The following is a 72,089-nucleotide window of genomic DNA, read 5'->3' as shown; positions in this document are numbered from 1 at the left end:
GAACACTGTGAGAAATAGGTTAACTAAAAAAATGAACCCCAAACAGATGAAAGAAGTCACTAGAAGAGCCACAAGAGCCTTAGCAAACAACCCTCCACAGCTTAGTGGCCCCTGTATTCCCTGATTAGGATACAAATAAATACAATACAGGATGTTCAAAGGAGTCATCAAGAAATAGTTAAATCAGGTTCTGTGCTCTTTGTTGCACAAAGTACAGAATGTACATAACTAAATTTAGAAATGTTTCAAATTCTGGCAAACAAATCGGTAAACTTCAGTTATGTGGAAAATGCAGTCACAGAGAATACCCTGTTCCTTCACAGAGAACATCCTATCCCTTATAGAGCTCTATGATAAGCAGTAAGACTGGTTATCACTTATTGAGCAGCTTCACTCAGTGCTGAGCTAAATTCAAATCCAGAATTGTCAGGTTCCAAATCCTTTCCATTACTCAACAACTCAAAATTTAAAAAAAAAAATACCCAATTAAAACTGGGCAAAGGATTTGAACAATCATTTCTCCAAAGAAGATATTGAAATGATGAATGGGCACATTAAAAGGTGTTCAACATGAACAGGCATCACAAGAACACAGATCAAACCCACAATGAGATACCACTTCACATTCGCTAGAATGGATATAATAGAAAAGATGGATAATAACAAGTGTTGGATAAGGATGTACAGAAATGTAAAATGTTACAGAAATTTATACAGTCACTACATGACCTAAGATGAATGACAACAAGTATACACAGAAAAACTTATACCTGAATGTTTATAGCAGATTTAGCCAAAAAACGGAAACAATCCAAATGTCCATCAACTAATGAATGAGCAAAATGTGGTCTATCCATTCAATGGAATATTGCTCAGCCATAAAAAGGAATGAAGTAGTGATACATACTATACCATGGATGAACATCAAAAACATCAGGCTAAATAAAAGAAGCCAGTTACATGTCAAGATAGAATTGCCTTTATATCTCAGTACAAATATATTATACCATTAAATATAGTTACTATTGCTCTATTATAAAGCAATACAGAATCAGCATAGAAAATATGGAAAAAATGCAGAAGAGATAAGAAAAAAAGCCAGTCAACTCTATTCCTACCCACGAGATAACAACTGTTAATATTCTGGTTTATTTTTTCCCCGTGTTTTGCAATGCTTTTTTCCCTCCACATAATTGTGATCACATGGCATACTTCAGCATTTATCTACTATCTGCTTTCAAGACAGCTTTGAGGAACAAATATACTGAAACTTGGATCATACTGCTGATCTAAAGCTTCCTCCTCCCTCCCATCTTACCTTCTTTTTCCAGAAGCTCACCAACAACAACCAAGCCTGAAGACATTGAAGCCGTTAAGAAGAAAAGACACCAAACAAGGCTTGAAGAGCCCATCATCTTAAACTGCCCATCCATTATCATGAAGCTTACTATCTCTCCCAGGCTTAGACAGAATAAATCAATATCACATCAACAGTTCAATTTCATCTTTGCAAAGGAGGTCATGAATACAAATGGAGGTTCTAAGGAGACTCAGCTCTCATCTAAACAAGTATGTGACCCCCTTACCATCTCACAGGAGATTTGCCACGCTGTCATCATCTCTTATACAAATCACCTCTTTAATGTTGTTAGCAGAACAACACACACAGTGGCCAGTTCTCCAGAAAATGGAAGGCTGCTTCTCCATTTTTAGGGCATGATCATTAATAGTGTAGGATTATTCCAGGCTAAACATTGTATTTTTAAAGCCAGTGATACAAATTGCAACTATAAGCAGTATGGAGCCTGCTCAAAGCATCAGGACACAGATCCAACAAAGCCAAAGCCTCACAATTGAAAATGCCTTATCAAGGTAAGATCCACATGTGCACTGCAAGATTTAACAAGGCAGCACCTGAAGAAATTGTTGAGTTATTTGGCAGAACCAGACAAAAAGAGACCTGTTGCTAATACCCTCATGAATCCCAAGTCCCAGTTTTCTCGATTATGTGCTCATTATTAAAGTGTTTTAGCCTTGCTTTAATACAGATGGAAATAACATACTAAAAAAGAATAAGACATCTTAAGCCAGTTGTTTGGATCTAGCTATGATCAAAACAACTGTTAGGACAAAAGCAGAAATTATGCAAAGCCTGTAACATTTGAGTCAGTAATAGCATCCTGTGGGAGAACCAAATGTAATAAGATGGCTACATAGTATGCTAAATTAACCAATCTTTTCAAGGCCTATTGTATGAAAAAAAGCAAAGTGGAAATATAATTCTGAATCCAAAGGTTGAAACTTATGAACAAAGCTCTCAATTCATGCAGTTTCCAAAAATGACCTTCTGAAGTAGTCAGTCCAACAGATAGGAAAATATTTGGTTAAAACATGGGAAGAAGCCCAACTCAACTCTTGAGGAAATAAGTGTCATTAAATGAGAGCTGGGAAGGTATAATTACTTAAATGGATGCTTCTGTAGTGTTTTCTACCTTCTCCTTGATGAACAAACAGTTCTGAAGTGAACTGCAGTCTCAAATAACAGGAATCATGGGTCACAAATTCTGACCAGAGGCCAGTATACAAGTGATTGAACACAAAGGTCCCTAATGTTCATCAAATTTGTTAATTTCTATTATAGCAGCCATGAGTCGGAGCACCCAATTAACTATCCAACACAGAGAACACAAATAAACATGGAGAAATATTGCATCATCATACAATATTTTTTTCAAATTTAGTTTTACAGTTTCAAAATAATTGAAAAATACCATAATGCTATGGGTTTTGATGCCAGGGGGTGGGAATTTACAGATTATTCTTTAGGCCATTCTGTAGTTTCTATTTGGAGCAGAGAAAAATAATTTGGGAAATTTGTTGTTAATTTCAGTTTGTTGTCTTTATCAAAGACAGATGGGATTAGATGCAAACATATGGGAAGATATTTTTTCTAAGTCTAAAGTGTCTTGTATATTTGTATATTTTCTCATGATTATACAGGGCTAGGCTTTCACATGGCTTTAACCTTAAAGTAATTTCATCTCCAATAAAGAGAGCGTCAAGCCCTCGGTTAAGGCAGAATATAGGAAACAGCTCTACTAAGCAAGCTTTTTTTCCCCTCTACCCTTCATAAAAACTACTTTTAATTATATGATTATCTAACCACTATGCTGTACACCTAAAACTAATACAAAATAACATTGAATGTCAACTATAATTGAAAAATTAAATTTAAAAAAACCCTACTTTTGACCAGTGAGCTAAAGGCAGTTCCAGTTATACTTCTCTGATGCCCCTCAGCAAATTTTGGACTTTATATCAGGATAACTGGAATTTCATACCACAGCTGCTTGCAGTACTGATCTCTGTGTTGTCTTCCCATTTGTATATTCATACTCTCACCTCTTATTTCTGAAATTCAGCCAGTATCTTTGTTTCATATTCTTCTCTCTAGTCAACATTTCTTGCCTTTCAATAGGCCCCTAAGAGTCTACTTTATCCACTATCTACCACTGATCATTTTAACATGAGATACTTTCTTGAAGAGTTGGCAGGACTGGGTTGTTTTCCCCATGTTCAGTGGTAGTAGATTAAATTTGTTTCCTGTTCCTCTGCACCCACCTCCATGAATCACTCCCTCCCTGGTCTCAGGTAAGAAGTCAAACAGGATAACATTCCAAGTTTTAAAATTAAAATGAAACCATGAAAGATCAAGAAGAAAGTATGAAGGAATATTCATTTTTTTCTCAGAATGGACCAGGCTTTTGTGTGCACAAGAACAAAAGAAGAAACCATAAAATGAAAGATGGAGGGCCCGAACAATAAAAAATATCAATCTCTGTATGTTGAAACAAAATTAAAGTGCAAACAAAAAAATTTGCTAAACAATGGGACCAAAAGGATTAATGTTGTTAATATTCAAAGAACTTTTACAAATCAACAAGAAAAAGGCAAACATTCTAATAGATAAATAGACAAAGAACCATGCACTGTTGATTATCTCACTCAGCAAGCATTCCCCCTTCTCTTTTGTCTGCCTCACTGGCAACTAGGGGTACTAATGTGAAACAATCTTGCTAATGTCTATTGGAGGAGAAGGGTATTTCTAGGAAAATTTATGTTCTCTTGATTTAAAGTACAGATTTCATACATGTTCCTTACCTCATTCTTCCTGCCTTGGACAAGGATGGCATTGCTGAAGCTAGGGCAGTCATCTTGCAAATATGGTATCATTGAGCTGCTGAACCAATACCACCAGCAGCTGGTTACTTCCAGACTCCTATTTGTCTGAAGAAAAAATGAACCCATATTAGTTTAAGCCACTGTTAAGGAGGGTTTTGGATACTTTGAGCCAAAAATATTCCTCATGGACGTTCCTCATATGATTAAGCAATTCATACACAAAAAGTGAGATGCAGGTAGATAAGTAAGCATATACATTGTTTCACATCACAAATAATAAAATATATTTAAAACAAAATAACAACGTTGAAGACATTATGCTAAGTGAAATAAGCCAATCACAGAAGGACATATCTCATGATTATTCTGTATAAATGAGATATCTAGAATAGCCAAATTCATACACAAAGTAAAATGATGGTTGGTAGGGGGCAGGGAGAAGTGGTGTGGGAAATGAAGAGTTAATGTTGAATGGACAGTTTCAGATGGGGAAGATACAAAGTTCTAGAAATTAGATGTTGGTGATAGTTGCCCAATGACATGAATGGACTTAATGCCACTGAACTGTACACTTAAAATGATTATTGGTAAATATCGTTATATATACTTTACAACAATAAAATACAATATAATCAGAAAAAAATAAAATTGCAATGAAATACTATTTTTTCCTTTTTAAAAAGTGACATTTTAAAAATTTTTAAACTTTGTTAATGATGATACACAGGGTTTCTGAGTGTGGGGAAACAAAGAGTCTTACATGCTACCAGTGGGAGTATGAATTCGCCAAACCACTTTAGAGGAACGATGGTAAATTGTACCCAAAATCTTATTAACATTCATATCCTTTGGCAGAGTGATTATACTTCTAGGAATTTAGCCAATAAAATAATCAGAAATATGGAGAATGTTCTATGCCCAAAGTTGTTTATAACAGCATTGTTTATGATACCAAACAATCTGAAACACCCTGTGTGTCCAGAAAGGGATTTATTTAAACACACTGATGTCCATCCAATACTATATTAGCATGATGAACAATGGTGTAGATCAGTGGCTCTTAAACTTTACTGCATATTTGCATCGCCTGGGTAGGTTTTAGTTCCTAGTGGCACAATACCTCATATACATTCAATCAGGATTTCTAGAGGTGGGACCCAGACATCAGTACCTTTTAAAGTTCCCCCCACTGAATGCCCAGTGATTCCAACACGCAGCCCAGCTTAAGAACCACTGATTTCAATTTCTATTTATTGAAATGGAAACAACATAAATATGTACTAGAATTTGTTTTATGATAAAAGCAAATTATAGAACAGTCTGTATAGCATGAGCTCATTTAAAAATATAAATGTGTGGGATTTCTGAGTAAAGATGATGACTTAAACACCCACATCACATTTTCTCTTACTTCTTCCTGAAACTCTATTAAAATAACAATAAGATTTTTAAAAGGTACACATTGACAAGGAAAAAATAGTGGTAGAAAACAGCAATACAATGTTGTAAGCTAGAAAGCATTTGAGTGGTGACTTCTTAGAACCATGAAAGCTGGATCCTGAACTCATAAGAAGAAAAGCTGAGAAATATAACACAGTTTATAATGCAGAACTCTCACCCCTGATGCTAACATAATTGGTCATAGCAAGTACCTGTGGCAGGTACTCAGCATTAACTGAATCTCTGCTTTCAGTTACAGTATCCCCTACTTAGTTCTCAGAGCTGTGTTAGCCAGGTTTATACATTCAAGCGGAGGTTTGGAAGAAAGCTGATCATCACAAAATGAGAGACCTAAAGGTACTTGTTATGTGTTCCCCTCAAAATTCATATGTTGAAGTACTACCCCAGCACCTCAGAATGTGATTATATTTGGAGACATGGTCTTAAAAAGGTAGTTAAGTTAAAATGAAGTCATTAGCATGGGCCCTAATCCATCCAATGATTGATGTTCTTATAGGAGTAAATTTGGATACAGACACACACAAAGGGAAAAGTATGTGAAGACACAGGGAGAAAATGATCATCTACAAGCCAACAAGGGAGGCCTCAGAAAAAAACATCCCTGCTGAGAAGTTGTCTTAAACTTTTAGCTTTCTCAATTTGGGGACAATACATTTCTGTTGTTTAAACCATCCAGTCCATGGTACTGTCTCACAGCAGCCCTAGCTAACTAGCACAGTACTAAACCAGACATCCAAAGATTATTAAACATCTATGGAACACTTTCAACATTTAAGACAGAATCCAAAACAAACAAATAGAAAACAAACAATATAGATGAGCCTTGAAAACATTATGCTGAGTGAAAAGAGCCAGACTCAAAAGGCCATATATTGTATGGGGCTGTTTATATACAATGTCCAGAATAGGCAAATGCATAGAGACAGAAAGCAGATTAGTGGCTGCCAGGGGGTGGAGGGAGAGGCAAAAGGGAGAGACTACTAATGTGAATATACTAAAAAAACACTGAATTTTATACTTTCAAAGGTTGAATTTTATGGGATGTGAATTATATCTCAGTAACCTTTAAAATTATATAATAATCTCTGAAATATATGAAAAGATGGGATGTATATGAAATACAAATAGGATACTATAAATAAGGAACATTAAAAAAAACATAAAAAGAGGTCCTTCAAATTAAATTACATTATGGTAAAAAAAATAAATAATTCAATAGAAGGACTGGAATATAAAATTGAGAAAATCTCCCAGAAAGTGGAGCAAAAAGAGGAAAGAAAATAACAGAGGAAAAATACAAGAAAATTAGAGGACCGGTCCAAGAGATACAGCCCACAAATGATGGCAGTACAAGAGAGAATAGAGAGAAAACAGGGAAAGTATATTATCTACTGCTACAAAACAAATTTCCCAAAATATGGTAGTTTAAACAACAATAATCAGTATCTCTTCTAGTTTCTGTGGGACAGGAATTCAGACAGGGCACACTGTGGACTGTTTGTGCTCCACAATGTCTGGGTCTCCACTTGAAGGCTTCAAGGCAGGAGACTGGAATCATCTGATTGTTCATCCATATGTCTAGTGGTTGATGCTGGCTGTGGGATGAAGGTCTAGCTGGCACTTTCAACTGGTACATCCATGTGGCCTGGGCTTTCTCACAATGGCAGCTTGATTCTAAGAATAAATGCTCTGAGAGAGAAGAGAGAGATCCAGGCAGAAATCATATTTCCTTTATGACCTAGCCTTGGAAGAGGCACTGTGTCGCTTCTGACACATTCTATTGATTGAGGCAGTTACAAAAGCCCACTCCTGCTCTAGGGGAGGAAACATAGACTCTACCACTCCTTGGAGGAATGCCAAGATCACATTGTAAGAAGACTATGTAGGATGGGAGATATATTGGCATCATCATCTTTGGAAAATACAATTGGCCACAGGAAAAAATTTCAGAGAAACATGAAAATACAAGAAAAATTTCCAGAACTGAAGGATATGAGTTTCCAACTTGAAAGGATCCATTAGGTACCCAATCCAATGGATGAAAACAGAACCACACTAAGTCATCTTAAAGAGAAATTTCAGAACACTGAGGTAGAAAAAAAAAAAATCCTGCAATCTTTGGTTAGTTTTTTGACTCTCCTATGCCTTTTCTTTTTGGAACCTTTCACTGCTCTACTGGGGAGACTGCATCATCATATACCCTGCTTCCCCTACCTCAGGAGAATACACTTACTTGCCCCAAGTCAATCAATGTACCTGATACTCTTAAGCATGCTGGTTGGTTCAGGGATGGACACATTTCACAAATAAAGCCAAGTCTGGCTTTTTTTCAGGGACTGATATAGACATTGGTTATAAAAGGGCCTCTTCGGAGATTGCAAAGCACCAGAGACAATGTAAGCCTGGAGTTGCCAGGGGCTGTCTTTTCAGCCAAGTGTGAGAGGCCTGCTTGAGAATGAAGCCAATACTAATGGAAGCCAAGAGATGGAAAGAGAAAGAATTAAAGTGATATTGTTAGAATGCCTGGAACTAGCAGTACCCTTGGCCATCCATGGTTAAGTAAGCTAAGCAATCCCCCCCTTTTTCTTGCTTAAGCTGATTTGACATAAGTTTCTGTCATTTAAAACCACAAGTCCTGACTAATTCAGTAACTCATTGCATCAGTGTTTCAAAGAAAAATAACCACATGAGATAGTAATCACCAGAATATCCAAACTTTGTCAATTCCCAAGGGTAGATCCCAAAAATAGCAAGCATTCCTAGGACACTCAAAAATTCAAGTAACAACTATAAAAGTTTTCGGTCCCAGGATTTACTCACATTTCAATGAGCTATTTTAAGGAAACAGAGAAAGATCTGGCCCTGGACAGGTAGGTCAGTTGGTTAGAGCATCATCCAGATACACCAAGGTTTTGGGTTGGATTTCTAGTCAGGGCACATACAAGAACTCACCAATGAATGCATTGATAAGTGGAACAACAAACTGATCTCTCTCTCTCAAATTAATGAGTAAAATTGTTTTAAAAATAGAGAAAGGTTCTATTGGCCTATCAAGAAAATTTTATTTGTAATTCAGCATTAATGATGTGTGTGCAAAAGTTAATTTTAAAACAGCAGTGCCATTATTTTCAGAAATGGCATATATCCTAAATGTGAGTTCTAAGATATATGATACAGCTAAAAACATGATAAAAGGAGTTTATAATTCTGATTGCTATTTCATAAATCCTTTGGAATCTCTTTAATTTTCCAAACATTATTTTATAATCATTATAATTTACTACTCATAGTTCATATATCTGTATTCTCCTCAGGGTATATTTTCAGAATTAAAAGAGAAAAATATTTTCAAACACTGTTAATAATCAGATTAGTGCAAGGTTCTACTTTGGTGTTTTTCTTTTGGAAACTGAACATATTCATTTGTTAATGATAAGCATACTTTCAAATTTTCAGGTACAAAAACACAAGGCAGAGATTTTTGCTTCATTATAATTCTATCAAGCCTAGGTCCCAAATGGATGTGTTCTAAACTTGCTATAAACAATTAGAAACTCAGGGGAATGTATTTCCCCATGACAGTACCTCAGAAGAAAGAAACTTTCAAACTCAGTTACCTTTATCTTTGCAGCTTAATGTCATACAGTTTCTTGTTTATAATAAGTTTAGAACCTATCCATTTGGGACCTAGGCTTGATAGAACTATAATTAAGCAAAAGTCTCTGCCTTGTATTTTTGTAACTTTCAGAAAAGTTAAAATACATGAAATTATTGGCTTTTGTCACCACTTCTTAGATTTAAAAAAAAGGTATTTTAAGGCACATTTTCCCTATGATGCATAAGAACTAGACAGTTGCTCTTTGTCTCAGACACTGCTTAAGTATTTTACATATTTTAACATTTAATTGTCAGGAAATTCTATGTGATGAGTACTATAATTGTTTACATTTTAGAATGGAAGAAACAGAGGCATAGATTTATTAAACAACTTGCTAGAGGCCTGACAGGTAGTAAGTAGGGGAACCAGGATCTGAACTTTCAGCATTATGGTCCCACAATCTTAACCCTCTCTCTAGTGCCTACAATTCAGAACTGGTTTGAAAATGCCCCCTGGAAATAGATGAGCAGCCTGAAAAAAAATCTTAGTACATCCTGTCGGACAGAGAGCCACACTAAATATAAAAGTTGGAAATACCAGCCACTTAATAAAGTTTACTTCTATTCAATGAACATCTACTCAGAGTAAACCATTTATTTTTATTTTTTTAATATATCTTTATTGATTTCAGAGAGAGGAAAGGAGAGGGAGAGAGAGACAGAAACATCAATGATGAGAGAGTCCTTGATCAGCTGCCTCCTGCATGCCCCCTACTGGGGATCAAAACTACAACCCAGGCATGTGCACTAACTGGGAATTGAACCAAGATCTCCTGGATCCTAGGTCGATGCTCAACTGCTGAACCATACCAACTGGGCCAAAGCAAACCATTTTTAATTAAATTTATTGGGGTGACACTGGTCAATAGGGTCACGTAGTTCACTAGTGCATATCTCTGAGATACATGATTTGTTCATTGTTTTGTGTGCTCACCACCCAAAATCAAATCATCTTCTCTCACCACACAAACCATTTTTAAGCATACAAAATATAAGGAAATTTCATTGTTATTAATATCCAATTTATGAAAATAAGAAAACATTTGGGTCTAATTAATCATTATAATGTACTCTATCCACAATCAGCTAAGAATGAATTATGGTAATTCATGCATATTAGCTTATCACAACACAAAACAAAAAAGCAGCTTTCCCTGTCTCTATTTTTATTTTCTCAAAGTAATGAATGTAAATGGTAACAAACCAAAGGGTACAGAAAATCCTAGGACAAAAAGGCCGTAGACCTTCTCCCACGTCAACTTTCCTCAACCTTAACCCCACTTATCAAAAGCAATCCATCTTTACTATTTCTCCTTTTGGATCTCTGGAAATATGGATGATATTTTTAGACATCTATTTCTTGATTTGTATCTGTTGATGCCCTAATATCCCTGATACGAAAGAAACACTTAATTCACAAGATCCCTCTGGCCCTCTCTCATCTTCCTGATTGTTGATCTTTGTTATTTATAGTTCTCTCCCTCTGGTTACCTTGGTAACTTTAAATACTGTACTTAAAGCTCTTTTTCTAGTTCTAGCAACTTTTGATAGTATCTGATGGACAAAATGTAAATACAAGTAATAATAGCAATATAGAAGGTGGAATGTGGACAGGGCCTGTTTCCTAGAAGAGCTAAGTGCTTGGTTTAATGATCAACTGTCTGTGTCTTGAAATCCTCAAGATCTTAAAAAACAGAAAGGGATACCTTTTTCATGGTCAAGTGATACATAATTCAGTGTAATTCCAGCTGAAATACCAACATATTTTTTAAAGGAACTCAGTGGGGGCATTCTCAAATTCATATGCTCCAGGATATCCAAGGTACACCTTTGCTATATCAGATGTCAAAAGTTATTATAAAGCAACATTAATGTGATGTTGGTATAGGGATAAATAACTGAAAAATGAAACAGAATAAAGTGTGGAGAAATAGACCCATGGATATAAAGAAATGATATATACCAGGAGTGGTAATGAGAGATAGGATAGATTATTCAAACAATGATGCTGGACAATTGGATATCCCACCACATAACATACTCAAAAACCAGTTGCTGGTAGATTAAAACTGTACTAAGGAAAAACAAATTTTTTTCTATTATAAAACATAGTATAGGAAGATATCTTTAAAAACTCAAAGGAAGTAATTATTTTATTTTATTACTTTTTAAATGTATCTTTATTGATTTCAGAGAGAGGAAAGGAGAGGAAGAGAGAGAGACAGAAACATCAATGATGAGAAAGTCATTGATCGGCTGCCTCTTGCATGCCCCCCACCGAGGATCGAGCCCGAGACCTGGGCATGTGCCCTGACCGGGAATTGAACCGCGATCACCTGGATCCTAGGTCAATGCTCAGCCGCTGAGCCACACCCAGCCGGGCTCTTTTTTTTTTTTTTTTTTTTTTTTTAATTTATTTTATTTTTACTTTATCTTTATTGTTGAGACCATTATAGATATCCCCCTTTTAACCCTACCGATCCCCTCCACCCCACATCCATCCCACCCCCAGGCCCTCCCCATACCAATGTCCACGTCCATAGGCCATGCCCATAAACATACAAGTTCCCTGATTAAATTTTTAAATAAGATGCTTGAAGCAATGACAAAGTTTGACTCAAAAAAATATTAATTCCTGTTCATCCAAAAGGAAAGTGAGAAGATAAGTGATAAACCGGAAGAAGATATATGCAACAAACATGCCTGATAAAATTTCTGTAAGAGAAGATAAATCACCAAACAGAAAATTGGGCCAAAGACATGAACAGACATTACACAGAAGAAAAATGAGTGACACATAACCATGTAAAAAGAGTTCAGCCTCATTAATTATCAGAGAAATATATATTATACCACAATTAGATCTCATTTCATATCCACTAGTTTGTCAAAAATTAAGAAATATGGTAACACCAAATATTTGTCAGGATGCAAGTCACTGGGAACTATTGATAGGAGTAGAAACAGGTATAAACACTTTGGACAACAATTTGGCACTATTTTATAAAGTTTAAAATTCACATGCTGTGAAGTAGCAATCACTCCTAGACATATATATATACATATACGTTTTTGCATATGTACATCATGCTCATACCTATACAGGTCATAATGGCAAAAAATAAAAATGGAAAAAATCAAATGTCCAACAACAGGTGAATATAGACAAATGGTGGTAAATTCAGACAATGAAATATTATACAGCAAAATGAATTCACAATAACTACATGCAACAACATGAATGAATCTTATAAACACCATATTGAGTGGGAAAAAAACACAAGTGACAAGACTATCTTAATATTTCATTTTTATAAAGCTCAAAATAAGCAGAGATTTATGTGAAAACAAACACAGAATTCAGGATAATAGCTACTTCTGGGGGAAGGCTTAAAAGATGGAAGAGGGAAGAAGCATACTGGTGGATACACCATCCAGAGCCCTGGATGAAACAACTTTTCTTGTTGCCTCCATTTCCTGGAAGATGAAATTTCTAGATCACTTTTCATTTAGAATGCCTCAACTTTATGTGGATGTCTCAGTTCAACTGTCTACATTCTGCAGTCCCATGGTCTTATCTCCTGTTCTGCCAGAGTCATTGTATTCTAAATTTTGGTTTATCCTGTGGGAATTGCCCTTATTTTCTTTTGAGTTCTTATATGCTTCTGAGATAATGTTTATGATATTTATCCAACATCTTAAATCACTCTTCCAATCTCTCCCTTGAAATTGATCATTTCCAGTTTTCCAATTTTACTTTGGTCAATTTTTGTCATCATATACCAAAAAGAAATGATCAATTCTTCTGTTTTCAGATTTGCTGGCAAACACATGTATATAATACTGACATAATTTGATCTGTAGATGTTAGCTATGAATTTATGTCTCCTTTCTGCTTATGAATTTTACCAATTTTGGGGTTTTTTCCTACTTTTTTTCCTTGATCACTCTACCAAAGGGTTTATCTAATTTATAGGTATTTTCTAAATACAAGCTTTTGGATTTTTGTCCTATTACCATTTCTATTTCCTAATTTATGAAATTTAGCTTTTATTTTTCTTAATTGCTTTTCCTAGTTCCTTCTGGTTTCTTTAATTGTTCTCTTTCTAATATTTTTAAATGAGTACTTAGCTTCTTTATTTTTCATCATTCTTTTAAAAACAGGATATTGAAGGCTATAGATTTCCCCTGAGAATACATATTTTAGTATGAATTACTTTCATTGCTTTCCAAATAGTTTTCAATTTTCTCTTTTCTTTGATCCAGAGATTACTTATGTGTTTTTAAATATCTAAGGACATAACAATCAATGTTATATTACTTATTTCATATTTTATGTAAACTGGATTCGTGAATATAATCTCTAAAGGAACTACTTTTAAAATTGTGTTTCAACTTTCTTTTTGGACAGATAGTATTAAATCTCCCATTACTTCCCACTTTATCTCTACAAAATAGTATGCTTACCAATCCACACATAGCTATTAAGTCTATTTATTGTTATTTAAGTATTCTATGCATCAGACAGGAATTGTGGTCATCTACTAGAAAGAGAACTAATACAACAATAACTTAAACATGATAAAGGTTTATTTTTTCTCACACAAAAAAGCAAATTTTGCAATAGATAGCCCAGGACTGGCAGCCCTATGATATTATTAATGCACCATTTAAATATAATGTATAGTCTGATATGCTTGATTTTGTGTTGTGCATCTTGCTTTATATTTACTATTTTGTATTTCTGTTTGTTATATTTCCTTTCTTCTAATATAGATATTACTTTACTATGTATTTAAAATAAGATATCAAATGTTACCTCCATACAAATGCACATTTCCTTCCCTATTTCCTCCATGCCAGTAAGATTAAATATTTACAATACTTTCACTCTACCTTCTTCTCCATATCCTTTGAAAGGCCTTTATTTCTTCTCAACTCCCATCTTCCAGATTGACCCCTACATTTGGTGCTAGAACAATTCGATATCCATTTGAAAACAAACTGAAACTCAACCCATACCTCCCAGTTTATACAAAAGTTGTAAATTGAAGTGGATGATACACCTAAATCTAAAAGTTAAAACTATGAAACCTCTAAATGATAATATAAAAAAAAAAATGCCCCCTTGGTGTAAGCAAATATTTTTTTGGGTAGGAAACACAAAGCACAACCTATAAAGAATAAATAAATAAATAAATAAATAAATAAATAAATAAATAAATAAGTTTATCTTCATCAAAATTAAAAACTACCATTCTTCAAGAGACATATTAAAATAATGAAAAGACAAGCTACATACAGACTGGGAGAAAATATTTGCAAAACACATTTCTAGCAAAGGATATATATTCAGAATAATAAAAGAAACAAACAAACAACAATTTTAAAAATTGGCAAAAGATATTTGGGCAGTTTTCCAAAAAAGATATACAAATAGATAATAAGCACATGAACTCAATGTGCTATCATTACTTACCTATTACAATGGGTATCTTTACAAATACCAATACCAAATGCTGGCAAAAATATGTATTGCTGGTGGAAATGCAAAATAGTACAGCCACTTTCAAAAATAGGTTGGCAATTTCTTATAAAGTTAAGTACACATTTACTATATGATCCAGCAATCCCACTCCTGGGCCTTTACTTGAGAAAAATAAAAACTTGCATTCACACAAAATATCTCCACGCAAATGTTTACACCAGGTTTACTTATAATCTCCCCAAACAGAAAAACCACCTAATGACCTCCAAATGGCAAATGGATAAATAAACTGTGGTATGTGTACATACACACATAATATACTACTATTTAGCAATGTAAAGTAATAAAGCACTAATACATGCAACAACATAGGTGATTTTCAAGTGCATTTTGCTAAGTGCAAAAATTCAGACTCAAAGGCTACTTATTATATGATTCCATTAACATGATGTTCTGGAAAGGGTAAAACCCCAGGGAAAGAAAACAGATCGGAGTGGTTTGGAGGAACTGGCTGTGAGGCAGCTAGGTTGTGGTTATACAACTTATGCCATTAGTCAAAACACATATACTGAAAAAAGTACATTGCACTTTATGTAAACTACACTTCAATAATAAAAACCAAAAGAAACAATTCAATTTTGCACACTGTGGTTATCTCATGATCAACACAGTGATAAAGCACAAAGTCCATTCCTTCCAAATCGTCTAGTAAATACAACTTATAAGAGACTCAAGTATGGGATATGGCTTTGCCAGAACAGTAAGAGGCCAACCATTCACAAAGCTCCAATGAGGTGCATACTATTGGACTTCCTCCCCCTAGTAAGCCCCATTTTAGAGATAAGGAAACTGAAGCACAGAGAGAGTGAATAACTTGCGCAATAAGACTGGCTAAGGGAGAGCCTCTTTTTCCTAATTCAGAAAACTTTAGAAATCTATCCTTTGATCAGTTCACTCTTTGCAGCACTGGGACAATGCTACAGACCCCACTTCTTTGAAAATTGCCCTTTTCTCATTTAGTCACTGGCAGTTTGAAGTTACACAGAACCAACATTCCCTCCACATCTCATGTAACATATGTGTGTAACAAATGGCAATCAGCAAAGTTCTGGTCCTTGGTATTTCAACATTAAGACTCATGAACTTTGCTTTATTCTTTGAATAGGGGGGTGTCAGCATTACTCTTTCATTGTAGCAAAACTTATTCCTGCTCTTCCTAGTGTTTGTTTATTAGACTGATACCTTGGTTTTGTACCTCAGATTCCAAATAGGTTATAGAAAAGGCACCTTAGAAAGGCTTAATCAAATAGAGGTTATTTTTCTCACACAAGAAGTCTGGTGGTAGGTAGCTGGTAGCAATCATCACTGATACCACTGTGATTCTCTTGGGCACCCTTGTCATTGTTTCTCTAGCTTTAGGTATCACATCCACAATCAAGACAGGCATTAGAGAGGAAGAGGATATATCAGACAAATTTGTCGACTTTTCTCAGAAAAGCTTTTCCAGAACTTCCAATAAATTTGTGTTTATATCTTATTTGCAAGGGAAAAAAAGTCACAGAGGCCACTGTAGCTGCTGGGTGGCTGGAAACATGCATATTTTGGTTTTCCAAACTCTAGGGTAAGGCAAGCAAGGGACAATGAGGCTGAAATGGAAGCAGAATTAGCCAACTCATTGCCTGCCACAGAATGCATGCTCATTTGTTCTTAATGAATAAATAGGAAATAATGTGATTATCTCATAATGAAGTAGATACTGAACTAATCATGATAGTTAGTACTTCTACTTGTGCAGGCTTATAGGTGATTTGGGGGCTCTGAATATGAGTCCTGACATTCAACCCCAAGGTACAAGAGAAATTCCAACTCTAACGTCTAATATCGAATGTGTACAGAGCTTAGAAGTTGTCTCTCCTAGTCTCACAATAAAAAAAAAATGTTGAAAAAACAGAAAAGCTATATATTTTTTTAGACACACAGAGCAAACTGCCAGCCAAAAATGTGGAGCAGAGTCAGGTGAATACAGAAGCTGCTGGAGCCAATTATTGGTAGGAACACTTAAAGGGTGGTTTTGATGAATTGCTTGAGGGTAGGCATGACCTAGGCTGAGGGTTCAAAATTCTTGGAGGACCAATGTTGGAGTGAGGCCTACACTTTCTTGGGTTTTGCCTGCAGGAAGCCCACCAGGTTCTCACAGTGAAGATCAGGGAAAAATTCCCTCATGTTTCCTCTAGGAGGTGGGCCAAACCAACTATTTTTAAAATATACCCAGTGTTTTCCATAATAAAGACTTGCTTTCCAAAGGAAATACCTTACCAGAGTCCTTCCAAAGAGAATTTGTAACCAGTAGACCTACCTTGCAAGAAATGTTCAAAGTTCTTTAGAGAGAAGTAAGATGACATAGGTCAGAAACTCAAATCTACATAAAGAAAAAGGGATAAATTTTTTTAAAAGTATAATTGATATCCTAAGAAAGGAGAGAACATACAATCATATAAGATCCTTATTAAAACCAGAGGAGGCAGAAAAAGAGAGGAAGATTTACAAAAAAAAAAAAAAAAAAAAAAAAAAAAGAACGAGTACAATAAATATAAAACAGTTACAAACATGTAAAGAAGAAAGAGGGAGGATGGGTAGGAGAGAACTGAGACAGGTACACAGCCTAAGGCTAACAAGCAATTCAAAGCTCCAACCAACAATATCAATAATCACTTTAAATGTGAATGGTCTCAACATATGAAATAAAAGATGGATACTGACAAAATGCATTAAAAAAGAAGACAAAAGTATATTTTGTCTCTAAGAAACCCACTATGAATATAAAGACACAACTAAATTAAAAATTAAAGGATGGAGAGATATAAAGCATGCTAACACCAATCAAAAGAAAGCTGGAGTAGCTATATTTATTTCAGCAGATTTATTAAAGCAGACTTCAGAGCAAGGAAAATTATCAGGTATTAAAGAAGGGCATTATATACTGATAAAGATGTAAATTGTCCAAGAAAATATAAAAAGTCTTACTGTATATGTGGTCAACAATAGTATGAAATACATAAGGCAAAAGCTCATAGAACTACAAGGAGAAATAGACAAACCCATTGTTATATTTGGAGACTTCAATACCCCCTTTTCAGTAATTGATAGATTGAGTAGGCAGAAAATCAGTATGAATATAGTTAAACTGTACAGTTCCATAAATTGACTTGATCTAAGTGACACCTATAGAGTACTTCTTCCCAAATTCACATGGAACATTCACCCAGAGAGACCACACTCTGATGCATAAAACATACCTTAAATTTGAGAGAATAGACATCACACAATGTCTGCTCTCAGAACACTATGAAATTAAATGAAAAATCAGTAACAGAAAGATAATTGGGAAATTCCTCAAATATTTGGAGATTACACAATGCATTTCTAAATGACACATGTATCAAAGAAGTTTCCCCCCCCAAATTAAAATATTTTGAACCAAATAAAAAAATAGAACTTATCAAAATTTATAGGATGCAGCAAAAGCAGTGGTTAAAAGAGTATTTATATATCATTAGCAATGAACAATTAAAATTTGAAATTAAGAACACAATACCTTTCCCACCAGCACCAAGGAAACCATCAATGAAATCAAAAGACTACCCACCGATTGGGAGAACATATTTGCCAATGATACATATGATAAGGGTTAATATCCAAAATATATAAAGAACTTATACACCTCAACACCAGGAAGACCAACAACCCAATTAAAAAATGGGCAAAGGACCTAAATAGACACTTCTCCAAAGAGGGCATACGGATGGCCACGAGACATATGAAAAAATTCTCAATGTCACTAATCATCAGAGATGCAAATTAAAACCACAATGAGGTATCACCTCACACCTGTCAGAATGGCTCCATCAACAAATCAACAAATGACACGTGCTGGCGAGGGTGTGGAGAAAGGATACCCTAGTTCACTGCTGGTGGGAATGCAGACTGGGGCAGCCAGTATGGAAAACCATACAGAGGTTCCTCAAAAAATTAAAAATGGAGCTGCCTTATGCCCCCGCAATTCTTCTTCTGGGTACATAGGATTTCTAGAGTTAGGAAGGATAGGGAATTTCTGCTGGGATTGAAGCATGAAAAAGACTTGGAGGGCTCAACTTGAGAAAGAGCAGGAAATAGAACACAGAATAAATCAATACAAAGACAAGAGGCAGCAAATTGATGAAAGCTAGGAGCCAAGGCAAGGCTAGAAGTGCTGAAGCATCCTTTCAATATAGATAATTACAGGCATTGAACTGGATTTGACCAGGGCTGTGTCCTCAACACATATTCATTCAATAAATATTGAGTAAGTACCTACTATGTTCCAAGCACTGTGCTATAGCAGGCACTGGGGACAAGTAGTGAACAAAAGCAACAAAAATCTCTGCTCTCACTAAACTTACATTCTAGTGAGAGAAGACAGACAGAACCTGCTTGGTCTTTTCAAGAAACAGCAAAGAAGCCAGTGTGGCTGGAATGGAATGGAGGGAGGTAAAAGGTGAAATAGATGAGATTAATAGAGGTCAGTATGTGAAGGGCACTGAGGCCAGAATAAATAAGGACTATGAGTTTTACCCTAAGGCATTTAAGGAACAATTGGAGAGTTTTGAGTGGCCAAGTGACTTGATTGATACCTGAATAAAGTTACCCTCTATTCTGTGTTAAGAAGATAAGAGTGGCTGCTGAGAAACCAAAGCAGTTGGTGCAATAATTCAGGTAAGAGACGATGGGGGCTTAAACCATGGTTTTAGCAGTTGAACTCGTGAGAAATATACTGTGGATTCTGAAAGGATTTGCTGATGGATTAGATGAGAAAGAGAAAGAGATGGTCAAAATGAGAGTTTTAGGCCTGATCAACTAATTTGAAGAGGGGTTTGCCAGTCACTGAGAGAGAGAATATGGAAGGAGCAGGCTCACAAGCATGGCTGAGCCCACCTCTGAATTCAGTAAAGCTGTCTTGAAAGGGGGCATTTCAAGAGCTAGAGATCAGAAAGAGGCTGAGATGCAGAGTTAAGTGGACAACACTGAGTCACGGTACATATAGGTAGCAAGGATAGGCATGTTGATTCACTGAACATTTCCTAAAATCAACCCCTTTGTAGGTGCCACAGACACAAAGGTGAAGAAGATATCTTTCCTGACTAGAACGGGCGAATGAGGGAAACAAATATAAGTGATTCTAGTACATTAAGCATCATAGTAGAGGTATTCAACGTTTACTGAGTCCCTGCTATATGCCAAGAAGTACGGTGAAAAAGCAGAGGGTATGAATAAAGTTCTATAAGAACATAAAAGAAACTCTTATAAAGGTTTGTAAAGACATTCACAAGGATTTTCATCACAGTGTGACATCAGGGAGTTAGCAGTAACCGAGACATCCATTACTAGGGAAATATATCAGTAAAGCTGTGGAATACTAAGCAGCAGTTAGAAGCAAAAAACAAGTGTACACACAGCAATGTGGATTAGCTCAAGAACATAGTGTTGAGTCGAAACAGTGGAAAACAGATTTACAGTCCAATATCATCTTTGTAAATGTAAAAGGCATACACAAATCAGTGCATGTCTTAAATTATCAAGGACCTATATCAAACACGTTGCAGTTGGTGTCTAGAAAAAGAAAGGGTGGGATTGGATAAGTCGAGGAAAAATAATATTAACAATATAAAATAATATCAATAAGAGAGAGGCCTTGCAGCGACTGATGATAATGTCCTGAGAATTGAAGAGCAAAGTTACCTCAAGTCTCTGCACCTGAGGTAAAATAACTAGCTAATAGAAAGCCAGCTGATAACCCTATGGAGAAGGGTATTTCTGGGGGCCAGGGCAGCTATGAAGAGACATGAAGGCATGCAAGTGCATCAAAGGTTCAGGGAACAGCACCAGGTTTAGTGTGGCTTGCAGTGGTTGTGAAGAGGTGATAATAACTGAAAGCCCTAGGTAAAGGGAATAAAATCCTACACATGGAAGGTATTATTCTCATCAATCCATTCCGTTTTACAACATGGGGTTTAAAGATCATGATGTGCTCCCACTAAGTTTCTAGTGAGCTTTTATTTCAGTCCTACTGTGGCCTTTGGTACTTGTGACTACTGCAGAAACCCTAGTCCAATGAGCCATTCCTGTTTAATGTGGCCTCAAGGAATGTGACTCTTTTTTTTGTTGCTTTTTCAAGTAATGGTGATGCTCTGGCTAGGAATGGGATAGGAAGGGAATTGGAGGCCCAATGATGTCTCTCATTCTGGGGCACTTGCCTGGGAAAGTTCACCTTGCCTCCACCAACTCAGTGGTGCCAGTAAACTCTCACTGGTCATACTCCAGGTGGAGTCATTTTTCAGGTCAGACCACCGCTACCAGACTGGGTCCTTTTCCACTATCATAGGTGCAACTATCCTTCACAGATCTTATCACAGTTGCAACTCTACACTAACTTTTCTGATCATTTATGTTCATCTAGGCCTCTGGGGTCCAAGTTGAACGGTGATAATCTTTTTCCTTTTTTCTTCACCAATGTTTCATTAGCACTTAGCATAATGCCTGGCATAGGGTAGAGTCTTAATAAACTTCTCAGTTGGATACAAGACTTACAAAAGAAACTTACGTTAAGGTGGATCCAATTACACTTGCAGACGCAGGAATGAGAAAGTTGGGGTTTGTTCTGTGGAGGGTAGGGAAAGAGCTGCAAGGTAACAGGGGCATGGGCTCCAATCCATGAGTCGCCTGACTGCTGCTATACACATGACCACCCCACCCTTTGGTACAGGGTAGGCATAAGTGAAATAGTAGGGAAATAAGCTGTAAGTAAATGAACAACCGTTTAACAGTTTTGTTTTTTGTATGTCAAGTAAAACAATGAAACTAAATCGAGGGTAGGGAAATATATGGGTGTTGGGTGTGTGGAAGGACTAACATTTCACGAGGTCCAGACACAATCCATTGCACCTCAGGAGATACAGGATGTATCCAAAGGACAGCCTAAAGTATATTACTGAGGGGGCGGCGTTACTCTCACCTTCCTACTATAAGGGTGACACAAGCCTGGGTCACCGTCGTTGCCCCTGTTCCTAGTTCAAAGTCTTCTTCAATCTAATTCTTCACCTTTATCCTTGCCCACCCCCACTCCAACTCCACCTCAATCAGGCTCTGACCCACTTTAAATAAAACAAACCTCCAGAGCAAGCCAGCCAGGACACTGTATGTGAACGCACTTTATCGGGAGGGCAGGCCCTTTCCCACGACTCCGTTTGCCCTTGTACAGGAATGGGCACTGGAGCTGTCGACAGAGGACGCCAAGCGCCTGACCTCAGTCAGCCTCACGACCTGTCGCCGACCTTTACACCTTCCGGTGTTCCTCAGAGTTCGCGCACCCCGAGCGCGCGCGCCTAGCGTTGGGCCCGGCCCCCGAGCCCCAGGAGGTTTCTGGTAGGGCGCATGCGCGCGCTCCAGGGCCCGCGCGGAGACCGAGGGCGGGGCTGAGGGGGCCGAACCCTTGGGGGGGAGGGGCGGCGCCGGTCACGTGACATGGTTTCACTGTTTACACGCGGAACGGCCGGAGCGTTTGGCCTCAGTCAGGCGTTCGGCTCCGTTTCGGTTTCACTTCCGGTGAGGGGCAGCCTCAGACTGGCGGGGAGCCTACGGTGAGAGCCGGCGGTGGTGACGGCGGCGCCTCTGCTGGGGGGCGTGAGGTAGCGCGGCGGCGGCAGCAGCTGGGCCTTGAGCGCCCGCAGTCCACCTCTCCGCGACGGGCTCCCGGTGCCAGCAGGGCCGTCGAGAAGATGGAGGAGCTGGTGGTGGAAGTGCGGGGCTCCAATGGCGCTTTCTACAAGGTACTTGACTCTAAGGCAGGCCCCATCTTCGCCCTTCTTTCCCTCCCTTTTCTTGTCGGCCTCGGCGGGAGGCAGGCCTGGGGCCCTCTACCCTAGCGCTGCGCCGTGGGGGCCAGGAGGCGGGATGTCGTTTGGGAGGGAAGGACCGGACTTGGGGCCTGTAGGAAGCCCCTGGAGCCCCGCTTCCTCTCCTGCTAGCGGCCCTGGCGCCTGCCAGAATGAGAAACGAACAAGGAGGAGAGAGTGCCCTTTTGGGGACCGAGCCCCGCCTGGGAAAGCTGGGAATGGGCGAGGGCCAGCGGCAGGTAGGAGATCCCTGCGGGAAGGGCTGATATCTGCGGGAAGTGACTGCACGGCTTATTTCTTTTTTACTAAATATCTTTTTCCAGTGGGATCCGGGCCTGACGTGAGGGTAGTTGCTGAAGAGCGGCGGGCGCTTCTATCGAGCTGCCTCCAGCCTTGCAAAGAGGGTTGGAGATCTCCTTTCGCCTCTCTTTTCCGGTCCAACATTGGGACTTCGGAGAGCTCCACAGTTCTGGGCAAGGGGTGTGAAGAAAAGAGTAGTAAGAAGCTGTAGTCAGTACCAAATCACAATGGCAACTGATTTTTAGTGGCTTCTCTTTGTACGTTTCAGAAGAGATTTTTAGATCCAAAACTTTCAGGAACACACTGAAATATCCGAGTAATGCATTAAACAAGTTACTAATCTTGAATATTCGCAGCCCCCCCTCCCTTGTAATAAATTTGGGCAAATTCAGAAATAAAGATACTTAAGCATCTAAAAACATTAGCAACTCTTTCTACTACTTAAAAAACAATTTTTTAGCTCTCCAAAGACTTGAATATATGCCATGAAACTTCAGGAAATTAACTGAATGTTATTACTAGGGAATTTTTTTAAATGAGTGAAAATAATCGTTTTGTACTTAACTGCTCTGATTGTGCAGTGTTGCAGTGCAGTTTGTTGAGGTTTTAAATAGGCTTGATCGTTTTACTGTGTGTTTTTCTTTTTTAACCTATACCACTTCAACTAATATTTTACATTTTCAAAAGGAGAATTAAAAATATTTTGGCGTGTTAGTAGTGCATCTGTTGGTACATACTAACTCTAGATCTTGTAATCTGTAAATTCTAGTTTCCTCTTCAGTGTGCCTCTATAACTTCTGCAGGTAATATCTCACCTTACTACAGTTTTGGCTATAGAAGGTGTGTATGACAGGAAACATGGAAGTTAGCTGTTACCATTGTCCAACAAGATTCTTAAATTTATTGTACAACAACTTAAATGTTTCAAATGAGATTCGGTTGACTGAAGGAAAATAAACAATTGACTCAATTATATATATGTTTACCAATTTTATGGAGATATTTGGAGATCAGAATATTTCATAAGTGAGTAAAGTATGTAAATTATTCCATGCTTTTAGCAAAAAAATAAAACATTTCGTTGTAAAAGGAGCAATAACCCAACATTTATGTTCCTAGCCTCACCAATATAAAATTGTTTCTGTTGACTGCAGTCAAATTTTTTATTGCATTTATTTCAGTGATCTATAATTTCTGCTAGTTTCTGTAAACTTGTTCTGGTTCCAAGATTGGCAGTTTTGCTTATTCCATTTGTGGTGCTAAGTATTAAATAAATATAAGCAAGGACTAATGGTCGAACAGTATTCTAATCTGTGATATTACCTTAGATTGGTGCTACTCTTATTTTCTTTTAACAGAGTTTGCTTATTTTCTTATTATAGAGGGCAAGTAGTGCATCCTGGTCTTGAAGGATTTATCGTCATCTTCCAGCAACCTATGATTTGTTCCCATAATTTTGCTTGCAGACTGATTGGAATATAAGAAATGCCCTTTATCTTTGCTATCAGTCCCCTACTTTTTATTTTACTTTAAAAAAAAACAAAGTTGCTTAATTTGAAGGTGAAAAAAAAGAATGGGTTGTCCTGTAGTTTCTTGAGGGGAAATGGGAAATTTGAACAAATGTGTGTAAAGAAATTGCTGTTATATTTATTTAATTAGGTTTATTTTAAAGAAAACCTCAAATGATCTGTATTGGTGGAAAAGTACTTTTTATAATGAAAAACATTTAAACTTTTATAGGATTCATTGCAGTGAGTTATACAAGTAAAGCAAAAGTAAACTAAGTTGCTTGTCCAGTGGGATTGGCAGAAAAGATGTTCCCAATAAAAAATGAACTGTTGCGGAGAAATGTTACATTTATGAAAAAAGGAACCTGGTTCATCAAATTGATAAAAAAGCCTTTAAAAACAGCACAACTCAAAGGACTTCAGCATAATTGAACTCAGACTTTGATTTGCCTAACAAAACCACCTTATTGCAAGGGACAATTCTTCATCCTCTGAGCACATGATACAGCCTTGCAATACAAACTGGGTATATCATGGGAACAGTTGAATTCTTTTAAAAAAAAAGTAACTCATGCTCAGGATGCAGAATTAACAGACCCATGAAACCTAAACCCTAAGATTGTAACAGCTCACTTTTTTCTCTCTGGTGTTTATTCTTAAAAACTTGAAAGTTAGATTTGTTAATTGTAAAGCCACTACTATTATGCTTAGGTATTTTTGTTTGTTTGTTTTACTTAGAAAATGTTAGTTACATGTACAACTTATAGAGCCTTACGTTATCTGAGACATGAAGACACTTGCTTTATACCTCATAAAAATCTTTACAAAGCAGTTTTTAAACGAATAATGTTGAAATACAGACTTTATTCTAGGGGTATCTGCCTAAAATAGTGTAGTGGGGGTTTTGTTGCTGTTTGGGGTGGTTTTTTTTTTTTTACTGAATTATATATTGAGAATGATAATGAATTAACTCCCATTTTGGATGTGGAATGTATGTCATTCCAATATGAATGTACTAATATACCCCAAGATATCTAGGTTTTGTATACTAGTATGGAAGTGATTAAAGATGGATAAGTCATATGTTGGAAACATAACGTACAACACCTTTTCATTTTCTGAAAATACAGGGTATCCCCAAAAATGTATACACATTGAGTAATTATAAAGGTAGTGTTTATTAAAATACATTTTATTCTCAAAATTGAGCTATCAGCTGTTAACATGTGTATACATTTTTTGGGATACCCTATATATTGACATGTGATATGGTGTAAATATAATAAATTGCATTCTTATTGTTAGATTATGTTTTAATATATTTTATGTTTTTAAGTTTTGTATCTGAGGATAGACTTTAATTTGGTAAATAGTAATATGGAGTTAGCAGCTAAATATGACAAAATCTACAATGGAGGAAATTTTTTTAATGAAGACATAAGTGGTCCAACATGTCGTATCACTTACATAGCCTGCTAGAAATCACTGTTTTACTAAACTTGCATAAGGCACTGTTCATGTTTCCTCTGAACTCTCTAGACTTAACTTTGCATACAGGTGATATTCTGTACTTTGAGGAAATGAATTATTCAATTCAACCACTTTTTTTTCTTCCCAGAGTCTAAATAACCTTTTTAGTGTGCAGTATCTTTGTGGAAGCATTGTTTTCCCCCGTTAAACTGTGTTTTCCAGCTTCATACTCAGACATTCTGAAAACCTCCAAATAATGAATTAAATACAAAATTCAGTGATGTAATAATTGGATTTCTGATTCCTGTCCACTATAGAAATGTACTTCCTGAGATGATTGCTATCGCGATTATGATAGCTGTCAACAGATGCTGATCTTTCTAGGTGCCAGGCACTGTTCTAGGTGCTTTCTGTTAATTTATTTAATCCTCTCCCACAATCCTGAGGTACTGTCTTTATTCCCATTTTATAGATGAGGATTTAGATGTACAGACAGATTAGGTAAGTGAGTTACTAGTATGTGTCAGAGCTAGTAAGAGTCAGATCTGGGATTTGAGATCAGGTAGTCTGACTTCCTGAAATGATGAAATTTAGCTTGAAGAAATTAATTGAATTTTATTTCCTGCCCATTTTTTACTTCATTGTAATCTTTGATTGCATTTACTACTGTAACATGGCTTTAGCATTCTATAAGTACAGTTGCAAGGTTATGTTGCCATTTTTTACTGTTGATACAAAGATGTCTTGAAATGTCGTAAAATGTTCAATTGATGTATCAGCTTCCTTTTCATTAACTCTTGCAACTTGAAATATTACACTGTAATTCTTTGTATGAATGCCTTTAAGTAAAGTTAGAAATCTTTGACCTTGCTATGAAATTGGCTTTTGTTATTTCTAGAGCACATAAGAACTGAACTATTCAAAAGTTAGAGTACACTCCCTGCCTTTGAAAGCTTTTGTTTTAAATAGTCACCAGTTGCAGATTTTCCTCCCTTTAGAGAATGTTTCATTTAGGAAATAGACAAATGTGGTGAATGAGTGTGATTAAACTGTGCAATATGTTTTTGGCAAATAGAAAAAAATATAGCAGTGCAGTAAGTGATTTTCAGAGTGCTTCAAGGTGGTTTGGAAAACAATCCCCAACATTTGTAAATGTTTTAAGTCAGTGTCGTCCATTGGAACTTCATGTGATGATGGAAATGGTTTCTACTTGCGTTGTCCACTACAGTAAGCACTAAGCCATGTGTGGCTATTGAGCAATTTAAATATGGCAAGTATGAGTGGGAGACTGATTTTTAATTTTATTTCATTGTAATTAATTTAAATATAAAAATGTCACATATGACCAGTGGCTTTTATGATGGACAGCACAGTTTTACATAGCAGCAATAGTATTGGAAAGACACCTGATTTAATGACAACAGTTCTTCACCCAGCTGTAACAGGGTTCTCTTAGCTAACTAAAGGACTTAACATTTTCAGCATCTAATATACTGTAAGGAATTGATATTAATTACAGTTGACTTTTGAACAACCCTGGGATTAAGGAGCAAACCCCCATGCATTTGAACTCCCCCAAAACTTAGTTTTCCCTTAGTATTCGTGGGAGATTGGTTCCAGAATTCCCCTCGAATACCCAAATCCTTGGATGCTCAAGTCCACTATATAAAATTGTTTAGATGAATGTGTAGTCAGTCCTCTACATCTGCAGTCTGTCAAGTGTGGATCGAAAACATACAGGTATTTATTGAAGAAAAAAATCACTGTAAGTAGACCTATGCCATTCAAACCCATGTTGTTCAAGTGTCAACTGTACTGCCAAGACATGCAAACGTAAAACTTTCGACAATGATGAAGACAGAAGCAATGGCCTTCTTGGTAAATAAGAGATCACCTTCTAATAAGAGTGTTTATTTTAGTCCCTAATCTAATCCCACCCCCCAAAAGTAGATTGTTAATTTGGTATTAACTTCATGTGAAGAGAGAAATGTGTGTGGGAGAAGTCTGTTCTCCCCATTCTCCATAATTTTGGGGACTGACTTTGTAAAAGTAAGAGTGACTAATTCCTACAGTTTTAACTCAAAATCAAGCCTTTCTGCTCCTGAAGTAATACTGGGAAAACAACCCCTTTGAGCACTGGGGGCATGTACCCTTATAAAATCTAATATATTCTGAAACATCATGATCAGTATTAAACTAGAGTTCTCAAAAATATGCTGTAGAAATTGCTTAGGATTTAAATGTAGCTGAGTAAATATAAGCCAGATCAAAATAATAGGAAGAAAATGTGGATACTCCCCCAAACCAGCAACTATAAAGATATATACACATGTTTAACTTAGAAATAATAATTTAGCCATGTTGGGTATTGCAGAACATCTAGATTCCATTTTAGTCCACCTTTGTCTTATAAGGAAACTTCATTTAGCATAGCTTTACTTTTATTTTTAAAACATAATTGCAAAAGTTTGGTGTCTCTGTTTATGTATCTTCAATATAAATGTTTTCCAGGGCGTTGCCTCACCTACCATTGTTTTTTTTTTTGTTGTTGTTGTTTTTTTAATATATCTTTATTGATTTCATAGAGAGGAAAGGAGAGGGAGAGAGAGAGACAGAAACATCATTGATGAGAGAGTCATTGGTCGGCTGCCTCCTGCACGCCCCCAACTGGAAATTGAGCCTGCAACCCGGGCATGTGCCCTGACTGAGAATCGAACCAAGATCTGGATCCTAGGTCGATGCTCAACCGCTGAGCCACGCCCGGCCAGGCTGCCATTGCTTTTGTTAGGAGCAGCTAATTAGTACTTGACTTAAATGTTTTAATTTTGTATTTGGGTTAGTTTCAGTTTTTTAAAAATTCTTTAACTTTGCGCCTTTGAAGACATACTTATTTACCAAGACATTTGCATTGAATCATTTAACACATTTATTGGACTCCTATTATATACCAGATATCGTGCCAGTTAGTGAGGATAAAGACGTTAAAGAATGGTCTTAATCCAAACTAGTTATCTTCCCAGTATCCAAAATCACCAGGGTTTTCTTTAAGAGTTCTAGCTAGTTCATAGTTCTAGCTCTTACATTTAGGTCTCTGATTCATTTTTTTAGTTCATTTCTGTATATGTTATGAGGTGAGCGTCAAAGTTTATTCTTTTGCATGTGGATATCCTATTGTCCAGTAACTTATTGAAAACAGTATTATTTTTCCCATTGAATCCTCTTGGCTTTTTTCCCCCACAAAAGATTTATTTCTACCACACCCTTTTCTCCAATTCTAAATCTTTGTTCCTGCTACCCCTTAGGTCTAGGTTGTCTTCCTAACCTCTACTCCCTTTTGTTGAGCTAACTCTTCCTTTAAAGTTCAATAGGAACCTCACCTTCTTGTATCTTCCCTGATCCATACATCTATACACCTTCCCTCTAATACACATACCTTTCCTCCAAGACTAGCATAGGAACCCCTTAGGCAATGACCCACTTAATAACCATTCAGTTTTTAGTAGACACTGAAGTCGAACAGTAAATAAGACCTGCTACCTCTCCTCCAGGAAGTTTGCTGTTAGTAGGAAAATGGGCAATAGCAATAAAATGGGATGAGTTTATACTAGGGATAAGCACAGGATGCTATAAGAATGCAGAGGACAGAATTTAACCTAGTCTTCAGGGTTTTCTCTTAGTAGGTGAGATCTGAACTGAAACCTAAAAGACCAATAAGAGATAGCTAGGTTAAAAGAAGGGAAGGACAATTGGCAAGAAGGAACAGCATTTACAAAGAGAGGCCCAAGTAGTTTAGCACTGCTGGGTCACAACTTCCAAGGATGTGAAAGATGAAGCTTGGAGAGATGAGCCAGGTCATGAAGGGCCTTTTATAGCCAGAGGAATTTGGCTATAATCATTGCAGGTAGGGAGAAACCACGGAAAAAGAGAAATGTACAGAACAAATTTGAGTAAGAAGCTTAAATCTCTCAAGCCACTATAAAATGAATTAAGATATAAAGCTCCTTAGGTCTCCTTATGCTTTGTCCTACTCCTTTAATTGTCAAAACAAAAACAGAACTTCCCACACCTGTTAAAAACTTAATTCTACAGAATTATGGACAGCATGCTGATTAACAAATTCTTAATAATTGGTTAGCTATTACTTTTGTTATGTCATTTTATAGAATTACGGACAGCATGCTGGTTAACGAATTCCCTGTAATTAGCTGTTACTTTTGTTATGTCTTTCTGCAGATTGCTAGCAATTATGTCATAAGATTTTAAAGATTTAAACCTCTGTACTTTATATTACTATTTTTTTCTCCAAGCGCCTGTGAGATTGAGAATTTAATTAAACTCTGGTAATTGGACTTTTTAGTGGTATTAGCAGCATATTCTTTAAAAAAATTCAGTGTACTTGTGTATACATATATTTGAGGTTACATTTAGTCATTTACTAGCATATACTAAAATTTTATTAAGGAGAAAAAAATAGGTTACAACAGATCTGTACTGGCTGGCATACGGCTCTGGAACAAGTTTTATAGTTTCCAATAATTGTAGCCTGAAGTATACCTCCAGCTTAGCACTCACTATCTCTCCTATTAGATGCTCAACTCTGGAACAGTCTTTTCATGTTTTGTTTTAACTAATCAGTATTCCTAGGGCCTAGCACATAGTAGATGGCTATATACAGATGTGATTCATGAATGAGTTATCCTCACAAAATGACAAACTTTCATTTGAACCTCCATTTTATTCTTAAACGTAAAGTGTTTGGTATCTGTGAAATTTAACTAAAAGCAAATCATCTTCAAGTTTAGAAGTTAATTTAACTCTTTGTTTTTACAGGCATTTGTAAAGGATGTTCATGAAGATTCAATAACAGTTGCATTTGAAAACAAGTAAGTGTCTTGATATACATCAAGACACTTGATGTATATCAAGTGTTCAGGTTCTTTAATATTTTATGCTAATTATTCCTTTTACTCATTTAAAAAATTCAAGTCTAGTTTGAGTGTTTTTCAGGAATGGATCTTTGTGTTACTGACCAGTAAGTTCCTGAAAAATTCAATATTAAGCCAATGGAAAAACTGTTCCTGCTAATGACCTCAGAGATCCCTTTTGTATAATCTTGATCCTTACATCTCAGTTTCCTTGAATGTGAAGAAAGAAGCCACATCCTTCTGTATTAGTAACTGAGAGTTTGGATAGGAATATTTATAATTGTTAAAAAATGAAAATGGATTCACAGGTATTGGTAAAATTGATGTGAGTTTTGTAACATTAAATCTAAAATCAGGGGTTTTAGTTTTCTGGTATATTTTATTGGAACTAATGTTTACCCTTTAACTTATTTTTTATCTGTTTCATATATTTATAATCAATAATAGCAGCAACTGATCTTTTATGCTTTCTTGTGCTAGATGTATAAACATACTTATAAGTATAAACATGCTTATAGGTCTAGGAACATTAGGTATATGAAAGCGTCAATAATGTAGATGTTAACATTTTATTGGGGGAGACCAGTCTCTTGATTAAAATTTGTTTTCAATTACAGTTTACATTCAGTATTATTCTGTATCAGTTTCAGATGTACAGCAAAGTAGCCAGAAAAATCATGTACTTTACAGAGTGGTACCCCTGGTTCCCCAAGCACCCACCTGGCCCCACACATAGTCATCATGACACTATTGACTATATTCCCTATGCTGCAATCCACATCTCTGTGACTATTCTGTAACTACCAATTTATATTGTTTAATTCCTTCACCCTTTTCACCCAGTCCCCCTATCCAGTTGCATCTGACAACTGTCAGTCTGTTGTCTGTATCTATGTTTACTAAATTTTTTTATTGCTAATAAAGGCTATTTTCAGAGGAGCCATTCAAGATTCTAAAGTACGAGTAAACTCCTTAGCTACAGTGTAGATATGGTCATTATCTAAGGATTTTATTGAACTCTGAAGAATTGTCAACAAAGATAACATTTTGGCTTTTATATACCAAGAGAGTTAATAGTATATCAAAATCAAATTACAGATTTATAGAGAGAAGAAATAGATTAGTGGTTGCTTAGGACTGGGGGTGATAGGGAGCCACAGCTAAAGAGTATAGGATTTCTTTTTGAGGTGATGAAAATGTTCTCAAATTGACTGGTAATGATTGTAAATATAAGTGAATATACTTAAAACCATTACATTAAGTGGATATGATATGTGAATTCTATATCTCAATAAATCTGTTAAAATATAGTATCTGACCCAGATATATTGTAATTAGATTGCTCATAGATTATTGCTACCAGCAGAAAAAAGTAGTATTCTCTGATGCCTAAAACACATTTAGGGGGACAGAGATAAAATGATTTTAGTGTATTGAACCCTATTCTTAGCTCTAGACTAATAATTTCAGTCCAGATTATAGTTTGCATGATAGAATACCTTTCTCTAATACATAGAGCCAAAAGTTCTAGAATCTCTTTGCTGTTTCTAGTATCCATGGTTATAAACTAGACAACAGCATCACACCTCTAATGGAGGGATCTTTGATAACTTGGAGAGTAATTTTTTCTTGTAATTATACTCTTTACCGCTTGCTCTCATCACTAGGTAAACACCGTTTCCCATAAAAGGAGAGTTATCTTTATTTGCCACTCTTAGTTTCTCCTGTAGTCCTTAATCTAGAGTATTAAGCATTTTCTCTGCATTTAAGAATGTATCTAGTTTACACACTGATTTATCAGATCAGTTCTCTTTTGTTTTCAATCAGATTTCTACTATAAACTTAAAATTATTATATCTTTGGACCTACTACTTCTCTCGTGTACCGTGCCAGGATTTGATAGGTCCCTTCTTTATTTCCTTTTTGTTTTTCTGTTAGAAAAACCACCCTAATATTTTATAGAACTTCAGACTATACCCTTTCTTTAAATCATAACCTCCTATTACTATAGTACTAAATTATTTTACATGCTTTTTATTACCTTCCTTATTTCACATATTTTGACTGAAGAATTTGAATTTTTATACACTTAAAACAATTTTTCCTTATTTGGAAACAAAATTATGTTAGCAGTGAATTTGTAACATGTTAAAAATCACTGCTTTCCCGTAAGTTTAAAAAGGCTTTTCTGAAGTAAAAACAATTTTTGTTTGTTTTATAGTTTTCAAGTTTGAATAATATCAGAGAAAGGGTTCAGTCTGATATAGGCTCTAATCAGATTTCCACAAATTTTGACTTAATCACCTACCCTCCTGTCTTATATAATAGTTCTTTAAAATAATTTTTTTGGTACTTTTATCAATAGGATTTTACTAAGAAAGCTCTTTAGTAAGAAAATCAAAATGATCGCTCTGTTATGGCCTCCAGTGTTTTTTAAAAGTTTTTCTTTTAGTATTGTATATCATTGTGGATATAAAAGAATAATTTGGTTTTTTTCAAAATTGTTCCATATCACTTTAAATTAAAAAACATAGGCAACTTACCGAACTCCTATAGGCTGTCTCCATTGGGTTTCTGTGGTTTAGGAGACCCACCAGGCCAGTGCATGCTGGTACGTCATACTGATCAGCAGCCAGCTATCCATGGCAAGAATTGACCACCTCGTGGGCTCTAAAATTTAAATGGGGAAAAGTGAGTTCTGAATTGCTAATGTGCTGACTGCCCTATTTTGCTTGGGAATTAGATGGCATTTAGTACCAGTTTCTGTGGTAATTGGAATGTGGTTAAAATTCCTTTGCAAGTAGAAGTATAGTGATGGTATTACTAACACTTACTGATACTAACATATTTAATTTAAGCATCAATGGAAATTGCTGTTATGGCCTTAGTTTTAGAATTCTTAGAGGTTGGAATTAATGAAAAAAAGACTCATTTGGGAAATTATAATGTTGATCTGTTGTGTTTAAAGAAACATTCCAAATAGAACTACAAGGCTGCTGTGCTGCATGCAGACTTTGTTGAAATGTCTCTATATTGCCCTTATGCTCCACTTAGCAGAACACTGACAGTTTTAAAGCATTTGTTTCTTTAAATTAGAAAAACAGAGGGTCACACTTAACCAAAGTTGATGGCATTGTGGTCATTGTTTCTGTCAAACCAAGAATCTTGTTAAATAATTGTGTGTTTGCTTACTTGCAGCTGGCAGCCAGAGAGGCAGATTCCATTCCATGATGTGAGATTCCCGCCACCTGTAGGTTATAATAAAGATATTAATGAAAGTGATGAAGTTGAGGTGAGTTTCCCATATCATCAAGTTATTAAGCACTAAAGGAGTGGGGGCATTTAAATTCCCTGTGCTTTTTGTACCCCTTGTCTTTAACACTGTTTAAACTACCTTCAGAATTTTAGCTGTGATGGACATTTGCTTTTGACTGAGCTATCTTAATAATGGTTTGAAATAATGCATGATGCTTAAATGTGGCTGCCCAAGTAGCAGTCTGGGCACATCTTTGAAAGTCACCTCTGATTTCCTTTGCCCACTAGTACTCGTTTCTTGCTTCCCTCAATCTCTGAATCTTTGGATTAGGAAAATTAGTTTTACAAAGGAAAAAAATTATAACTTTATCATAGGGCATCATCCTAGAATTTCTTTAAGTAGTGGTAAATCCTCCTGCTATATATTTTAAAAACCATCTATGAGTTTTAGTGTGTGTGTGTGTGTGTGTGTGTGTGTGTGTGTGTGTGTGTGTGTGTGTGTGTGTGTAAAACCGCTTTTCACAAGGCATGCTGTGAACCACCAGCTCATGCACCATTGATGTCTTTGACCAAAAGGTGCTGTGGAGATGTAGCACATTATGTTTGTGTTTTCTCTAGTTACTGAAAATTGGGGGGGCAGGAGTGGCTTAAGGTACTTGGAGTCTGGTTTATGTTACGGTTGGTCTGTGTAGCATCCTCTCTTTCCTCCCCTTTCACACACTCCATTTTAAGCTTCTTTTTTCTCCATAATGCCTTGTTAGTAGTTGCAACTTCATGAATATGTGTCTATTAAGGAAGCAGCAAAGTAGACATTTGTACAGGTAATGTGAACTGTACTAGGTCTTTGAATTCTTACTTTTTTGTTAGGTACAGATGGTGCATTGAAACAAGAGTCCCTGCCTTTGATGCGGTCACATTCTAGTGAGGATTGCTAACATGGCAGGTGTAAGTCCTAGGAAGAAAACCAAGTCAGAGGGTGGAAGGTGATGTAGGGGTAGGAGTGCTGTTTGAGAGAGCGCTCAGAGAAGGTCTCTGGATGTTCAGGTCTGTGTTCTTTTCTCTACAATTTTAAATTAGAGATAGAATAAAATATTTATTTACCAAAAATATACTCAGTACCTACTAAGTGTAAAGAACTGGGCTTAGTTTTCTGAGGGGCCCCAGTAGGGAACTAAACACTGTTTAAACTTGAGGACCTTTAGCGGTTCATTTTCCCTCGGAGACGACAACCTTCCTGAAGACACAAATCAGGACTTTTAGTCTGTGTATATTAGGTGTGCTCATAATACTGTTTAGGTGGATAAAGGGGACATTTTTCTTTTTCAAATCCATGGCATGGCAGGTGGTGACCAATGAGACACTGTTGCTAGGGTGACCTCTCTGTATTGCCTAACAATAATACGTAACCGAGGTTACTGCTCTGGCTAGAGCAGAGTTGAAAGGGATTGATGGTGGTAAGAGGAAAAGGTAGGTTAAATTAAGTTGTATTTAGTCACTGTATTGTATAACCATTAACTTAAGTTATAAAAGGGAGGTAAGATACCAGGTCTTTTGGCTTGTCTGTATCAGAAATGCTAAGTAGTGATGGGTAGAGGGGATTTTCCCCCCCCAACTTAGTCACATGATGGGTGGGGACCAATGAGACACTGTTGCCATGACGACCTCTTTGTTTTACATAACAATTACCAGGTTATTTCTCTGGCTAGAGTAGAGTTAATGGGAAGTCATGGAGGCTAGAGTGAAAGGTAGGTTGAGTTAAGTTGTATTTAGTCACTATATAGCATGACTATTAATTTCATTTGTAAAAGAAAGACAAGAGCTGATTGGAGCTTTGAATAGCTTGTTGGCCTTATGCTGTGTACCTCTCTCAGTTCTCTCCTCCTCCTCCCTCCTCCTCCTTTCTACTTCTGAGTATTTCTGCTTCTCCCTCCATGTATACTGTATTGTCTCTTTTCCTATTAACTTTGATTTGTTAGTGTCTTCACAAAAGGTTCTGTGCAGCACATCGTAAGTGAATTTTGAAGTGTTCACGAGAAAAATTGATTAGAAGAACTGATTGACCGTGTGTGAGAGCAGGAAGGTGGTATCCAGAGGATTGCCAGCATGGAGTTATCCATTTTAGTGGAGAAGTGACAGGAGACCAGAGGGTGACCAAAGACCTGTTCATTTAGTCCCTAGGAGACATGAATGCCAGGGTGGTGTAAATTTTAGTGGGCTGTGAGTGGTCAGCGGCATTACACATTTAGTGATCATGCAGCCAGGCATAGGCCAGGATCAGTGACTTCCAGTTATTTGCTTATTAGAATAAAACAAAGGGGGAGTAGGTGGGGAGAGATTAATTAAAGTTTATATATTTTAGATACATTTTTTTAGCTTTCAAAGTACCCAAGGAAAGTATTCCTAGGTTTATGAACAGTCAGCTTTTCTTGAGCATTCATATTCAGAGTACTAATTATTACTGAATTAGAACAGAGACATAGGAAAGCTCTTTTTACAGGGCTCTCCCAGGTAGTCAGGCAGTTCCTGGTTATGTATCTATGTCTCCTTGTAGGGGTACAATCTGGTTTAAGGATACAACATATAGGTTTAAAAGACCTAGGGTCATTTTAAGAAATTTTCCTCAATGTCTGATAATCTATAAATTTCTGAATGATGCTAATTATGAAATATTCTGTTGTAATTTTTGTGTAGGTTTATTCAAGAGCAAATGAAAAAGAGCCTTGCTGTTGGTGGTTAGCTAAAGTGAGGATGATAAAGGGTGAGGTAGGAAAATGCATATTTAAAATTTTTTCTTATACTATTTCCCTTTTCTAAACCCAGGTACTACATTTCAGTCTGGATTTTTATTTTAAAATAATAAATAACTTGAGTTCATTTTATGAAAATGTTTTCTCTATATGTTCAGTATGTTTCATGTGTTTCAGTTAGTTGATCCAATACAGATTTTTTACCCTCTAGAGAATTTACAATTGCTGAATAGGTATAGCTTATTGCTCTTACTTTAGATACTATGACCAGTAATAAATTTTATTTCTCTCAGTTTTACGTGATAGAATATGCAGCATGTGATGCTACCTACAATGAAATTGTCACAATTGACCGTCTACGATCAGTTAATCCCAACAAACCTGCCACAAAAGACACTTTCCATAAAATCAAACTGGATGTGCCAGAAGACTTACGACAAATGTAAGTTGATGTGCAAGAAATGTTGAGAAATTACAGGTGATATGCAATTAGTTTAAAAGAATATAAATTTTAAAATAATAAAAATCAATTTTTAAATTCAGTGAAAATGCTTTGTAAAAAGTAGTGAAAAAAACATACTTAGCTTCTTCAAGTTATATTACTAAGCCAGTATTGCACTTGTTTCAATTTACTTGGCTAGATACCTGGCTAATGTTCTTTGTTTTCTAAAATTAACTTTGTCCACAGACTTTTAAGGTTTTGAGACTGATTAATACAGATTGTCATAATTCTAAACAACGAAGATTACCCTAGGCTTTTTCCCTTTTAGCTAATATTTTCAGATAAATATGTAAATAGAGCTAGCTAATGAAGCTTCAGTAGGTCATCTTTATCTTTATCTGGAGTAATGCTTAAAGACTTTTTAGTTAGATTTCTTTTTAAAGATTTCATCAAAGGGATATAGTAAGTTTGATTTGATCATGTACTTTAGATAAACATTAACTTGCAGTTCAAAATACATGGGAATCTTACACTTTGATTATAGAGATTGAATAGGCATATACAAAGTTGAGTACCCTGTAGCTCTCTCCAACAGTTTTCAACAGTTAATTCAAGAAAATTACTTTCTTATATGTAACTGAAATGAGGAAGCCTGCAGAGGAAAAATGGCTTCCCTAAATATGTCACCTCTGGTAATCCAAGACCATTCATAATCCCTTAAGAACATAACTTTTTTTCCTTTCTCTATAATCTCAAATGCTTGATTAAGCTGAGTATTTCAGAGGTGCACAGCAAAGAACTAAACCTTTAAATGGATGTATCTTGCATAAATCAAATTTAATATGAATCCACAATTCTAAGTGCAAATCACTCTGCATATATTTATGCCAGTAGTTGGTAATTATTCATCTTAACTTCACAATGGATATTTTATTTCTAGGTGTGCCAAAGAATCGGCACATAAGGACTTTAAAAAGGCAGTTGGCGCCTTTTCTGTAACTTACGATCCTGAAAATTATCAGCTTGTCATTTTGGTGAGTGTTTTTGAGTTGTTTATTTTGGTGTATATCATTTGGGGCATTTGCTTTGATAATAATGTTAATTTATATCTTTTAGTCTATCAATGAAGTCACCTCAAAGCGAGCACACATGCTGATTGACATGCACTTTCGGAGTCTGCGCACTAAGCTGTCTCTGATACTGAGAAATGAAGAAGCCAGTAAGCAGCTAGAGGTATGTGGCTTTCCCAAGTGCTGCTTGTAAGGCTATCTAGAAATGATTGGATACAAAACATGAATGTGGACAGATTGTTCTTAATTATTGTTTCTTATCAATTCCTTATATCCTATATTTAAAAAATTAAATTGTACAAAGCATAATCATACTAAAGTTTTTGTGCCTGAGGTTTTAGAATTAAGTGGCATTTATATATATTAAGGAACTTCTGGAACTCGCTTTTACTAGAAGTTCATCAAAGCTGCCAATAAAATGAGGCAGTGCTTCTTCCATATAACATGTTATCATTACAATTGTAGAGAGTATTTAGATACCTAATCATATTCCTTTCATTATGTATGTTTATCTCTGTTTAAAGAGGTGTAGGTATTCTTCATTCTAATTGGTTGTCATTCTTCAAAACTCCTGTCTTCAGATTCCTGCCAGAGGCTATTTCCCTAACTTACTATTTAGTCTTTTAAGTTGCATTTTATCTACTTTTATTAATCCTCCAATAATTTCAATCACCATTTATTTTCATTGATAACTATCTGGTGCTTTTATCCATTACCATAGAAACTAAGAAACAAAGGAGTTCCAAACTGCATTTTAAGAAAGCAGTCAAAGTTGTATTCTTGTAAAATGCTGTGAAACTTGGCCACCTTCTAACTTGATGTGCTCTTGCTGAACTCTTAGTAGGAGAGAAGACATGCTGATCTTCCTTTGCTGTATCTCCTTTTGCTACTTTGTTTTCCTTATGGCCATGGGGGTCTGTTGAATTGGTTTTTGCTCTGGTTCTTTCTTGATACCCCTGTGTTCACAAGTTTGTGGTTTCTTTAGTGATTCTCTTAAAGTTTCAGGTTAGAACATCCTCCTTTTCATTGTATTATGGAAATACATTCATATGCCTCTTCTTAAACATCTGTTTCTTAAATGGTTTGATATACCTTTGGCTTACCATATATCAGTGAATTATCAATGAAGAGAATAAACCAGGTGAGTGAACCAGGACTCAAAAAAACATGATTTCTTGAGAAATCCTATGAATATTTGATATATTACTCTAATCTACGAAAAGAATATTATACTTTTAAAATCGTTTACCATAGTTATACTCATTTATTCAAATTATCAGGTATGTTGAAAAACGAGAAACTAGTATACATGCCTATCTTTCCTCACTAATATTAAAGAGATACACATATTCAGATAAGAAATTTCCATTTTTCAACATGAGCTACTAATATGCTTGGGTTTCATTAATGGCATGCTAGAACTAAATATGAAATTGTGATAATACTATTTAAAGAGAGCACTTATCTACAACTTTTGAGTGTCGTTTTAACTTAATTTAGTCATCACTGAATATTTGAAATAATTCATCATACTTGTGGATCCAGATCACAAGGTCTTACAGACTCTGAATTCATTTTAGGTTGTAGGCACATATATAAGATAAATTGTAAATCTTTGACATTTTGTCATCATTCAATTTAATTATTATACCAACAGTTATTATGAATCCCTTTCTCCAGGTTGAGGGATGAGGTGGAATAATGTCATTTCAGTGTCATCCATCACTTCATCAAAGGACTGTCTAGACCACAGTATCTAGTGATGTTATATAAATGGCACTGTTTTCAGAATATATAAACCAATATCCATTAATAAAAATGAAGTTAATACAATTTTCTTTGGAGATGGCGTTTAATTTTTATTTTTTTATTTATAAAACATTGAGTCTGACAGACCCAGTCAGCTGGTATTTATTTGGGAACATTTGATCTGCTTCTTAATCACTACATTGTTGATGTCATTGGTTAACTAACACAGCCTTGCAAATAGGTTTTCAAAAGTTACCTTGGAAAATGGTCAACAAGCCCTTTCCTATTAACAAAAATATCTCATATAGCATAGACCTTCAGTAACCTAAAAAGAACTTACGCTGTGGCTGGGTGTTATTTTAAAAAAACCTGTTAATTTCCAACTTAAACTATTTTATAGGCCCCTGGTATACAGGGTCAAGATAATTTACATGATTGACCCAAATACAGTTGTCTCAATAGTTGAAAAGCATATTAATCAGATATACATTTCTCTTCAGAGTTCAAGGCAGCTTGCCTCAAGATTTCATGAACAATTTATCGTACGAGAAGATCTGATGGGCCTAGCTATTGGTACTCATGGTGCTAATATTCAGCAAGCTAGAAAAGTACCTGGGGTCACTGCTATCGATCTAGATGAAGATACCTGCACATTTCATATTTATGGAGAGGTAAATATTTGACTAAATATTTTTTTCTAAAATAAAAGCCATTATTTTCAGATGGCTCATCTTTTGGTTTAAATCTTTTCCCCCTTTTTATTAGGATCAGGATGCAGTGAAAAAGGCTAGAAGCTTTCTTGAATTTGCTGAAGATGTCATACAAGTTCCAAGGAACTTAGTAGGTGAGTCAGAAATTGCTGTTGACATACACTACAAAAACAAAAGTTCAGTTAATCATTTACACCAATAGAATTTCATTTTAACTCATTTAATTGAAATGTAATCTTTGAACTATGATACTACTTTGTTAGTTCAAACCTACTAGTGCCAAGAAAGATAAATTTTACACAGCCTTTTCACAGTATATTTTACATATATTAAAATTAATTTTTTTTGGAAATGAATGACATTTGCCCTAGCTGGTTTTCACCAGTGGTTAGCGTCAGCCAATGGACTGAAGGGTCCCAGGGTCAATTCTGGTCCCAGGTTTGAGTCCTCGGTTGTAGGCTCAGTCCCTGGCCTTGGTCAGAGCTCGTGCAGGAGGCAACCAATCAATGTGCCTCTCTCACATCCATGTTTCTCTCCCTCCCTGCCTCTCTTCCTGCCTCCCTCTTCCTCTCCCTGCCCCCCTTTCCCCCTCCCCCCTTCCACTCTCTCTGAAAAGCAATGGGAAAAAAGTCATTGGGTGAGGATTAAAAAAAAGTGATTATTTTTGGGGGTTTATAATTTGAAATAGATTGATATTTGATCCCTCTAATGGGCCTATAAAATGATAACATTCTTAATTATCTCAGAGTTAAAAATCTGAATATAGGTTACTTTAATAAGTTTGAAAGCTATAAGTTACTCCAAATGTCTCCGGGGCATTCTGCAACATCAGTGGTAATTCTTTTTCTTTTCTACCCATTTGCCCCCATCCTCCCTCCCATTTGGCAACCATTAGCTTGTTCTCTGTGTCTGTGGGTCTGTATATGTTTTGTTTTCTTTAGATTCCTCATATAAGTGAAATCATGCAGTATTTGTCTTTCTCTAACTTATTTCACTTAGCATAATACCCTCTGGGTTCATACATTCTGTCACAAATAGCAAGGTATCATTCTTTTTAATGACTGAGCAATATTCCATTGTGTATGTATGTATGTATAGCACATATTTATCCTTTTATCTATCAATGGGCACCTAGATTGCTTTCATATCTTAGCTATTGTAAATATCGCTGCAATGAACATAGGGTTGCATATATCATTTTGAATTAGTGTCTTTTTTTGTTGTTGTTAGTGTTGTTTTCAGATAAGTACCCAGAAGTGGTATTGCTGGGCTGTATGGCAGCTCTATTTTTAATTTTTTGAGGACCCTTCATACTGTTTTCGACAGTGGCTGCACCAGTCTGCATTCCCAGCACCAGTCTGCATTCCCAGCAACAGTGCACAAGGGTTCCCTTTTCTCCACATCCTCACTAATCTGTATGTCCTCTTTAGAGAAATCTGTAGAGGTCTTCTGCTCATTTTTTGGATTTTTCATTTTCTTTTTCTCTTTTTCTTTTTTTTTTTTTGGTGTTAAGTTGGATGAGTTCCTAATATATTTTGGATATTAACCCCTTATCAGATACATCATTTGAAAATATCTTCTCCCGTTCAGTAGGTTGTGTTCGTTTTCTTGATGGTTTCCTTTGCCATCAATGGTAATTCTTCATTTTGACCTATTTACTGTTGTTTCATGATCTCATGAGCAATACTCTCAAATGCTGCAGATATCTTTAGTAGAATGTATCAAGGTGCAGTTTTATTAAGAATAGTACCTATGTTTTTTTAAAATATGTTTTTATTAATTTCAGAGAGAGGGAGGGAGGGAAAGAGAGAGAGAAACATTAATGATGAGAGAGTCATTGATCGGCTGCCTCCTGCACACGCTGTACTTTGGATGGAGCCCACAACCTGGGCATGTGCCTAGACCAGGAATCAAACCTCAATCTCCTGTGTCCTAGGTCGATGCTCAGCCACTGAGCCAAACCAGCCGGGCAAGAACACTACATATGTTTTTAATGTATAAATGGGACATACTGCCTATGCATTTTTTAAAACTTTATAGCATGACTAATTATAAAAAGTAATTCATGCCTTTTGGAAAGTTTAAAGAATGAGAAAATAAGGACTTCCATACATTTCATTCACAGTTTCAGTCCTGCCTAGCTGGCTTTTTGTCAGCATGGAATTATGAGCATCTTCCCATGCCATTTAAAAAACACTTGGAATAATATTTTTCTCCAAAGAAAATTAGTTTGACTGAAGATAAAGTATAAGTACTAGTGAAATAATGCAGAATTATTCACTCAGCTGTATACTACAAACAACTAAAGAACGTAACTATGTAATGTTACTGAGGTAACTTGCACACCAGTTCTGCACACCGACTGATTACCTCAGATTAAGTGGTGTTATGTTTATTTTTCTCTTATTTACAGTTAGTCAAGCTAAATTTACCAAATAGAAACTTAATGTGTCAGGTTAATTAAAGTTCATTTTGGAGATGTCATGATGATCAGGGAAAGTTCTTGGGTATTGTAGTTGGATCTAGATTTCAGCACTTCACTTTTTGATAGGTATTTGACCTTAAGTAACTGACTTAGCCCCCCTGAGTCTTTCCTCACCTCTAAAACAAATATGATAATAGTGTCCACTTCACAGAGTTGTTGTGATGATTAAATAGGAATATGTAGATATCTAGGTGTAAGTATATAGATATATATTACCTAACCTGTGGCCAAAATAGGGGACTCTCTGAATCTTAGTTCTCTTCCCTTCCCCTTATTCAGAACAGTTCCATCCACTTCAGTAGAGCAGAATTGTTCTAAACTATTAGTTGGGACTTTGAAATAACTGTGTAAGGCAAAATTGCATTATTTGCTATTACAAGTACATGAGCATTTTTGTATAATAAGATTTGGCAAGGTAGATCTTTAGGGAGATGTCCAATCAGTACTTAGAATATGTGCCAAAATTTCAATTTTCTTTTCTTATCTGGAGAGAAGAGGGTTCCAGAAGTGACCTTTCACTGGAAAACCTGCTGAAGTACAGTCAGCCTGATTTTTTGTTTTGCTTCTAGTTAGTAAAATAAAACATTTCTGTTTTAGAGATTGTCTACTTTGACACTGGCAATGCTGGGAGTTTTCAGAAAGCATTTTTGTATAATAAGATTTGGCAAGGTAGATCTTTAGGGAGATGTCCAATCAGTACTTAGAATATGTGCCAAAATTTCAATTTTCTTTTCTGCTAACTCATTTAGACCTTTATTAAAATCATCATTAATTTATAAAAATATATGTTATAGACTAAAAACAAACTATAGGAGGACTCCATATAACTTCTCCCCCCATTACTTTTCATTTGAAGAGAAGAGCAGAAATAATTGACAAAAGCACCTAGATTAGGACTCCTGATTTAGTGGTGTCAGTTCTATTCTTTGACCACTGCCCAGTCAAAATTATCGTAGTGAATGAGGCTACCACACCCAGCATGAGGGCTAAGGCAGTACTGATTAGAAGAACCATTAGATCCTCTTTTGAAAAGGCTTTCCCTGGGGCCTTATCTAAGATTGTCTCAACACAAATTTTAGCTTCTAGTTTTTCCTCCATCCCTTCCTTAGATGAAGGTGGCTATTGCAAGGGTGCTTTAGGTACTTTTGGTGAGCCCTTGGAATTAGATGTAATTTGCACATAAAATTTCTAAAATCAGTAGTTCTTACATTTGTAACATGTTACTTTACACTAATGCATGATGATGTCTATGGAAGCAGTCACTTCCCAGTTAATTATGTGACTGAATTTTATAAAATGAGGGAAAGAATTGAGTACCTGAAATCTTTGCAGTTTTAACAGATGTATTGAATAATACTTAATCTTCAACTGGTTTTGAGTTTTTTCATTGTGGTTCTGAGTTATTTTAAAGTGTAATTTCTTAATATTTTATTCTGTGACTTATCCCTTCACCTTTTTTTATCCCTTCACCCTTTTTTATCCCTTCACCTTTTAATATATTGATATAATTTGTAAGTAATATAAAGGAGTAATATTGTTAACACATTGACTCGAAGAGTGTGCACTTCTTTTAGATGTATGTACAGCTGCTTAAGCCACTTTAAAACTTAGAGGATCTTTTATAAATGTGTCATATAAAATTCTGAAAATATAGTAATGTGCTGCATGTGCCATTTCAGTCAACAACAGACCACATATATTTTGGTGGTCCTGTAAGATTACAATGGAGCTGAAAAATTTTTATTACCTGGTGACACTGTAGCCACTGTAACATCATAGTGGTGCATGACTATATTTACCATGGGCAAAGAAGTGGATTTAAATCAGGTACAGATAGGATTGAAATTGTCTAATAAATATGCAAATATATTATTTATTTTCTCTCCTTTTTCTTAATTTTTAATAGAATTTTGAAGAATAATACACACCACTATACTTGAAACTTTAAACTCTACCCTCTTGTGCAAAATAAGAGCCTGCCTTTGAACTGCCTTAAAAATTCAAAATTATCCAATCAGTCCACAAGCATTAATCAACTCTGATACCTAACCAGTGGAGTTTAAACAGTGATGACCTAATAAAATGGAAAGCCACTTTAACCCTATCTTTTCATTTGAAGAGTCTCTGTTTTGGTCTTACAATTTTATATAAAATAATGTGATAGTTTACAGTGGGGTTTAGGTATGTTCTTAAAACCAAACATGAATTATTCATTTCTTAACTTAGGCAAAGTAATAGGAAAAAATGGAAAACTGATTCAGGAGATTGTGGACAAGTCAGGAGTTGTGAGGGTGAGAATTGAGGCCGAAAATGAAAAAAATGTTCCACAGGAAGAGGTATGTTCTAATGCATATGTTTCTGGTTTGGCTAAGAAAAGTAAAAGTTTTTATTGTTCTATTTAACATTAATTTAGAGGCCTCTGTGATACGCACATAATGTACAAATTCTGATTATCAGGAATGCCAGTTAATGGCATAGTTGTAGACATGGCCTCTGTCAATTCTGTAATGCCGTGACTTTGGTTTAGTCACTTTAACCCCTTTAAATCCTACTTCTCGATCTGTAAAATGGATTGTTGTAATTGTAAAAAATGTGCAAAGCACTTTTCAAATATCACTTGTTACTGATTGACTCACAGTCAGGACACTGCTTAGGTTTCCTGGCTTTTATCCTTTGGCTTTTGTAGTTTGTGTGTATGTACAAGTATTTGTATTGGGAGGGAGAGGTGATGGCATGCTCTTCTGTACAGTGGTACTGTGTTTAAAATAAAATCCACCCAAATTGACATAATTTTCACCTATTGTCTAGCCTTCTTTTGTGAAAGGTTCTTTTGCTGAAATTAAATCTTTTGGGGTTTTTGCTGCATGATTTTTGCATTCTATTTTGTTTACCAAACTGTTTATAGTAACTTATATTCTTAAAATATGATCATTCATACAATAATGGAACTAAATAAAGTCTTAAAAAATGGTTCTTTTTCTCTCTTTTGTGTATTGTGTGTTTTACCAAGGAAATTATGCCACCAAATTCCCTACCTTCCAGTAACTCAAGGGTCGGAGCTACTCCCTCGGAAGAAAAAAAACATATAGACATAAAGGAAAACAGCGCTCATTTTTCTCAACCTAACAGTACAAAAGTCCAGAGGGTAAGAAATATTTGTCACTTTGAATTACACTGAAAGTAATTTCTTCGAACCAGATGTTACAGTTGGTGTTTTGGGTATTTTCTCTGGTTAGGCTTATAGGCTACTCATGTTATATTTTTTTCAAATCTGATTGCTAGCTTATGAGATATTACAAACCAAAGTGATACCTACTTTTCAGTTTATTCACAGTGACAAATCTTATGTTGTAAATATAAAAATGGGGTTGTAATTAATGGTCACATTTTTCTTTTGAGGGTGGACTTTAATTTTTTCATGTTTTATCTCTTGAAATTTTGCAGGTTGTAATAGCTCAAAATGTACCGTCTGCTAGAGGCATTAGTTACTACTTAAAGTCATATATTAGAAACTGATTTTCAATATTTGAACTAACCTAACTGTTTAGAAATGAGTTTAGAAGTCCTACAGTGAAAGTCCTGCGTTCAGGCTTCTGTGTATCATTTGTTATAGTTAATGACATCACTTGCATTCCTTATACTGCTTTAGGTGTTAGTGGTTTCATCAATTGTAGCAGGGGAATCCCAGAAACCTGAACTCAAGGCTTGGCAGGTAGGAAAACATTCCTTGAAAAATACATTTTAATTTTATATTTTAATGTTTATCCTCCTTGTTACGAGAGACTACAAATGATCACCAGGGTTGGAGGCTGGTGGAGGAGTGTTTGTGGGTATGTGGATTCATTGCCCTGGGGAGAATGCTCAGATTTCTTCCTGTTGCTTGTAAGGCCTTTCTTTCAAGGTAACCTGTCCAGTATCGTCTGTTACAACTCCTCCCCCCTATACTCTAGAGAGGCTTGAGCCATACTATAGTCCTTAGAGGTCTCTGAACAGTTATACTATCTGTTGTCTCTAGTTGGATGCTATGTTTTCTCCGCCTAGAGCACTTTTCCTCCAGCCACCTTGCTTTGACCTTTCTCCTTATGCAGCTTTCTGTGTGTACTTGCCACAGGGCCCCTTCCCCTGACTGGCTGCATGGCCTTTCTCCCTTCCATGCTCCAGTGAATGTGTTGCCCATATCGTAACACTTAGTATTTAGACATTTACTTGTCGATCCCTCAGCCACATGTGAGTTCCTAAGTGCAGGAATCCCTACATGGCTCGTGAAAACTGTTTATGGGGAAAACGTTGTGACTCACAGGAGATTCAAAGAAAAATGCCATTTTATAAAGAGAAATAAAACCTCAAGTGGATTGGATATTCCTCTCTGTTGGGCAGCTCAGCTCTCATCCCAGAATAGGGAATCACTTTTTCTTGATGTTAGTATAGAAGGCCACCATTCTACTCTCACCTTTTTAATATAACTTTTTAAATTTACTATTCTGGTCCACTAGTGATATGCTTAAATTACAGTGGCACTTGGGTACACTAACAGTTTGGACATGCTGAAAGAGAAAATGTTTTAAAATTATTTGTCCCAAAATCAATCAAAGTAAATCAGTGACATAGAGTTTCAAAGCTTTTTTTGGTTGCATATGATCCATAGGGAAGGGCATAGCATTTCATCATATGACATTTTGGAAAATAGTATGGTAAACTGCTTTGTAACAGAGTCAGTTACGGAAAAAACTCAACAGTCAAGGATGTTTTTGAGAAGAAGACCTGATCCATGGGCTTGATAACTTCCATAGTTCATATATTATTTGATGCAAAAAAAATCCATTATGAAGTCCATGGGTTTTCAATCGCACCTGATTCTTCAGGTGGTCATTGCTACTAGGAAGCAGTGCCTTTTCTATCAGATAAAGGTCAGTCTGCAAGCTGTATTTCCTAATTGTTCAGTTTTGTTCCCCATTAACAGCCATGTTCATGTGGAAGGAAAAAGAAAAAAAACCTGTTCCAGCCCCACATCTGTTTAAGATGCTGTGTACTGAATGCAAGCAAATAAAAGCAGCCCAGGAGTAGCCACACCTATCAAATGAATGCTCTTTTTAAAAGAGTAATACTTTCTAAAGAGACAGCTTCTAACACCTAGAAACTTCGCCTAGAAAATTATAATATTATATCCACATCAGAGCCATTGTATGCTTTTTTTAGTTGCTTGTGAATATCAGTAACCATGTGTATTTCTTCAACGAAATATTGAACTGTTCTCAACTTTGAATGTCATAATTGCCAGCTGTTTGTACAACTAGCCTAGGCTTCCCTTTAAACTGCGACAAGAAATAGTGTTTTATCTCATTTGTACTGATGGGCTGGAAGTATAAATTTTTAGTATAATACTTTTAAAAATCTATCCTTATATTAAAGTAGTACCGTAGAGAGAAGGTGAAACTTTCCTTATGGTTTAGCCTTTTATAATTTTCAGGCACATTATTGAAATGTATTGAAATGTTAAATTTTATACTCATGGATATGCCAGATTTTTTTTCCCCTCACAGAATAATTAGTGCATTTTAATGTATCCTAATTTTGTTTGTTTTGTTTGTACTCTATTGACTTGGTTAGCAAAATTGATTTAATTTTTAATTTGGTACCCTAGTATCTAATTTTTAATTATTTTTAAAAATAATTTTATTTTGATAAAAAATTCTAGATGAATTAGAGTATTTTGTTTATGCAGCTCATGTTAAAGCCTGTATAATTTTGAATTACATAACTTGTGACTTTGCCAACATTTCATTGTAGTGTTTAAAACGTAATAATGACCCGATGCATTGAAGGGGTTGCTGTATTGATCTGTCCTCATTCACAGATGTGTAAAACATGCTACTTTTGTTTTCACGCACTGATTTATATTTTCAACAAACATTTGTGTACTTACTGTTTGTCAGACCCTGTACAGGGATTTAGTGATTATTTGTATTTTTCAGATTAATCCATTATTAATTTGGGGGGATCATTGTTGCCATTTCTTTTCCAGGGTATGGTACCATTTGTTTTTGTGGGAACAAAGGACAGCATCGCTAACGCCACTGTTCTTTTGGATTATCACCTGAACTATTTAAAGGTGAGAACAGGAAGAACTTTAATTTCAAAATTTTTTTGCACTGAAATATAAAAACTCCATAGTAAACCTTTCAGTAGTTAAGATTCATTCTGTACATTACAATGAATGACCTGTAGAAAGTAATAGAGAAAATACTCACTTTGTTTTGCTTATTATATTCTTTTTGAAAACACAAGTCAATTTTCATCATCATGAATTTAAGGACCAGTATCCCAGTTCTCAAAAAATTCCCCTATTTCCCATTGTTCTTCTTTTAAACCCTTGCACTCAATTTAGGTAAATCCTGTACATAGCTTTTTCATTAAGTTTATCCTTTCTAGCCTTTGTGAGTTTTCCACTTGCCTTTGTTGTCTCTTTTATGTCATTTATTAAGGAAATCCCAGTGTTTCATGAAGTCTTTTTAAATGTATACCCTTCATTTTTCTCTATACTCTGTTATACAAAATAGAAATGATTTGTGTCTTCTTTAATGCTTGTTTTAGATAGTGTTTGTAGCATTTATGCCTCCTCTAGATTGCAAACTAGAAAGCAGGAACCAGGGGGCTACAGGGTATAAATGGAAAGATCACTGAATTGGCAGTCCAGCAGTTTGCTTCTAGATTCTCTCCTGCCATGGACTAGCCGTGTGACTTTAGGCAAGTCACTTCTCTAGACTAAATGCTTTTTAAAATTTCTTTTGGCCAAAATGTTCTATAAGTCAATGAAATGGAGTCTTATCCATGTCACTTTTATAATTTCTTCTTTCTATCCATATGTATCAAAATGATAATGTAACTGGTAATAAGTAATATTTTAAAAGTAGTCCAACTTCCTATTTTATTTATAATGCTATCTTAAGAATTTGTTGCCAATTTTTTAGAGAAATAAAAGTAAACAATTTCTACTTGTATGCAAATAAGGAAGAAAACCATCAATAGTTAGCCATTTAATTCATCTTTATGGTGGTTAGTTAATAATTAAAAGTGGCAAAGTTTTATCCAGCAAGGCTTGCATGGGTAGGATTCCCCATTCATTTGCTTATTTGTTTCTATTTTAAATCACGTTTATGTGTAATGTGTGGTATGTGTTTTTCTTTGTGTTCTTAGCTTATGATAATTATGAGGACCTGGAGAGTTAGTGTTGCACTGTATCCATCCCTTACTCTTTTCATTAATCTTCTTAAGTCTTTTGATTTATTCTTCACAATCTAGTATCTTTTTCAGTTATTGGCAGCTGTCCTATTGCCATTCTTTCCATCACCAGATCTTCACTTGATTGGGCCTGGCTTTCACCAAAAGGTGACCACTTTGCCCCAGTGAGATAACATGGACTACCATTCTGTTTTGCAGGATATACTCATTCCATGAGCTATAACTCTACTTTTGGAGTAAGCCACTCACTTAGCTATAGTCTATTCTTTGATCAAGTCCTTTGTAAAACAAATTCTAGTTCAGAGCTCAGATCAAACTCACCCAAATCCTTACCTGCCCTTTTTTTTCCAGAAACTGTCACAACCAAGATTTTAGGAGCTTAGATTTTCAGGGGCTTCTCCAGTGACTGTTTATGTAGACAGTCTCTTTGATGGCTTCTGTTTGACTGAAACACCCAGTACTACTATATTTATAGGGATCTAGCTCCCTATAGCCCATAAATGAGATGTTTATGGGTAGATTGGAAGGATGAGGGTTATAATTGAGACTATATATGGATTTGACAGAACCCAACATATTGGAAGCACTGTGTGTAAGGATCTGTGGACCCCGGGTGTATATTTTGATCAACTAAATTTATACTGTTTGTTATGCTTGGCCTAGCAGAGTTATAGTCTTTAAGAGGTTTGCAAGGCATGATGTAAGACCTAATTTTTTTGGTCAGCTATTAAGTAGTTTTCTGCCCTATATAAGGAATACGAGCATTTTCAGTTTATTGAAAATAATTGTTCCTTAATTGTATAATCACATCCAAAGACCTATTGTAGTATATGTTCTTTGCAAACAAGATGGCCCAAACTCAGTGCTTTGTAAATTAAAATATTAACTGGCATATCTATTTTGATTCAGATTATTTACAATGTGTGATTTTTAGGGTTAGCTGGTTACACCTTAAATGTCTATTTTCTGTATTCATACATTTTAGAGTTGTTTTATTCAATATCCTGTCATTAAGAAGTCCCACAACTAGCATATCTGTGCCTTAGCAGATTGCATTGGATAATAGTGCCAAATCAAACAACTTTAAATTCTATTAATGCTGAATATTTTGTTATATCTCTAATTCTGGACATCAGTAATCTGTTGTTTATAGTCATTTTCTTTTTTAAGGAGATCATTCAGTTTCCTGATAATTCTGTGTAACAGTGTTTACTATAAATTAAGAACTGAAATTGAAATATTTCCAGTATACTTTTTATCTGATGAAAAGGAGAAAGGTATTATTAAGTAAAATGTCAAATTATTTTTACTGTTATCTTGTATATTTTAAATAGGAAGTAGACCAGTTGCGTTTGGAGAGATTACAAATTGATGAGCAATTGCGACAGATTGGAGCTAGTTCTAGACCACCACCAAATCGTACAGATAAGGAAAAAAGCTATGTGACTGATGATGGTCAAGGAATGGGTCGAGGTAGTAGACCTTACAGAAATAGGGGGCACGGCAGACGCGGTCCTGGATATACTTCAGGTACAAACTAAGCATTTTACTCAGTAACTTTATCTGTTCCTACACTTAATAGCTGCTAACCTCTAATATTCATTAGAACCCCATTATAACAATTTCTCACTACATGGTTTCCGATTCACAGTGGGTCAAATTGTGTTGCAAGAGACATAGAGTAAAAACCTGGTAATAACACATAGAGTTCACAGGGCAGGTGTGAGTTCTGTCCACACTCTGGGGATAAATCTGCTTAAGCCCTTGTGTGTTGATGACTTTCTTAAGGCCTTTGCTGATTTTATTACTGTATAGCCAAAACTTTTTACATTTGTGTACTGTGGCTCATTTTTTGTCAGGCATGTGCTGGTCATACTTGCTGGATGGACTGTGTAAATCAGGGGTCTACATCCTGTGGCTCATAAGATGATTTTATATGGCCAGAGTCAGCCCTAGGCACAGTCAAGAAGTCGGCGAAGTTTCTCTTTGCCTTCCCAGCTCTTCTGTCAGTGCTTCTTTCTTCTCTCCCAGTACCTTTCCTAACGTTGTCCCCACCTGCCAGTGCCTACTGTCTTTCTTGCTCAACTGTGTAACTACTATGTAACTTGATGATGGTATAAGGTATAATCCATCTCACAAATATTTGCATTTCAAAAAGGAACTCTTTAAGATGGAAAGCCTTCAAGATCCACAGGAATGAAGCTATAATGGTGAAGCTATAATTGGTCATTAGCTCCAACAAAGGAAGAGAGAGAGGTAGTAGAGTTGATATTCTGGAGTGGGGGAGAGACATACCTACTCCTATGGCCAACCTTGATCCTAACCCTTAACCTGTCTTTCAAAAGTCCATTATTTTTTATGTTGAAGTCCCATCTCACTATGGAGCTCTTTTCTTCTATTCCCATCCCTTAAGTCATTAAACCACCCCTCAGGCATAATGAGTTTATTATAATAAATCTTCTATTAATAATAAATTATTCTAGTGGGAATGGGAGGGAAGGTTGCGGACCAAGCATCAGGCAAGCTTATCTCCATTTAGCTGGGTCCAATCCCTGCTCCCACAAGAGAATCTTCCCTGAGACAGTTGCCCTGGTGGCTGCCTTTGCTGCCTTCTCAGAGGTAAATGAGTCCTGCATTCCCCTCTGTTCCTTAGCCAAACCTTATTAAAAGGAACCCTGTAGAGGTTTTGTTTCTCAAGGTATTGCATTTAACTGTTGTAGACAACTTTTCCTCCAGAGAGCGCAGATGGTTAAAGGAGCACAGCTGTTTAATGATGTGGCATACTCAGGTTTGAACTTAGATGGCTAATAAAATACCCTTTTTTTAAAATGAGAACCAAAAATGTTTTCCAAAATTACCTCAAAAATTGTAAAACCCTTCATTTTGAATTTAAGATAATTTGTTTTACAAAATGGAAGGTGATAATACCCTTTGGTGGGCTCAACTTGGGAGGAAGAGTATTGGATTACCCCTGAAACGTCTCTGGAAGCTTCTGTTAACCTAACTTTTTTTTAAAGTCGGACAATGGTATATAACTTTTAACTCTCGATAGGAACTAATTCTGAAGCATCAAATGCTTCTGAAACAGAATCTGACCACAGAGACGAACTCAGTGATTGGTCATTAGCTCCAACAGAGGAAGAGAGGGAGAACTTTCTGCGCAGAGGAGACGGACGACGACGTGGCGGTGGAGGAAGAGGACAGGGAGGAAGAGGACGTGGAGGCGGCTTCAAAGGTAGAGAGGTTTTCATTAAGAAATAAAGGTGCGCCCGGTGGGCGTTGCTCAGTGGTTGGGTGTTGACCTAGGATCCAGGACATCGTGGTTCGGTTCCCAGTTGGGGCACACGCCCAGGTTGCAGGCCCGGTCCCCAGTTGGGGGCGTGTGGGGGACAGCCGATTAATGACGACTCTCTCATCATTGATGTTTCTAGCTCTCTCTCTCACCCTCTCCCTTCCTCTCTCTGAAATCAATAAAGACATTATTTTTAAAAAAAAATGTGAATTGTAACAACTTCCTGAAGTTCTATGAAAAATCTTGGTGATTTAATGCCGTATTACCAAGATCCTATTTCTCCTTTCCTACAGTAATTAACAGAATATTAGCCTTCCTTAAGGTTCATGTAGAATATGCAAATAAACACTGATAATTTGTTCACCTTCTTTGGAGATTCTAAACATAACATCTGATCATTAGCTTAGATTGACCTGTGACAGTTGCACAATTGTAATGCCTTCAAAATATTTTGTTCTTTGGTAGAATGCTACATTATTAACCATTATGTAACTGTAATCACTAGGTTGCTGACTATAAGATTTTTTGGTTGGTCTAAGTAAATTGAAGATATGGGAGTAAAGAGCTTCCAATAAGCATGTTAGAATGAGTAATTGTTGAACCTTTTAAAATGTCCCTATAGGAAACGACGATCACGCCAGAACAGATAATCGTCCACGTAATCCGAGAGAGGCTAAAGGAAGAACAGCAGATGGATCCCTCCAGGTAAACCCATGTGCCTCTTTTCACCTAAATTGTTTGAATTAGGGTAGTTTGAAATTTAATGAGTTATTTTACTTTATTTGTAAACATATTCAAAGATTGTAAATTTGATATCTGAAATAATTTCCTTTCAGCATTATAGTTGTGACAGTCTTAAACTTGTGCAAGCATATAAGGATTTCTCTAGAGGATATGCAAAGTATTTGTGAACACTTTGCCACATTATGACTTCAATACCACATTGGTGGTCCCTCCGATTCCCCCAAGGAAAGAACATCCCAGAATGTACTGAGAGAGTGAGACCTGAGTAAGCCCTGTAGGTCCATCTTCCCCTGAGTAGCAGGAGTAGGGTGTCCCCTTTAAGTGGAAAGTAAGGAAAGGAAGGCATCTATTTCAAAGGTAATAATCGTGATAGGCAGAGCTAATGATACTCAGCTAAAACCTGCCGAATCAGTCAGCTGTTTGTTTACAGGCAGCCTCTATTCTGAAACTCCCATATCAGTTGGTCATCACCTGTGCTGTACCCATTGTTAAATAATTTTAATTACCACGAAGCATGTCCAGATACCTTTGTTAAAGTGTTTCGTGGGTGTTTTATCTAACTTAATCTTACAACAGCTACCTAAGGTAAGTTGATTTGTTCTGTTTTATAGGTGAGTAAACCGAAATTTAGAAAGATTCAGTCCTTTGCCCAAGGTCACATAGTTAGCATATGGTGCAGAGATATTCGAACCCTGGTGTCTGATTCCAAGAACCCATGTTCTCTTCTACTTCTTTGAGTCTTAATTCTTAACCCAACTAGTTAGAGTTCCTTCTTGACTGGATTGGTTTGGGACCAACACCCAAGATAAGTAAGAAAGAACTTTTTAAAAGCAGAACCTTTATGACAGAATGTACGTACATGTGTTTTACAAAGATGTAAAGCATTTAATGTACCAGTTTTGTAATTCCTTTCTCAAATGGACATATTTGATGAACTAGGCTTTCTGATCACATTAGTTAAAAGGATGCATATTTGTAATTAAAGTGGCTTATCAAAAGAAAGGCTGTGTTTTCTATGTAAGTATGAGAATAAATCTAGATCAGAGCACCAAGTTACTTATTTCGCTTAGCATAATATTCTCCAGGTCCCTCCGTGGACGCAAAAATAAAATAAAGCACTGAACCTTTGACAACAAAACATTTAAAACACACACTCAGAGACAACACTTAAACACACTTTGAAATTACAGTGAACAATTTTGGAATATATGTAGCATTTGCACTTGAAGCAGATCAGTATTTGTTATTATTTTAGACTCATTTGTAAATATTATCTTCCCTTTGTACAGCATCTAGAATTTTGTTAGCACTGTTCAATGTTGGTACTTAAAATTTTGTATAAATCTTAGAATATTATTTTTGTAATTGCATTCATCTTTACGCTCTTCCTGGGGTTTCAGACCCTCTACATATTGGTGTCTTCAAATTTTTATTCTTCAGAGTTCAAGTTATATGATCATCTGGCTTGCCTTAGTGAAATACAAGCTGCTAGAAACCAGTGTTTGTATTCCTGTATGAAGGCTAGTTAATAAGAGAATTAGTTATTATCCTGGTAAAGTCAGAATAGGAAGACATCAATTTGTCTCTTTCTCCTGCGTTTCATAATCGTTGAAGAATAACACATTCTTTTGAACTCTAATATTATAGCCATGTATATTTTGTAATCAATAAGTCATTCATTTTAATTATTTGTTTCTCACTGTTTTATTCTGCTTAGAAGAAGACACGGTAGGATTGTGAGTTTTTATCTAACTTTGGATGCAGTGAGATGACCAGTGTGTTCCAGTTAAAGAAGAAGAGTGTCTTAAAATCATAACCCAAATAAAGATCCTACCTGACCTAATTTCTTGCACTTTTTCTATTCTCATCCCCCATTTCCCTTTTTAACATGTGGAATTTACACTTCAGGCTTAAATTTCTTGTCAGGCCAGTTACAGATTACAATAGGATATGGTCTGTGTATATAACAACTATAACTTGTTTTAGATCAGAGTTGACTGCAATAATGAAAGGAGTGTCCACACTAAAACATTACAGAATACCTCCAGTGAAGGTAATCGGCTGCGCACGGGTAAAGATCGAAACCAGAAGAAGGAAAAGCCAGACAGCATGGATGGTCAGCAACCACTTGTCAATGGAGTACCCTAAACTGCAAAATTCTGAAGTTATATTTCCATTATCATTTCCATAATTCTTATTCCATATTAGAAAACTTTGTTAGGCCAAAGACAAATGGTAGGCAAGATGGCACAGGGCATGAAATGAACACAAATTCTGTTTAAGAGTTTTATTTTTCTGGTATTGGCCATAACCTACAATTTTCAGATTTGCACAAAAAGATATCTTGAAATTTTGAAGCACTGCTTTTAAGTATACTTAGCACTTCAGGACAGGATTTTAGTTTGGTTTATTTTTTAAAGTACTAAGAAGTGATATTCTTTGTTAATTTGGATCATTTTCCTACATAGGGTGATGACTTACTGGTACATTTCAGTTTTTCTGAATAAATAGCACTTATGGTAATCATATTAGACTTCTGTTTTCAATCTCATATAGAAGTCAATGAAATACTATGTCATTTCATGTCCTGTGTCAATTTATGTTTTGGTCCACTTTTCCAGTATTTTAGTGGACCCTGAGATGTGTGTGATGTGACGTTTGTCATTTCATTAGCAAAAAAAAGTTGTATGATCTGTGCCTTTTTTATATCTTGGCAGGTAGGGATATTATATTTGGATGCAGAGTTCAGGGACGATAAGTTGGAACACTAAATATTAAAGATGTTGCAAACCCTGTCAAACATTAGTACTTTATAGAAGAATGCATGCTTTCCACATTTTGTTCCTTGCATAAACATCAGGTTAGGCAGTATAAAGAATAAGACTTGTTTTTGTTTATGTTTTGTTGCACTGAAGTTTGACAAATAGTGTTATTGAGAGGGATGTGTAATTTTTTCTGTATAGACCGGAGAAGAAATAACTATCTTTTCATTTGAGAGAGGCTAAAATCTTTTTGGTTGAAAGTTAGTAGGATATGCCTGCTCTTTGGCCTGATGACCAGTTTTAACTTAGAATCTTTTTTATTTTGTCTTCCCCTTGTTTTTGTGAAGTTTTTCATATTTTAATTTCAGGTTTATTTGGGGGAGATAGGAGGGTCATTTCCATATGTGCATAATAACCCTGTGAAGTACAGGTACTTTGTCTAAGAAATATTGGAAGCAGGTTAAATGTTTTGTAAACTTTGAAGTATTAGATCTAATGTATAAGCAGAATTGGAAAGCAGACTAAGATTGGTTAACAAATAACTTTTTCTTTAGTTTTTCTTTCTTTTGTTTTTTGACGTTTTGGGTTTGGTTTTGTTTTTGAGTCTTTTTTTTTTTTAATGGGTGAAATTTAGTGAGGAAAATTATGTGAAGGACCTTCACTCTAAGATGTTATATTTTTCTTAAAAAATAACTCCTAGTCGGGGTACCACTGAATCTGTACAGAGCCGTACAAACAGAAGTTCTGCCTCTGATGTATTTTGTGAGTTTGTTTCTTTGAATTTTCATTTTACAGTTACTTTTCCTTGCATACAAATAAACATATAAAAAATGGCAACAAACTGCACATGATTTCAAGAATATTAAAAAGTCTTTTAAAAGAAGTATTGCCAAAACATTAATGTTGATTTCTAGTTATTTATTCTGGGAATGTATATTATTTGAAAACAGAAATTGGTACCTTGCACACAACATCTGTAACCTGTTTGGTTTAAAATACTGTAGATAATTAACCAAGGTAGAATGACCTTGTAATGTAACTGCTCTTGGGCAATATTCTCTGTACATATTAGCAACAACAGATTGGATTTTATGTTGACATTTGTTTGGTTATAGTGCAATATATTTTGTATGCAAGCAGTTTCAATAAAGTTTGATCTTCCTCTGCTAAATTGATGTTGACGCAATCCTTACAAATGATTGCCTTTTAAATTTTAAGATAGGAAAAGAAATCTATAGAAAGTTTTCTGTTATAAAATGTAACTGTTACCATTGGAAATTTCACGTCATAGAAAGTTAGCCGTTATCTATCAACTTTCAAGAACTTGATCTTGTTTAATAAGGTGAAAAAAAATCAACAAAATGGTACAGAAGCACATTGTGCCATTACAATATGCACTAAGTCTCTTTTTTACAAAGGCTGAATTCAGCAGGGCGCTAACTTGCTTAAATGTGAATTATTAACTTCTAAAACTGTAATTTGATTCACGTTTTCAAATGGAGTTGGAGTTGATTCATATTACAATATTTGTGTGCTAAATGTGTATGTTTTTCAGTTCAAAGTTATGATGTTTTTAAAATCTTATTAAAGTTTCAAAAATCTGAAGATTGTTTATCTAGATGTAAATTTTTATTAAAAAGTTGCACTTATGAAAAAGCAAAAAATTAGTCTGACAGATGTTTGCTCCTGGTCTTAAATTTCTAAATATATTGAGAAAAAATTAACGATATTGGGGGGAGGAGTTATTTATCATGCAAAGCTTATATGCATTGCAAATCTTTTATGTGCCCTTTAAAATGCAAAAATGTTGCTATTTGAAAGTATAATTCTTCATATTCCCAGTTATGAGATTTCAACACATTAATTTCATAGAATGCCACTAAACTATACATACTTCTGTCTGTGTAACCGTAAACATACCCTGCCATTTGGAAAATATTAAATGTGTCTATGTAGCTAAAAATGAAAACAACTTTGATGTCAATATCTCGGTAATAAAATAAATGACAAGATTGAGGTAGAATGTGCCTGAATTGGCTATTGTGGTCACTTCAAAGAACTCTGGCACAGCCTGGAAAAGAAGGGTAGAAATGGAGAGCCAACAGTGTCAAAGTTCTACCTGACATCCTAGCCAGTATGGCTCAGTGGTTAGAGTGTTAGACTGCACATGGAAGGGCCTTGGGTTCATTTCTGGCCAAGGGCACATACCTCAGTTGCAGGCTTGATCCTTCCCTCCCGTTTCTTTCTCTTTCCCTTTCCCTTTCCCTCCCCTTTCTCTTTGTTCTCCCTTCCCCTCCCCTCCCCTCCCCTCCCCTCCCTCTGAAAAACAATGGAAAAAATATCCTCAGGTGAGGGTTTAAAAAAAGTTCTGACTGGTATTAGAGTCTAAAATGATTCTAAGATGCAGGACAGTCTCCTCTACGTTGATGCTTTTTGTTTTGCTTTTCAGAAAATGTCATCTTTTCTGCTTGTCTAGTTTTTCGTTATGGTACTTTTCTGGTTCTTTGACACCTGTTCTGCCTAGTTCTGGGCTTTTCCAGAGCCAAAAGAGTTGATCACAGTCTGTTAGAAGTGGTAGGTAGAAACAACCTTCAAGTAACTTGATTGGGTTTTCTTGGTTTCACAGTGGTTTTCAGTGCTACACATGGACAGCCTGTTGGGAGCAGCGGGCTTGAGACTCAACTGGGCTCACTCAGGCATTTTTCTCATCTGATCATGATCTTAGAGGTCCTGATGCCCTTTTAGAGTCAGTATTCTGATTTGATCCCTGTTGAACCAGTTTGTTCCATGACTGTAAACAACATCTTTCCCTCATAACCCTCTGATCCCTCTGATAACCAGTTATTCTGAAATAGCCATTACCAGATGCTCATCTTGATTGCTTAGAAGGCTTAATGGGTACCAGCATTTAAATCTTGAGCATCTTTTCCTTTGTGTATTTGTTTAAGGCTGTTTAAAATTTTTATTTGGGACTCCATAAAATTTACTTCTATTTCTTAGAACTTTAAGAAACAGGGAAATCTACTTTTTATGCTAAGGAGTTTTATTGTTAGTAGGAGAGGCATTTTAAAAAGTCTTGGCAAGTTGTAGGTGGTAAATGCTTAAAAACGAACCTTCAAGATCAATTGCTTAAAGTTCTTGCCACCATATACTTGATCACAAGGATAGGTAGTTACAAGGAATCCTGGGAATTAGGGTCTATTTTCATTCAGGGTCTATTCAGTATCATACTGAACTTGGATTGCTTATGCTAAGAGAGGAAAAAATATTCTGGTGTTATTTCAAGTATAAAGGTTTTTTTTTTGGTAAATACTAAGACATCTTTATCAGATATCTCCAGAGATCAAAACTAAGATAATTGCATCAAAACACTTGACCGGGACATAGAAGAGCCTTGGGATAACTGGATAAGTAATTTCACCTCTAGTTTTTTATTTCTTCTTGGGTGAAATGAATGGTTGCTAAGGTATCTGAACTCCAAAGTTGTGTACACGTAAATATTCATGTTTTATATGGAGAAAGCTACAGAAAGTGTTAACAGACCACCCAGCTGATTCCTCTCATTCTCATTAAATATTTACCAAACATTTACTAAATAGCAAGGACTTCACAAGCTTTTTAGGAATACAGAGATCCTATTTCATGCCTTCTGAAAGTTCATTGTTTTTTTAATTGAATTTATTGGGTTGACATTGGTTCACAAAACCATAAACGTTTCAAGTGTACAAGTCAACAAAACATCATCTGCAGACTGCATCATGCACCTATCACACCAAGTAGTCTTTTTCCATCTTCATTTTCTCCCCATTTACCCACGTCCACCTAGACCCCACCCCCATTTCCCCCTGGCTATCACCACACTTGTCTGTGTCCCTGGGCTATGCATATATGTTTTTAGCTAATTTCTTTACCTTCTTTCAACTAGCCCCCCACCCCCACCTTCCCTTTGAGATTCATCAGTCTGTTCCATGCTTCTATGTCTCTGGATCTGTTTTGTTCATCAGTTTATTTTGTTTATTTAGATTCCACACATGAGTAAGATCATGTGATACTTGTCTTTCTCTGGCTTATTTCACTTAGCATAATGCTCTCTAAGTTCATCCATGCTGTCCCAAAGGGTAAGATTTCCTTTTACTTTATGGCCATGCAGTATTCCATTGTGTAAATGGACCACAGATACTTTTATCCACACACCGAGGTCAGGGGTTTCATTGAGTCAGGAAAGGACTTTTCACGTGAAGTGAAATCTTACCTATGAGAGAGGACAGATTGGAAGAGTTAGCCAGGAGAAAAAATGCTGGGGGCATTGATCTAGGCATGAAAAAGTACTATTCAGGAAGCTTCCAAGATTTCAGTGTGGCTTGGACATAGAATTTGAGGCAGGGAGTAAGAGAGGTGAGCTAGAGATACTTGTCAAGGAGGGCTGATGATGCCACGTTAGAGGTTAGACTTTAGGAAGCCTTTGAAAGGTTAGAAACAAATTTACAGTTTATGTGTGGAGGGACAGACAGGATTGCCCTACAACTCGAATCCTCTGTCCAGTTGCCTAGTTACCAGCTAACAGGAGGGACTGGGCCTAAATCCTCTGCCCCACAGTCTAAATCCAGCTTCCCACAAGGTCACAGCTGCTAGCAGTCTGTGTTCCCAGACAGCTCCCCTGACAGATGGTATTTAAGTCCTGATTTGATCTTCTGCATGCAACGCTGTTGTCAGGGTTGCCCTGTGGGAAGGTAGACTCAGATTTTTTAGTACAGCCCCAAGGTGCAGCCAGCAGTGCCCCAGCCTTTGCATGTCTGCATGAGCGAATAGGTGTCCATATGCCACTTCTTTCTGGTATTTTCCCCTCATTAAAACCTTTTCCTTTTACATGGTGGTATGTTGTTTGCCTTCATCCACTGCTTCACAGATGGTGACCAATAGGCAAACTCCACTTATTCCAGCTCTGGCCTTTTGGAAACTGCAAAAGGGATCAAATAATCCATACCAGGGATGGATGACATCCCTTCTAGGGCTGGTAGTAGGAAACCTAGCAGAGCTGACATCACTGGTGAACATGTTATTGCAGTGTGTATGTATGGCCATGCCATCTGCCACAATGGCACTTGGGACCAAGGGCTATTTTCTCCCACTTTCTTCTACCTTAGGGCTCACATGACTAGAAAAGTTGATGAGATCTTACATAAGGACATCCCTAACTTCACTCTGCCAGGGAGTAAGGAATGGGATAATACTTTAGGGCTGATTTAAGTCCCACCCAAAAGTGGCATATGCTATAAGGGGCCCTGTAAGGTTTCCCAGGTCTCAGCAGAAATTAAAAGGCAGGAGAAGATCACCACTTCAAACTTCTGTGGCTCTCTCAGGCACCACACTGTGAGCTCTGTGTCTTGAGCAAAGGGATTGCTAGGTATGGAGATAGATGGGAAAAACAGAGATGCTGGTGTGCTGATAAACAACCTGTCATGCCAAGGAGATTTCTGGGAGAACGGGAAAAGTTGACACCTATGGAGAACTGAAGCAAGGAGGTCCTAGGCAGGGGAACATTCCCATTGGAGATGCAGGCCATTAGTTTTCCCCACTGCATGGCCAGCAAATCTCCAAAGGTTCCTCTGTCCTTGGGAGAAGGGTTCAGAGGAGGACACTAAGCAGTGAACCACATCTTAATGTTGCTGAAACAAGGCAGACACTACCCATCCTCACAGGCCTCCGCGACAACCAGGAGTATGCTTTTCTAGTCGACAGAGGGCCCTTCAAGAGTTTCTTCAAAAACAAAATTGGCCTGGGGCACAGTCCCCTGCCCTCTTCCAGTGGATTGCTGACTTTCTGCCCTAGTCCATGTAGCCTGGAACATAGGTGCAGGGAGCATTCAGCAGACCTGGACCTATCAGACACTGGAGCCTGAAGAATTGTTCTTGGACCTGTGAAGTCCACAGGAAATTCATTTTCTTAACAGGATTTGGGACTAGTTTTACTTACAGCCAAGAGACTTGGCTCAATTACTGCAGATTCCCTTGGCCCCTTTAATGAGACTGTTCTCATGGTCCCTTTGCCCAACTTTATAATTGGTACAGACACGCTAGGCTTAGTGAGCCTAGCACATTACACTGCCTGCTGGGTGGGTGTGGGCATTGCCATCCTGCCTGGTAAATGCAGAGCCTCATATTTCCAAGTCTTCCAGGACTGTGCATTTGAAATAGTGCCACAGACCACTATGCAAGAAAGAAAAGATACGAATCACATTCCAGTACTATGGGCAAATGGTAGGTCACACTATCTTCCAATTCCCAGCCTTGTTTAGCCAATGAGTAATTTCAGTGTCCAAGTCCACTAATAACATTATTGTGTTTTCAATAGTGGCCATGATGGAACTCAAAGCACCTGATATACCAACAGGTGACTAAACTGCAGCCATTACTGGCAGTCGTTGGCCTTAGAGCTATACTGTCCAGTTCCAGCTAGTAGCCACATGTGGCTGTTGAGTGCTTGAAACATGGCTGGTCTGAACTGAGACATGCTGCAAGTAGAATACATAACAGGTTTTGAAGACTTAATTTGAAAAACAACGAAAATACCTTACTAATTATTTCTTATATTTAAATGCTAAAATGTTAATATTTTGGATCTACTGGGTTAACTATGTATGTCACTAAGATTAGTTATATCTCTTTTTATGTTTCTTTTTAAATAACTAGAAAACTTAAAATTATATTACTCTTGTTTTCTTTAGATTTTTCTAGGAAGAAAAAAAAGCATTTTATTTTCACATGACAGCATGAAGTTCACTTTGACTGTCCTGCCTCAGGCAGTATATCAGTAATAAGTTAGGCAAGCCCATTCTGTTATATTGATGACATTTTGCTAGCAACTCTCCCAGAGGAAAGTGTTCTCACTATAGTGCATGCTTTCTAAGCATAGTTATCCATTTGTGGCAGGGCCTTGAATGAGAATAGAGACCAGGGCCAGGCCACTTGAGTGCCTACCTTGGGGGCTATATGAGCAGCAGCCCAAAGAAATATTCCACAGTCTAATAAGGAAAGACTACAGGCCTTATAGACACTAACTACACAAAAGGAGCCCTTGTCACCTGTTTGGCTTCTTGGGTGTTAGAGGCAGCACATCCTGCACCCAAGAATGTTTTTTAAGAGTCAGATAACCAAATTTGATTGGGAAGCCCTGCAGTAAAAAGCCACAGAAGCAATACAGTCAGCAATAAAAATACCTGCCTTCCCCACTCTCAACCCATTCTGATCCCAGTCTCACATATGATACCTCTGGTGTTGAGATTCTATCCAATACTGGGTGTGAGTCCTCTCTCCACTTGTGAATGTTACATCCCTCTTGAATGACAATTATTGGCCCTATTGGGGACAGATAGTGTCACTGAAGGAAGAGTTTAACTCTGAAATCTAGTATTTACATCCTGCAATAAGTTGTCCCTAAACCAAATTTCATCAGATTGGTGTATCAGATTGATGGTTCAGTTAGGAAAACAGAAATCACACTAGTAATTTTAACTGAGAATTTAATACAGAGATTGCTTAAATAGATATTAAAGGACTGAAAATACAAAACAGGAACATTAACAGACATGGGGTCTGCAGGATGCATCTACCATCCTGATGCCTGGCTAAATGAAGGGATGAGGCTGGGATGGTAAGAACCTAAAAGATCAAAGGAGAGACCCTCAGAATTAAAACGCAGAGCCCTAGGAAAATGGCACTTCCAATTGGTACTGGCACCTTGGTAACTCATGCTGGAAATTAGATCACTAAGGAGGTGGTGCCAACAACTGGCTGATACTGGTGTTGCTGAGGACACTGGTTCTGAGAGGAGGGCTGGGAGCGAATCTGCAAATTGGATTCAGTTGCTGCTACTGAACCATTTCTGCCAGAGTGAAGAACCATGGTCTTTCAATCTCCCTCTACAGCAGGGGTGGGGAATGTCTGGCCTGTGGGCCATATACGGCCTGCAAAATCATTGGATCTGGCCCTGCCTAGGCAACCACAGGCGGGACTCGAAATTCAGTAATCTGGGAGCTGTTTTCATAGCTAATTTTTAAGTTGATCATTTTGTGTGGCCCATGAATGATTTATAAATATCCAAATGGCCCTTGGCAGTAAAAAGATTCCCCACCTCTGCTTTAGAGCCTCTTATCGGCAGAACCTAATAGGCAGGGCTAAGGAGAAATGTGGTGTGCAAGAGTCCCAGACCAGCCTCACAAAGCAGATTCTAGAAAGAAGGATGATGTGGAACTGAGGGACAATAGCTTAATAATTGACAAAGTGCAAGAAGCCAAAAAACTGTGAAATGGAAATGGTACATCCAATTGGGGGTCAAGTCAACTGCAAGAAAAGGTAGCTGCCCACCCAGTAGGTACTGAGATGGCGCCGTTGCCTGCTTTGCCTGAGCTACTGGCTCGATGGGTGTCTCAATTTTGAGACTAGGTGCCATACAAGGAAGCCTGTTTCACTGATGGGTGAGCAAGTTCAGTGGAATACTAAGCCATCTGTTATAATAATGGTACAACCAGTGGCATTGGCTACTCTGCACTCTGGGTGGAAATTAAAGTGGTGCATGTAATTCAGGGTGAATTTGGCCTTACCACAGAAGAAAGGACTGGTTTATACTGGCACATACACTTCATAGGTCCCCCGCCTCTACATAGTTTGGACACACTTTCTAGGTATAGGGTTTCTGTCCACCTCCCCCAGATTGCACACATATATTTAAGGCTCTGATGGACTACATTTTCCACTGCCAGAGAAGGTGAAGAGAGACTTTTAGACTGTGATGCAGATCTGACATTTATGAAGGAAAAGTAAGGAAGAGGTATCGAGTATGCAGGATTTTGGACTACAGTGCAATTCCAAGTAAGTTTCGATTAGGGTGATTGGGAGTTCTTGAACCAAAGTCACCTGTTAAGGGAGTTCTGCTCACAAGAACAGATCTACATTAGTACTCTCACTGTGCTCAAATATTGGCTGGAAGTAGTCTACAGGAAACAGGACTTTTTGAACAAGCAGTGTTAAATCCAGAAGGGCATCAACTGGAGCTGTCAGGCAATTATGCTCTTCACAACAGGTTGGAGTGCCACGCTAGATAATTATAATCCTATTCCTTTTTTGGACCTGCACTGGACATTGTGAGTTTCTGGGAAGTTTTTACTGCATGGATCACAGAAATGCGGATGAACACAAATTCTAAATGGCATCTGGTGTACTTTCCCACTGGGCAGACAACTCTGATGTTGGGTTTTCCATACACTTCCTCTGCAAGTTGGAGACACTCCTGTGGTTCTTGTGCTCATGCAATGTGCATTGTGGCCAGCACCTCTTGCTGCTTCTGGCTAAATACCTCACTGCAAGTGGAGCTATCAAACAGCAACTATAAGAGCTAGCCACATGGCTCTAAACCACCCCTATTTAAACCCTGGGATCTTTTTCTCATGGCTTGACCTGGAGTCCATGACTAGAGATTTCAGAGAACTCTACAGTTTTCATGATGAACTTTGGACTCATACACAGGACCTTTCTCATCTTACAATGTCTTCTTGGCCATAGTTACCAACTCCAGAAACCCCACTGAAAAATCCAATTTCTGGCCCCAGTGCTGGTCTCACTGTAGGATAATGACAGAACATGAGACCATGTCCCTCATCTTATTAACACTTGGGCTTGTAAGTTACCCCAACTTAACCTATTCTTGTGCCCATTCTACATGATATGATGATGTTTTCTTTCACTAGCCTTTCAAAGACAGAGTAAAGGGGGCAAGACAAAAGGCAGGTAGGCCAGATTGTTGGAATAATGAGCCAATGCATTGGCAGTGAAAATGGAGAAGATGGGTGGGATTACTACGATATTTAAGAGACAGAATCAGTGAGAATCGGTGATTGTTACAAGTGAGGAAAAGGAGAGGGAAAAACTAGGGTTATAATTCATAGAGTTTTGGATTGAGTAATATTTTTCTTTTAGAGGAATGGAGATTTATTCACTCAACTAATGTTTATTAAACATGTACTAGGAGTCAGGCAGTATATTTGATGCTGCAGATGCAGAAGAGAAAGACACTGGGAGACAGAAAAATTAGCATAAAAGATAATTACAGGGCTTCCAGTCAAGATGGTGGTGTAGGTAAATGCAGTTCTCGCATCCTCCCATAACCACATCAAAATTACAACCAAACTACAGAACAACCATCATGCAGAACTGCCTGATCTAGCTGAACAGAAGTCCTACAACTAAGGATACAAAGAAGCCACATCGAGACTGGTAGGAGGGGTGGAGACACAGAAGGGCTGGTCCCGCACCCACGTGTGGTGGTTAAAAAATGGGAGTGATATCTCAGCTTCAAATGTCTTCCCTGAGGAGTGAGGGATCCCAGCCCAGCACCAGGCTCCCCAGCCCAGATTTCCAGCGCCAGAAAGAGAAGTCCCACAACTCCTGGCTATGAAAACAAGCAAGATTGTGGCTGAGTGACACCAAGGCTGCTGGCCCCAGGCAGTTCCTCTGAGAGGGTCCAGGCACGGACTTACACAGACTCAATCTCTCTGAGTTCCAATGCTGGGGCAGCATCTTGAAAGACACCAGGGGTGGATGGGGAGGAACTGTAGTGTCTGGCATTAGGACTAGAGCTGGAGGCAACTTTCTCCCAGAGAGAAGTGCTGGCAGAGGCCATTGTTCCGAGTCCCCTCTCCCCCCACAGAGCCGGCAGGTGGGTACCATATTTGAGTCTCCAACAATCTGGCTCACACTGTTAGCCCAGTCCTGGTGATTTCCTGAGACCCTGCCCTTCCCTACTTGCAGGCCCACCCAAGCCATTTGCTGTGGCTTTTCCATACAAGTGGCCTGTCTTGGTTCATGATGCAGACTTTCCTAAAATTTTTCAAACAAGCAGCATCTGGCCTCAGCATGTCCTGTAAATCCTCATAAGTGGTCCCAGGTCCAGCACTAGTGGCAGCCGGCCTTGATTGAGAGCTTAGCCTTGCCTGGACACCTCCAAGGCCAGCACAAGGAACAGCAATCTGCAGATCAGTTTTTAACTCATGCTAAGTGGCCTTGGGCAGGACACAGGTGGTGGGTGGCTTTGGCCTGCACCTATCAGGAGGCCCTAGATTGAGCACATCTTGTGGACAGCTTTAGATTATGCCAAAGCACCACCCAAACACCTTCACAAGCAACGCACTCAAGGGGTGGACTCAGCGGGCACCAGAGCCTGAATGACATGAAGAAGGCTGCTGTTGAGTGGCAAATGTTCATGAGTCTTCCAAGTTTCTGCATGTTTCTGGAGAGCTTTTGTTCTTTGTCTCTGACCCAGTAGTCTTGCATCCTTTGCAAGAATCTATGAAACTCTGTCAGGCTACCTTGTAACTCATGAATAGAGTAAAACGTCAGACATTTCACAAGTTCCAAGCAGTAGTTTCAAGAAGCTGTTAATAGTGTTTTGTGGTACAGGCATCTTCTGGTCCAATTAGTTTGCGAAAAGTGGAGGCAAAAAAACATTTAAAATATAAAAAAAAGTAAAGGAGTTTAATTTATTAAAGGATGTGACTAAAAAATAAAGAGCATTATGAATTGCTCCTATATGTGAAGATGGGGTTGGGTGGAGTGTGCTAAGCTTCAAGAATTATTTTCATATGAAATCTTCTGTCCTCCTTTCCCCTGTGGAATGCCTATTTATATTGGAAAGAACATTCGAATAAAATTAAAGTAGCAAGTATGCCAGCATTACCTACACATCCCCTTTGCAGGCATGCCCAAGCTAAGCAATTTAATTGGATTTTCCTTAAGGATCAGATTTTAGAGGAAGAAAGGGTGTTAGAGACAATGCTAACTCCCTCATTTTATACATGCAGCATGGAGGCCCAGCAAGAGGAATGCAGTTAGGGTCATCCAATTCATTAGTAGCAAATGATGGGAATACATGTAAGTGTTCTAAATCACTGAGTATTTGTAACATGCTCTCATGTTTCCTATAGTTTCATAAATTTGTAACTCAATCTTAAGGTCTCTCAAGGCAAAAACCATTTTGTTCCAGTTAAAAGGTCCTACTGAAGTGTAAGAAGCTGTTGAATGTCTACCATATTCAGTATAGTTACTGTGAGTAAGGAACTGATTTCTTAATTATATGAACTTTTTATTAATCAAAATTTACATTTAAATAGACATATTTGGCTAGTCGATACAGTAATGAGTAACTAGTGACTATAGGCACTACAGTGCCTGTAATAGGACCAAATCTGAGTAAGAGTTAGCAGTCAAAGCTGGAGTCTGAATAACATAGAGGCCATTTTGTTGATCTGTGACAAACCGCCATGATCCTGGAGCGGACCTCAGGCTCCATTTATTCATTCAGTAATTAACAAGTAGTAGAAACGGTAGGCCTAGAGTGGGGGAATGGGCACAAGATATCCAGCCGGCTGTTAAAAAGGAGCAGGGCCTGAGGACGAGGTCTGGCACGTGGTGCCCAGGGGTAGCACGCATGCGTCAGCGCCCAGGGGCTTGTGGGTGAAGGGCTGTCGGCCGGGAGGCATCTTGTCAGCTAGTCAGAAGTGGAGCCATGCCTTCGGAAGGGAGATGCTCGAAAGGGAAGACCAGGGCAAGGACCAGGCCTTTAAGAGGGGCGCACGTAAGGCTGGTCAGATGTGATGCACCCTATGCTGCCGAGAACCCGGTGGTGGCGTCGCACCTAAGCGGCAGCAGTAATCTTGGACGCCATCCCATCATGGCTGCTACGCCTCAGCCTGGCTGGCAGGCGTCTGTGCGCGGCCTCCAAGCCGAGAGGCGCACGTCTCTGGAGAAGATGTGGGGCCACAGTCGCTTGGTCCTGTTCCTGCTCATCATCTCTGTCGTGATGCTGCTGTGCTACTACTTTGTTTTGCGTGAGTATTCTCTCTGGACCCAGCGAGAGGCCACCCACAAGCCTGCCCTCCCCTCTCCTCCGCCCTACGGGCCTCTCTCGCCCAATCTCCCTTCATAACCAACCTTACTCCCCGCAGAAAGGCCTTCTGTCTCTGACTTTACCTCACCAAACACTAACCTACCTCACCGCCCCACCTCTGTCTTCAGCAGATGGCATGCTCTCTGGAGTTGCTCCAGGATATTGATCCCCCAACTCCAAGTACTCTAGCCCCTGCCTGACAGAGTTGACCACAGCCTGAGGTGAAACACAAGTTGCTGCAACTTCTCTAAGTCGTGTCTAACCTGGCCTTTCTATCTTTCATAAAGCCCTCCAAATTTCTGGTATATCAATGGCAGATGGCATCCTTCTTGGTTCTCTGGGTTTACAAGCATTATAGATCTTTTGGTCATTTCAATGGGCATTTGAAATGGAGGAGGCAATTAAATATTTACTTACACAGGTGTAATCAGTGAAGGCCTGAACCAAAAGTCTCGAACATGTTTACCCTGCCCTCTACCCCTAGTTTCTTACCTACACAGAAATAGAATTATTTACAAATTAACTGGAACAGTATTCTCCAAACTGTGCTGTGAGTACCATGAGCATTACGTGAGTTGATTATAGGTGGTACATAGTTAAATATCTTTGGATGTGTTTAACTTTTGCTATTTATGTATTTTAAAAGTATACGAAAAAATATACATGACTAGCATATCAAAGCTATCATGACACCAAACAAGGTTGATATCACTCACCATATGGCAAACTTTATAAAATCCCCTTTAACATCCCTGTTCTCTCATCCTTGGGAACAACCCCTTAACCCATTACTCTCCCCACTACCCCCCACCTCTGGCAAACACCAATCTGCTCTTTGTATTTATGAGTTCTCTGCACTATTATTTATAATACCAATGAATTTTAAACAACCTAAGTGCTTTTCTTTGCGGCAACGGTTTACTCAGTTGTAATAGAGCCATATAATAAAATACTGTGAAGTTATTAAACATAGTGTTGGAGAATATTTAATGATATTGACATGTCATGGAAACAAAGGTGCATATCATTTCCCCTAATATGAGAGGGAATTATGCCAATGAAACTAAAAGCAGATTGTTTAAAGTAGTAAGGAAGGATACGAAGGTTTTGCAGTGTCTCCTAAGGCCTTGATTTTTATCAGTAAATAAAGAAACCAACATGTTTTCCAAAAGTTTCTGTGATGGAGTCTGATTTAGTTAGAGTATATACTGTTTCCAGATAGTTACTTGATTGGGCCTCTGAATGTCAGTGCTGTTTGTGAGTCAAGTTCACTATTGTAAGTCACTTTACAGCACAACAATGACATGTACTGGCCTATAGTTTAAGCATTGTGACATTCTCAGTATTAATGGGACCTAATCTGTTATGAGATGCAAGTACAATATCTGTTAGCTCTTAGACTTTCCATTATTAACTTTGGGAGTCATAGAGAGTTTATAAATGTTTTATAAATTGGGATTAATAATTTCACTTTTTTATTAAGGGTCCTCGAATTCTGTGTCCAAAAGCGAATATATTCCATGGAGCAGTGAAAATCCTAATGGACAATCTCTGGAAAAAACTTCTGCGTGGGGAGCTCTGTTAAGTTTCTTCTTTCCGACAAGTAAGTTCTTGGTTGATTTTTTCCCCCCTCCTAATGTCCATGTTTTGAAAATAGTATTTAAATGTTTAGGAGGCAATGTGATCTATTGGCATTGCAGTAAGATAGACCTGAGTTTTCATCCTGACTCTGCCCGTTG

General features: G+C 37.1%; 1 protein-coding gene across 9 annotated transcripts; it reads left to right on the top strand.

Annotated features, from left to right (window-relative positions):
* Positions 1-22,568: 22,568 nt before the first annotated feature.
* Positions 22,569-58,585, top strand: FMR1 (fragile X messenger ribonucleoprotein 1). 9 transcript variants are annotated; one of them, XM_016203689.2, is made up of 17 exons: positions 22,569-22,650; positions 30,825-30,877; positions 34,118-34,211; positions 36,866-36,937; positions 37,215-37,363; positions 38,304-38,397; positions 38,480-38,596; positions 40,683-40,853; positions 40,948-41,026; positions 45,604-45,713; positions 46,388-46,522; positions 47,027-47,089; positions 49,400-49,486; positions 51,951-52,146; positions 53,705-53,851; positions 54,531-54,613; positions 56,639-58,585. In XM_016203689.2, the coding sequence occupies exons 1-17, from the start codon at positions 22,600-22,602 to the stop codon at positions 56,798-56,800; spliced, it is 1,863 nt and encodes a 620-aa protein (XP_016059175.1). In that variant the 5' UTR covers positions 22,569-22,599; the 3' UTR covers positions 56,801-58,585. The 9 variants fall into 9 exon arrangements, with proteins under 9 accessions (XP_016059175.1, XP_016059174.1, XP_016059178.1 ...); XM_016203688.2 differs by having other exon boundaries at positions 53,669-53,851; XM_016203692.2 differs by having other exon boundaries at positions 22,570-22,650; positions 53,744-53,851.
* Positions 58,586-72,089: the final 13,504 nt, after the last annotated feature.

Source organism: Miniopterus natalensis, chromosome X, assembly GCF_054644295.1.
Source record: "Miniopterus natalensis isolate mMinNat1 chromosome X, mMinNat1.hap1, whole genome shotgun sequence".
Classification (NCBI taxonomy): domain Eukaryota; kingdom Metazoa; phylum Chordata; class Mammalia; order Chiroptera; family Miniopteridae; genus Miniopterus; species Miniopterus natalensis.
This window is presented reverse-complemented; position numbering and strand designations above follow the sequence as displayed.

Excerpts from the sequence above, each read along its gene's own strand:
- FMR1 (XM_016203688.2), top strand. The coding sequence starts at position 22,600 with ATGGAGGAGCTGGTGGTGGAAGTGCGGGGCTCCAATGGCGCTTTCTAC. Across the intron at positions 30,878-34,117 it reads ACAGTTGCATTTGAAAACAA|CTGGCAGCCAGAGAGGCAGA; the intron begins GTAAGTGTCTTG and ends GCTTACTTGCAG. Across the intron at positions 38,398-38,479 it reads ATTATCAGCTTGTCATTTTG|TCTATCAATGAAGTCACCTC; the intron begins GTGAGTGTTTTT and ends TATATCTTTTAG.